Source organism: Chelonia mydas, chromosome 6 (assembly GCF_015237465.2).
Source record: "Chelonia mydas isolate rCheMyd1 chromosome 6, rCheMyd1.pri.v2, whole genome shotgun sequence".
Taxonomy (NCBI): Eukaryota; Metazoa; Chordata; order Testudines; family Cheloniidae; genus Chelonia; species Chelonia mydas.
The window spans coordinates 105,158,386-105,229,832 of record NC_051246.2 but is presented as its reverse complement, the minus strand read 5'-3'; the positions used below and the strand labels follow the sequence as shown (position 1 = coordinate 105,229,832).

At 46.0% G+C, this 71,447-nt stretch overlaps 3 protein-coding genes and 1 long non-coding RNA gene across 4 annotated transcripts; 3 read left to right on the top strand and 1 right to left on the bottom strand.

Annotated features, from left to right (window-relative positions):
- The first annotated feature begins 2,475 nt into the window (after positions 1–2,475).
- LOC102933737 (alpha-1-antitrypsin) lies at positions 2,476–7,903 on the top strand. The gene is made up of 4 exons (XM_007064939.4): positions 2,476–3,128; positions 4,599–4,869; positions 5,620–5,767; positions 6,927–7,903. Exons 1-4 carry the CDS (start codon positions 2,477–2,479, stop codon positions 7,119–7,121), a joined length of 1,266 nt encoding a protein of 421 aa, XP_007065001.2. The 5' UTR covers position 2,476; the 3' UTR covers positions 7,122–7,903.
- Positions 7,904–24,875: 16,972 nt separating this feature from the next.
- On the bottom strand, positions 24,876–68,419 carry LOC122466350. Its single transcript, XR_006291776.1, has 3 exons — positions 67,907–68,419; positions 31,468–31,588; positions 24,876–25,125 (listed from the first exon to the last, which is right to left on the bottom strand). It is a non-coding gene; the product is annotated as an uncharacterized LOC122466350 (long non-coding RNA).
- LOC102936902 (alpha-1-antitrypsin) lies at positions 43,456–53,337 on the top strand. Its single transcript, XM_007063463.3, has 5 exons — positions 43,456–43,662; positions 44,823–45,512; positions 46,038–46,308; positions 48,973–49,120; positions 51,050–53,337. Exons 2-5 carry the CDS (start codon positions 44,840–44,842, stop codon positions 51,251–51,253), a joined length of 1,296 nt encoding a protein of 431 aa, XP_007063525.2. The 5' UTR covers positions 43,456–43,662; positions 44,823–44,839; the 3' UTR covers positions 51,254–53,337.
- On the top strand, positions 61,022–68,525 carry LOC102931320 (alpha-1-antiproteinase S-like). The gene is given in 5 exon segments (XM_043549551.1): positions 61,022–61,651; positions 63,372–63,551; positions 63,554–63,636; positions 66,445–66,597; positions 68,334–68,525. Coding segments are annotated over 5 exon segments (996 nt in total). The 5' UTR covers positions 61,022–61,263.
- Positions 68,526–71,447: the final 2,922 nt, after the last annotated feature.

Sequence of the window (71,447 nt, the reverse complement as noted above, 5' to 3'; positions counted from 1 at the left end):
ACTATTAGAATTTGGGAGTAGGTAGAAGGTAAGAAAAATGCCATTGTTTCTGAATTTAGTTTCCCTTTTTATTCCCATAGACAACCCAATCTCAGGGAAACAAAGTCTAGCACCATTTTAATTTCTGGACTCAGATCTTGGGCTTAAAGATGACATCCCAGCTTTTCCAAGGCTATTGTATAAATGTTGCTAGGTTGTATAACACACCTTTTTGATCTCTTCAGTTGAGACATTTCACTGAATCTGTTTAAAAAAAAAAGGCCTAATTAAAATGGTCTGGCCAAAATTTTTCCAGTGTCAAAATTGTGTCAAAAGTACAAATTAAAATGTCTATGAGAAAAGTAAATGGAAATTGATGACATCTTTGCAGTACAACAGAAGTAGAAAGCAGGGTCCTCAGCCCGGCCTAGTATAAATTTGCTATAGGCAGCATATATTCTGTATTTAACAAGCTTTCTAAAACACTGGATTAAACTCTGCTCAGATATGGGAATTAGACTGGGGGAGATTGTTGACTCAGGCAGACAAAAAAAAAAAAAATAGCTTCTGGAACTATTGGAGCCAGTGTGCTACCTCTCAGATAATTAGAAAAATGCAGGTTAAAATGCTGGCCATGCCTTATCCCCTCCAGGTTAAATACAGTAAGTGAGAGCTGTCCTGTGCTGCTGGGGTTGTAGTTATTAGAGTATGTAACTGCATCACTGTTGATTAAAGATTATGATTTGGGGGATGGCAGGGAATGTAAAACAACAAATATTTAAAAAACTGAGGTCAACCTCCCTTTATACTTGGAAGTTATTTGGTGTACCCCCAAATACACAGGGGCGTGATTACATAGGGAATCTGACTGTCTACTGGGCTGAAAATGGGGCTTCATTTAAAATAAATAAATCGGGTTGGGGTAAGTCACCACTCGGGGCCATGCTCTGACTTTTGGCTTTAGAACATTTAAAATTTAACCTTTCATGGAAGTTACCTTCCCCTCCAGCAAGCAGCTCGCAGCCTGGTAAACTTGGGAACACAACCAAATTTTATTTAGGGTACACAAACAAACAAATGACAAGACCAACAAGCTATTAAAGTAATAGGGAATTGTGTTTGTGGTCAAAACCTTTAGAACTGTGGCTCCCAGCTGAAACTCCACCTGGGCCTCCCTTGCAAGTCCAGGCCACCCCCAACCTCAGTCAGGTGGGTGCAGGGACTCCTCTCAGCTGGGGACTTGCTCCAGCCTGCAAGTGTCCCTCTAGTTGCTGCTGCTGTCATTGCACTGCTCAGCTCAGTCCTCGACCCTAGGTCCTATCAAATTCCCAGTGGACTCAAAAAGAAACCCCCTTTCTCTAAGGTAAGACTTAAAAGATATGGGTGTTCCTCTTGCCCATCTGGGCACGGCTACCCAATCTGGACCCACTGCCCAGCTAAGAGTGGCCCAGTGGATAACCCCACCTCCCCACGTTCTCACACTTACCTCCTTTTTCATATACCTGCAATTACCCCGCCCATTTATCACAGGTTGTATGTGTGGCACCAGGGAAACCCCAGGTTGTGCAGCTTTTGGTACTTCATGGAACTCCTGACATACATGCAAATTATACTTGCTAGCAGGTAGGGAGCCACTCAGTTTTCCTGTAGAGCAGGGTTCTCAAACTGGGAGTCGTGACCCCTAAGGATGTCATGAGGTTATTACTTGGGGGGTCGCGAGCTGTCAGCCTCCACCCCAAACCCCGCTTCACCTCCAGCATTTATAATAGCGTTAAATATTTTTAAAGTGTTTTTAATTTATAAGAGGGGGGGGGGTCGCACTGAGGAGCTTGCTATTTGAAAGGTGTCACCAGTACAAAAGTTTGAGAACCACTGCTACAGGGGGAGTCAGAGTGGTATAAAGCCCTGGCTGGGATGATTTAACTGGGACTTGGTCCTGCTTTGAGCAGGGGGTTGGACTAGATGACCTTCTGGGGTCCCTTCCAACCCTGATATTCTATGATTCTATGCAAATTAGTCAGGCAGCAGACTCCCTCAATTCTCCCACTTCACCACTAGAGGGAGCTAAAGAGCTGCAGCTCCAACTCTTGCTAGACCTCTTAAACTTTCTAATTGTGTCCACTGAATAGTGAAACATAGTTATGGTGGAAAAAATTACATCACTGTTACTACTGAGCACTACACTCACTAGCGCCAGAATTTTGCTGGAGAAGAACACATCACATATCCTAAACAGCCAAGGCATATTCCAATTTTTATTATAACTGACATATTAGTAAAGTAAACCAAATTATTCCTTAGTGGGATTTATAATCATGTATAGTCACATTAGATATGCCATGTTCCTTTGTTTTGCATTATTTTTATATACATTTTATTAATAATTGTTATGACAACTAATGCAAACAACGAGCCATTAATTGCTACGAAAGTCACTATTAATTTTAACCCTCTAATTGTTTGATTCTATTTTGTGACAGAATAATTTGAAAGGAAAATGAATTCCGCCCTTTCTGTGTGTTTGTTACTTGCTGCTCTTTATGCTCTTGCCCATTGCCATCACTTTCCTCATCACCCCACCTGTGAGGATGACCATAAAGTTACAAATCACACGGAAGAGCATGCACTCCTGAACCAGGCCTGTGTCAAACAAGGTGCTAGCTATGCGGACTTTACATTCAGATTCTATAAGCAGGCTATATTAGTGGAAGCACACAAGAATGTGTTCTTCTCTCCTGTGAGCATTGCCACTGCCTTTGCAATGCTGGCAATGGGTGCTAAATCGGCCACTCGGACTCAGATTTTTGAAGGAATGGGCTTTAGCCTGACAGAGATTCAGGAGGAGGAGATACATGAAAGTTTCCATCATCACATCCACATGATGAATTGTCCTAACAATAAGATCCAGACAAGTATGGGAAATGCCCTTTTTATAGCGGCTGAGTTTAAAGCACTAGAGAAGTTTTTACAAGACGTCAAAACCTTTTATGAAACAGAATATTTTCCTACTAATTTCCATAATTTAAAAGAGGCTGAGAAAAAGATCAATGGTTATGTAGAGAAGAAAACCCGTGGGAAAATTCCGGAACTAGTCAGCTCTCTTTATCCAAACACTATAATGGTTCTTGTTAACTACATTTATTTCAAAGGTAAGGCATGGAGCACAGATGGGTATGTATTTACATTATAATCTTTGAATGGCTGATTTTGATCTAAAGCAAAGAAAACATTGTTGCTGCTTTTACTATAAATTAAGAGAAACTGTCATAATATAGTAGAGCACAGAGCTAGAACTGGACTAAATTGTGCAGGGCCTTGAAGGGAAGGACAAAAAACATGTATCTGATGTGCCATAAAAGAGGGATCCAATAGTTTAAAATTCCTTTAAGATCCTTAGTTGGAAGGGACTCTGGAAGGGTAGAAAAGAAATAACAAAAACCAACGGGCAGAAATCAAAGCAAGACAAATTCAAACTAGAAATAATTTTTAACAGAGAGTGATTAACCAGTGGCACAAATTACCAAGGGAAGTGGTGGATTCTCCACCTCTTATGTCTTCTAATCAAGAACGGATGCAATGCAGGGGTGACCAGATGATATTCCAAAGCCTTTGTTGTGCAGGAGGTCAGGCTAGATGATCAGATGCTCCCTTCTGGCCTTAAACTCTATCTGAGTCGTCATGTTCATTTATTGTGTTTTAGGTACCTACTGAATATAAAACACCTACAAGAAATCATTTTAATAGCTGTTTTATTTATAGAGCTGCTGAGGCACCTGCTAGGTAAATTCTTCCTAATAAAGAATTAAAACAAGAAGTGACTTGATTCTGATTTCCAGTCCACTGCTAAACCTTGGTGTAAACATTGTTCTGCAAGGGGCTGGAATATTTACAGTCACCTGTCATTATTTTATTTGTTATTCTCAGGTCAGTTTCTACTGCAGGTATGAAACAATATGTGCATTTCCCACACTCCTAGCAGTATGGGAAGCCCCAGGGCTGCTGCCTCTTTGCATCGCTAGTGGAACACAAGCCAGCTGAGTGGAGCAGGCTATAGCTTTGCTCTGCTTATCACCAGTCAGCAATGGGAGGGGCATTGCTGGTTGTGGAGAGGGAAGCCCATTTTCCATTCTCAGGAATGGTGCAGCATACACTCTTGGCTCTTGGTCCCTGGAGCTGCAAGTGGGATTGTGCCTTCACCCAGTGTGGTTCAGTGCCCTGTTGGCTCCTAGGGGTAAGAAGAATAAAGACAATATTTGGTTTGACATCTCTAGGTAGCAACAGTTTGATATGGAATAGTTTGGGGGCCCCCAACATTACATCAGAATAAATATTTAAGGGACCTATTCTTCTCTCCGCAATAACGCTTTAAAGAAAATCAACAACATTTGTTCATTTCACTTAGTAGTTCTTCATCTTGACTAAAAACCCATTTACCCCAAACTCCAGCACATCAGTGATGCTGCTGTCGCTCGCCTGCAAAACAGACATTGCTTCATCAAAATAAACGTGGAGTTTCCCCCACCTATGAGCTTCTTCCCTTTGAATTAGTCTGATTTCTGCCAACAAATTCCTCTCTCCCTCCACTATTAAATTGCATTCTTTTTGTTTTTGATGATAAGCCTCCTGGGAAAATCCTTTCAATCCTTTCCACACCCGCGAGGAGGATTTTTTGGTGGATGAGAAAACCTCCGTTAAAGTCAGTATGATGCGCCAGGATACCGACTATGAAAGCCACTATGATGACCAGCTGTCGTGCTGGCTGGTGCAGATACCGTACAATGGAAATGCCAAAGCATTATTTATTCTGCCTGACGCAGGGAAGATGGAGCAGGTGGAGGCTGCTCTCTTGAAAGAAACTGTGTGTAAATGGGAGAAATTACTTCAAAAAAGGTAACCCTTTGCCCACCGTTATGCGGCTAGATGGTTGATGATAATTTAAGAGAGAATTCCAGAGCAAGGCAAAATATTAACGCAGGTATCACAGTTCAGTATTCTCCATGTTGAGTAAGTAGAGTTCTCAAATGATCCCCCAGCTGCCTCAGAGGAGAGCGTTGCAGAAGGTACAATTCCAACTCTTCTGACAGCCCAGGCTGCAGCATCCCAACTGTTGGTCCCTTAGGACTCTAGCCAGGCCACTGATCTGAATAGGTCTGGCAGGTCCGAGGACTACAGCAAGTACTGATCTTGTTGCCAGTTGAGTGTTTGAAAGTTCCTACTTCTTTCATGTTGCTAATGAGATTTATTAACTGCCATGTACCATTGATTCCAACCTCCTTACCCTAATCTCTGTCTCCACTCCACCATCTCCTTGTCCCTCCAACTGCGCCTGATCCCACAGAAGTCTGTTGAAAGGTACATATCAGGGCTCTGAAATGAAGTTATGGACTCAGGAGAAATTCATTTGTTCAATGGTCCAACCACATCTGTTCAGGAGCATCCAGGCATGTAGAAAAGGCTCACCTAGACCCTTCTAGGTGCTCAATCCTCACTCAGACACACAAATCACACAGAGAATGCAAATGCCACCAGCAGACGCCTCAGGAGTCAGAAAAGCACCATGTGGTGTCATTAAATTGCAGGTACTCCATAGTGTTATCTGAGTGCAATGTTTCACCATCATGTTGTGTTCTTTGTTGACAGGAGTATTAATCTGTACATTCCAAAGTTTTCTATTTCGGGGTCCTACGATGTGAAACTCCTGTTTCAGAAAATGGGTATTACTGATGTGTTCTCTAGCCTTGCTGATCTGTCTGGAATTGCTGGGACGTCCGACCTGTATGTTTCAAAAGTAAGTTAGTGAACAAATGGTTTTGTGAGCAGGATTTGTCTGTACCCATGATTATAAAGTTTACATCCGAGACTATTTACGGGCTCGATTCTGTTCCCACTGAAGCCACTGGCAAAACTCCCACTGACCTCAGTGGCTGCTGGCACTCAATCAGTTTTCTCTAGACTAGGGCACAAACAGGCTCGTTACAGAGAGCACAAGCCTTCACCTGTAGTTTCTGAAGGTTGTTATAAAAGGAAATTGTCCTAGGGAGCAGCAGGTACATTAAGAATGGGCACAAATACAAAAAAATGGCTTTAACTATTCCTTGCCCCCAGACCAGAATGTCTCAATAGCAGCAGTGATAATCACTTCCAAATCCAGAGCTAGGTTGTGATACACTTATGCACCATTTTTCCTCAAGTATTGCCTCAGATTCCAATGAGACGATGGGTGAAATCCTGGCCCCACTGAAGTCAATAAGAGTGACTTCAATGGAGCCAGGATTTAACTGTGGGTAATAGGCTACAACTCAAAAGGAGTAAGGTCATCAGAATCTGACCCTAGCTTAACAGTGGGATAATATTATCTAAGTCACATTCGGGACAATAAGGAGAACGTTCTGAGTGGGTTCCACAGACCTCTGTAAAGAACCCAGTTAGGGTTTGGAGTAACTAAGGTCCTGCAGTAACAATGCACAGTATGATACAAAAGCTGTACTGAAGAGAAGAATTGTGGGCCTCGGTGCCATGGATTCTTGTCATTGTTCGCCTTGACATTTCTGCTGGAACCCAGCTTTGTACTGTCTCAACGTACTGACTGTTTGTGATGCTAAGGAGGAATTGGTGATAGTAATCATTGATAGAAAAAAATCCCTCTCTTTTGCGGAGAACGGCAGCTGACTTGATCCATGCAGGCCTATCTTTTTTTCCTCAGTGGAACTACAATTGAGAAATAACTGCAACAGCCTCTTAATATTGTTGGGTTTGATCCTGGAGTCCGGACACAGGGGAAACTCCTCTTGAAGTCCAGGGAAGATTTGCCACTCAGTGGAGCTGGTTTCATTGGGCTGTATCAGTCCTGTTTGTATTCTTCCCATTTCCTAACACAAGAAGTTCAATATCAGCTGCTGATCACTGTCCTGTACTCATGCTGTAACATTTGCCTCATTTCCTTGCAGGCTGTTCATAAGGCCGTGTTGAATGTTCATGAGAATGGCACCGAGGCAGCAGCAGCCACCGCGATAGCAGTTAACAAATTTCTTCATCCTTCAACTACCATTAAATTCAACAGGCCCTTCGTGGTGATGATTGTTGATAAAGCCACCCTCAGCACAATTTTCATGGGGAAAATTGTCAACCCTACTATAAAATAATTGAGGAGCCGCTGGACGCATCAGTACTTATGGTGGGCCGCCGCAGGCACTTCTACGGACCACCAGGTGTCAGTGACTATCCCTGAACTTTAATTGACCTACATTCACAAGCAAATCAAATATATATATATGGGAATGTTTAGGCTATAAGCAATTGAGATTTCTTCTCAAACAAAATAACTAAATATGTATACAGCACGTGTAATAACAAATCACTGATAATCTGCATAGGAAGGCCTATCATCTCTTTGCCCCAGTTTGGTAATTCAGATCATACTAATACATTATCTGAGTCCCTAGGAAAGCTGTCTTTATAAAAGGCTTCTACTAGATCTTCATGTAAGAAGTAAAGTTTCCCAGCTCACAGCAGTGTCCTGAATGCCCTTAGTTCTGGGTTATTCACTGGCAGCTTTATCATCCAGGAATCCTGGTAAGGATCACAGCTCTACCAGTCTGTCTCTGGATAGTCCCAGTGTTGAGGTCCAAGAAATTAGCAATCCCTTCCCTTAGTGCTGCCCATGGCCTGGCTGTTAGTCAGCATGCTGCCAAGCCAGTCCTGTCACAGCTCTCTCTCATCAACAAGTTCTCTCAGACGCTAACAGTTATTTCTCCTTCAGTCAACTTGCCTTCACCACATGTTCCAGCTCTTATCTGGAATGTCCCAGAAAGCCAGCGGCTGCTCCAAAACATTTAGAATTGCTCTTCCGTAACATACACTAGGTGCCATGTCACTTCCACAGTGATTGGCGAACAGCTTTTAAAGGCACAGTAATGAAACAGGCACAGAAATTTACATTGTCAATTACTCATTTTTGCAGTTACTGAATAAAATAAATGTTGGGACCTAAACTTTTCACTTGTGCTGACTTTTAGAGAGTCTCCACTCTCTTGCCGTTATGTTTTGTACATCTTTTTAAGCCATGTGACAGGGTCAGGCCAGATGGCTACAGGAGAATGATCCTACTGGGGTCCGGGAAGTGGGCAGGCTTTCCTTCCACTGCTAAAGGATCCCCCCCAGCCTAAGAGGGGGATCCACAGGACCTGGACACCTGCTCTATCGCCGCATCCCTCTGTCGGCTGGCGCCCCGGGTGTAGTCACGGCGGAAGAGCCGGGCACGCACCTGTCCCAGGTCCCACCACCGCCGCGCCGAGGCAAAGGCACGCTGCTGCCCTCGCCAGGCCAGCCAGAACTCCCGGAAGGACGCCACGAAGCCCACATCCTCCAACAAGCTGTTGTTGAAATGCCAATAGGCCGGCCCCGGCCTCTCCGCGCAGAGGGAGGCCGTCACGGTGGCTAAATGATGGTCAGAGAATGGGGCCGGCCGGATACTGGAGGAGTGGGCTCGTGAAAGGTGGAAGCGTGATAAATAAATGCGGTCCAACTGGGAGTGGCGCGACTGATGGGCCTCCACCTTGACAAAGGTGAAAGTGAAAATGTCATCCGGGTGGTGGTCGTGCCAGACGTCCACCAGGGAGTGGTGTTCGACTATCTCCTGGAGGACGTCCACAGCAGCCGGGCACTGCTAGGTCCCCGAGTGGTCCCGCTCCTCAAGGGTATTATTAAAGTCCCCGTCCAGGACCAGGCACTCGCGAGGATCCAAGGTGCCGAGGAAGGTGGACGCCTGCTGAAAGAAACGCAGCCACTCCGGGCCCGATGTTGGGGCATAGACGTTAACAAGGTTGACCACGAGCCCCTCCATACGGACCCGGAGGTGCAGCAGATGGCCCAGTGCAGCACCTCGGGCCATAGTTCGGGGGAGAACAGGGTTGCCACTCCAGCCGTATGAACTGTGAGATGGCTAAAGCAGACCCTGTCCCCCCATTCCAGCCGCCAGCTGTCTTCGGCGGCTGGATCCGTATGGGTCTCCTGCAGGAAAACCACAGAGTACCCCCCCTTCCGAAGGAAGGAGAGCACCTGGCACCTGCGGAGACCCATCCTACAGCCTCGGTGTTCAACGTTGCGATGGTGAGAGGTGCCATGAGGAGGGCTGGGTGGGATCCTCGCCGGCAGGGACGCTCGCGGCTCCCAACGGGCTGCACAACAGTCCGTGACCTACCCCGTAGGTGAGTAAGGAGTCACGGAAGAGGCGGACCCGCTGGTAGTCCGCGGCGGCCTGCTTCCCGGTCCTTTTACCCTCCCCCATGAGGGTCCTCGTGGCCCGGAGGATTTGATGGAAGTCCCCCCATCACTGGAGAGTGAGCTGCACCTTGTTACGGGAGCCACGGATGTCCCCAAGGAACTCCCGCAGCTCCTCTCGCAGCGTATGGGGAGCCGGGGTCACTAGCCCCCAGCTTTCCTCTGGAGGGATCACTGACACAGCCCCATGGCCCATCAAGACAGGCAGGCAAGGGGCGGACCCCCAACATGGCGCCCGATGGGCTGGCACCATGCGGCCCCCCTCAAACTCCAGCTCAATGGGAGTGGGGAGGGAAGATAGCAGCCCCTGGTGAGTCGGGACAGGGAAATAGAGAGGCTGCTCCCTGTGGGCTATCCTCTGGGAGTGAGGAGATGATGGCCCCAGGGGCGGCAATGGTATCACGGGAGGTGGAGGGGACAGGGACGGCATTGGCATCAGGGGCAGGGCAGGGATCTAGAGTAGGAGCAGGGCAGGGATAGGGAGCAGAGCCAGGGAGAGGGGCAAAGGCAGGATCCTGGGCCCCAGTAGCCAGGCTGCTGGGAAATGGCCCCTCTTGGTCAAGCTCAGGAATCTGGGGGGTGGGAAGGGGGCCCTCTGTGATACCAGGCTCTGGCTCCATGGCTGGTGTAGTAGCCACGACATCGAAAGGTGGACAGCCTTCAGTGGGGTCCCCGCCCAGGAAGGAGGTTGGTTGCCCCACGCCCACGAGGGACATCCCATGGGGCTCGGGTCCCAGCCGCATGGCACCAGCGGTCGCCTCGGTGGGCTCGGCAGCCGTCAGCAGGGTGCCACCCACAGCCGGGCAGATGGAGGAGCCCAGGGAACCCTCGGAGGCGGGAGCGGAAACAGCGGTTAGGGGGAGGAAGCATGGAGAAAGGGGGGCCAGGGTGAGGTCACTCAGATCAAGGCCCACTGGCAGAGGGTTGTCCTCCCCCTGGGTGACCGGGGTCAGACCCAGGGCCTCGATCTCCTTGTAGATGGAAGGGAACTCTCCTTCCACCACCCTGAAGTTCTCCCCGCCAGTGCTGAAAGCGACGCTCGTCTCGGAGCTCACAGGGGCTCCAGATGATAACAGGGCAGGAGGGGCTCCATTGGGGGCCTTGGAGGGAAGGGACTCCAAAGAAGGGGTGTTACTGCCCTCCTGTGCTGCCAAGTCTTCCCCAATCAGTACTGGTGGATGGAACGCGCCCGTGGGCAAGGCAGAAGGCTCGGCATCGGTGACCCCTTTCTGGTCTTCCGGGGGGTTTCTGCATTGGCAGAAAGGAGTGGAGCTCGAGCCTTCCGCTTGCCCCGCTTCCCCTGGACTAGGGCCCAGCCCTCCATGGCATCATCCAGGGGCCGGCTAACAGGGGTCAGGTCGGCGGGCAGGGGCGATGGCTCAGGGACTGTGGGAGACAGCGGTGGGGGCGGCATGAGGGAGGGAAGATTCCCCCTTGGGCGGGCCCGCTCCCATGCATGGCGGTATCCCTGCCACACCCTCCTCTAGGGGCCCTGCTGGATTGCAGGCAGCAGAGGCGGGGCTCTCCCGCTCGTCTGGGCGCGCTGGGGGAAGCACCCCTTGGGCCCCAGTGTGAGCACTGGTGGACTGAGTAGGAGGAGGGGTGGCTCCGGGCAGCCAGGGGCGCTGGCGATGATCGGGCCGGGACTCGGGGGGCCAGCGCCCTCCAGGGCTTGGGGGTCCTGGTTGCACCTCCTTGCCGGCCCAAGGGGCAGTCCCTCTGGACGTGCCCCATTGCCCAGCAGAGGTAGCACCGGGCCTCCCCCGTGGAATAATGCCCCCGGTAATGGGCCCCCTGGTAGGGGACCAAGAATGACCCCTCAAACGCCTCTCCGCCACGCGCCGCCGGCAGCAGTTGAAGCTGACTTGCCAGCAGAACGAGAGGATGTGACAGAGGGTGGGGTCTTTGCAGCCCAACGGGAGAGGGCTCACAATGGAGATGGGTTTCCCCAGGGTAGAAAGGGCAGGTAACAGGGCAGCATTGGGAAGAAAGGGAGGGACAGATGTCAGGATCAGGAGGACGCCCAGGTCCTCTAGTGGCTCTAGGGGGACGAACACGCCCCCCCCACCTCCAGGCCCTTCTCCACAGCCTCCTGGGTGGCGGCCTCCGATGCTGAAAAGAAGACAACCTTTCCGTACATTTTGGAGGCCACCACAATGGCCGTGGGTCCCACCACCCTCGCCAACACCCGCATGTAGGTCTCCACGTGGGGCGAGGCTGGCACCAGGAGGCAACGGACACCGTACTTCCTGGTCAAGGTCGGGAAGGGGCCCCAGCTGCTATAGATGGTAGCAGAGGAGGTGGGCAGGAGAGATGATGTAGCGGCAGGCGGGGGGACTGCCACCACTTGGGCCTATGCCCTGGGGGCTGGGGGAGGGACACCCGCAGAGCTGGTGGAGGGAACAGCGGGGAGGGACGCCGTGGCCAGTGGTGGGGCCACGGCAGTGGGGGCAGCCCCTGCCATGGAGGGCCTGGTCTTTTTTGCGGGGCCCTTACCCTTCTTTTTTCCCTGGCCTTTCCCGCTGGCTGGGGGGGGGGGTTCCCCAGGGTCAGAGGGGGCGAGGGACATGGCAGCAGCGGAGGTCATCTTGGTGTCCGCTGCCGCCGGTGCCCCAGTGGGGGCAGTAGCAGGTGGTTCGGCTGTGGCAGCGGAGGTGGAGGCTCCGGGGGGCCAATGGGGTAGCAGATGGGGAAGGGGTGGTGGGGTTTTCTGGAGGGACCCCACCCATCTCGTCCCCCACCATCATGAGCAGGGAGGGAAGGGGAGACACCAGAAGGAAGAGGGGAACGGGGAAGCAGGTCGACCACTCCTCCCTGCTAGGCTGCAGGCAGGGAAGGAGGGCCCCAAAAGGGGTGGGCTGGATGGGGGGGCAATCAGGGGTTAGGGGTCAATAACCAACACTGGGTGGAATTCCGGCTCCTCTAGCTGCACTAGGGGAGGGGGGATACAACAGCATTGGGGGTGCAGTGAAGAGGGTTTAAACTAAAATGGGGAGTGGCACAAGCGCATGGGAGGGGCATGGGCGCACGAAGCAAAGGGGCTAAGCAGGCTGGAGGTAGGACAGGTAAGCCAAGGGGCTAGCTTCAGAGGCTGGGGCAGGGCAGACAAATAAAGGCTGCAGAGGGAAACGGGCTGGCAGGCAAACAAACCGAAGCTAGTAAGGGGGGCTGAGGCAAAAGGGTGGGGCAAAAGGCTGCAAGGGGCAAATGGGGCAGGTAACAAGGGGCAAAGCTGTGAGGTGGGCAGTCTGGGAGGGGGGAGCACGTGTGCCCACGTGCGCCTGCACACAGCCTGTTTAGACTGGCTGCTGCTTCTGGCCCAAATGGTGGAATCAGGGTGTGGCAAGCCAAGCAAGCAGCTGAGTCCAGAGGCAGGAGCTGAGGCAGATGGTATACAGGCAGTGGGGTGGTGGAGGGGGCGGTGGTGGTGGTGGTAGTGGTGGGGGTTGCGGGGGACACAGATGGATCGGGGGGCAGCTCCACACCACACCCCCTGTGTCCCTACCAACACAATCAAGACCTCCACCACAAGAGCACAGTTTGAAAGTTACTCAGTTCCAAAGGCCCCCTCCACAGTGGTCTGCAAAGTCTCTAGGTGCTCCCCCACGGGTCCTCTTCTCCTCCTCGGGGCTTCAGCAGCTCCAGGCAGTAGACTCTGCAGCAGCAGCTCCAGGTAGCAAAGAAGGGGGGGGGGTGGAGATGTCTGGCCTAGCCAGGGGAGTAGCTGGAGCAGCAACAGGGAGAGCCCAGGGCCTAACAGGAGCAGGAGCAGCAGCAGAAGCAGCAGCCCTCTTTCTTCCTTCTCCCTCCAGGCCAGAGGGCTACAGGAGAGTGATCCTATTGCTATCCAGGAAGTGGGCGAGCAAAGCCCGTCCGCTGCTAAAGGATCCCCTTGCAGCCTAAGCGGGATCCACAGGACCTGGACACCAAATAAATCTGGGGAACAACTAATGAAATAACAGGGACAGGAGTGTGGTCAAAGGGTCAAACGAAGGGAACCAGATGGGGACACCGAGCAGAGAACCCCGGACAGTGCCCACTGCTCCTCAAAGGCGTCAAGGGAGTTGGTGGACGCCGCCCAGAGGAACTCTGCCCGGATACGTGAACGGACCGAGGATCGGAAATAGGCCCCACAGTCACAAGAGACTCCATCGGCCAACCTCCTCACTCTGGTTTTATAGATGGCCATTTTAGCTAGGGCCAGGAGGAGGTTGACCAGGAGATCCTGTGACTTTGTGGGGCCACAGATAGGGAGTGCATAAATAAGAAGCTGTGGGGAAAAGTGCAACCAAAAACGTACTAAAATATTGGTGAGGAGCCGGAATAGGGGCTGCAGCCTGGAACACTCCAGATATATGTGTGCCAGGGTTTCCCTCATGCAGCAAAAGGGGCAGGGGTCTGGGATAGAGGTGAACTGCGCCAAGAACATGCCTGTGCTCATGGCTCCGTGAAGGAGCCGCCAACTGATCTCCCCGTTACAGGAGAGTGATTTTTTTTTGAAGCAAAAGATGTTTTTATTTGCATAACATACTTACAATGTAAAAACAGCAGCATATGCAATGTGTAACACAGCAACCAATCACAATTGTTTTCTCATTAGCTTCAGGGGAGGGAAGTGTTCAGCTTGTCCGGGCCCAGAGCGGGGGGCTTCATTGACTCTTGTGGTTCTTCCACCCCCTCAAGTTACCTGGCGCCACGCCCGAGTGTCACCAACAATTCCCTCCTCTGAAAGCACCCAACAAGAGGGGCAGGCTGTTGGGTGGACAATCTGGGGGGGGGGTTGGGGGGGATCACGTGCACCTACGTGTGAAAGGACCCCTCTAGGGTGGTGGTGTCCGCAGTAGCAATGGCTTGGGCTGGGATCCCCTACTCTCTCCCCCAATCAAAGGGTCAGACAAAGGGACCCAGACGGGGACACCGAGCAGAGAACCTCGGAGAGTGCCCATTGCTCCTCAAAAGCATCAAGGGAGTCGGTGGACGCCGCCCAGAGGAACTCCGCCTGGATACATGAACGGACCGAGGATCGGAAAACGGCCCCACAGTCACAGGAAACTCCATCGGCCAACCTACTCTCTCTGGTTTTATAGATGGCCGTTTTAGCCAGGGCCAGGAGGAGGTTGACCAGGAGATCCCGTGACTTTGTGGGGCCACAGATAGGGAGTGCATAAATAAGAAGCTGAGGGGAAAAGTGCAACCAAAAACGTACTAAAATATTGGTGAGGAGCCGGAATAGGGGCTGCACCTGGAACACTCCAGATATATGTGTGCCAGGGTTTCTCTCACGCCGCAAAAGGGGCAGGGGTCTGGGATAGAGGTGAACTGCGCCAAGAACATGCCTGTGCTCACGGCTCCGTGAAGGAGCCACCAACTGATCTCCCCATTACAGGAGAGTGATCAAAGGGAAAGCTATTGGTCCCCAATTAACCAGGTCCCTTTTCCCTGGGTAAGGGAACAGGGAAGGGTTTTTTTTTTTTTTTTTTGAAACAGAAAAGAATTTTATTGTGTAACACTTGCAAAGAGTTACCAAAGGAAACAAAACAAACTATGCAACAAAACAACGCAAACAGAAGGTATAACACAGCAGCTTTCAGGAGGGAGAAGTTTCAGGCTAGCCTGGGCACAGAGCGGGGGGGCTTCCTCGACACTCATGGTCTTCCACCCTCCTGAGTTACCTGGTGGCCTAGAGCGGGGGGGGCTTCCTCGACACTCATGGTCTTCCACCCCCTCGAGTTACCTAGTGCCGCGCCCAGTGTCACCGATTATCCCTCTCCTGAGAGTGCCCGGCAAGATGGGCACGGCTGCGGGGTGGGCGGTTTGGGGGGGGGGTAGACACCCATGTATTATAGGACCCCTCCTAGATGACAGTAATGATGGTATCCACAGCGGCAACGGCTGGGGCTGGCGTCTCTCGCTCTTCCCCTCAATCAAAGTGTCAGACAGAGGGAACCGGACGGGGTCACCGAGCAGAGAACCCCGGACAGCGCCCACCGCTCCTCGAAGGCGTCAAGGGAGTCGGTAGACGCCGCCCAGAGGAACTCCGCCCGGATACGTGAATGTACTGAAGATCGGAAAAAGGCCCTACAATCGCAGGACGCTTCATGGGCCAACCTCCTCTCTCTGGTCTTATAAATGGCTGTTTTAGCCAAGGCTAGGAGGAGGTTAACCAGGAGATCTCGCGATTTTGTGGGGCCACGGATGGGGAGTGTATAGATAAAAAGGTGAGGGGATGCTAAAACATCTAGGCCCTCCATGGCAGGGGCTGCCCCCACAGCTGTGGCCTCGTCATCGACCGTGGCACCCCTCCCCCGCTGTTCCCTCCCACCAGCTCTGCGAATGTCCCTCCCCCGGCCTCCAGGACGTATGCCCGGGCGGTGGCAGGCTCCCCCTGCCTGCCGCCTCATCATCTCGCCCACACCACTGCCTCCGCTACCATCACCAGCAGCCGGGGCCCTTTCCCCACCTTTCCCCACCGTTGCCTCCTGGTGCCCACCTCGCCCCACGTGGAGACATAAGTGCAGGCGTTGGCGAAGGTGGTAGGACCCACGGCTATTGTGGCGGCCTCCAAGATGTATGGGAAGGTCGTTTTTTTCTTAGCTTCGGAGGCTGCCGCCCAGGAGGTGGTGGAGAGGGGCCTGGCGATGCGGGGGGTGTTTGTCCCCCTGGAGCCGCTAGAAGACCTGGGCGTTCGCCTCCTCCTCACCTCCGTTCCTCCCTTTTTACCCAATGCTGCCCTGTTACCCGCTCTCTCCGCCCTGGGGAAACTTACCTCTGTCATCAGCCCTCTCCCGTTGGGCTGCAAGGACCCCACCCTCCATCACGTCCTTTCTTTCCGCCGGCAAGTGCAGCTTTTACCGCTGGCGGGGGCGCGTGACGGGGAGGAGCTCGAGGGGTCCTTCCTAGCCCCTTACCAGGGAGCCCGCTATCGGGTCTTTTACTCCACCGGAGAGGCCTGGTGCTACCTCTGCCGCTCAGCGGGGCATGTCTGCAGAGACTGCCCTTTGGCCCGGGGGGGAGGGGCACCCGAGACCCCCGAGACCCGGCAGGACATCGGCCCCGTCGTTGCCGACGCCCCTGGCCGCCCGGCACCTGAAACCAACCCTCCTCCTACTCGACTCGCCGCTGCCCCCGTCCGGGCCCAAGAAACACCTTCCCTACAACGCCCAGGCGAGCAAGGGAGTCCCACCCTTGCTATTACCAATCTGGCAGAGCCTATGGAGTGACAGAGTGAGTGACCTAGGAATAACCCTGTGCCCAAAAGGTCACAAGGTTATTGCATAAGATGTGCCAATAGGTGATGTTACGGAAAAATGGATTGCAATAGGCTGCAATGTATTGTCCAAAACCACAAGACACCTGATTGTAACATCTTTAAATGTCTGTCTGACTGCAGGGTACATGTTGTGCATAAATGCTAATAAGAATAAGAGGAACTATGAACAATCTATGAAAAATGGGGCATCCCCATCGGGTATGGAAGTAGAGTTAAGGGAAAGTGGGCTGACACCTTTGTGTATATGCATAAGGTGTTAGGCTTAGTTAGAATTACAATATATAAAAGGTTTGCCAGTTGGGTAAAAGTGGGAATAGCCACGGGAAAACTGCAGCAGGAACTATCCCTCTACTGATGACGACTGGTGAGAGGTCCACTGGACCCTAGCATATCTTTGAGGATGTGAATATGACTACACTGATGATTATTGCATAGGTTCTGTAGGATTTCCAAATGGGTAATTGTAACTTTACTTATTGCTTAATAAAATTTGTAGTACAGATCAGGCTTTGTACTGGTGATTGTGCCTGTGGTCATTATCCTTGGACTTTGTGTGTTCCTAGAGCCTCCAAATCTGAGAGACGCGCCAGAGGCAATTTCACTCTGAGCTTGAAACTGTAGCAACCAGAGCCAAACCCATGATGGTGTAATACAATATCTTTAAATTCACTTTAAACAAAATAAAAGGCTACACCATATGCTGCAGGGCAGGTATAAGGGATATGGGATATAACCCTTCCCCTCCACATCTTGTTTTCTTACTCAGAACACCCTCGTTGACCAGTGTATGGTTGGTTAATATACTTATCACATTACCAATAGGTAATATTCACACCACACACATTAATATGCATTAAGAACACTATCAACATATCATATTGTATATATTTATTTGTAGCAGTTGTATGGCTTGAACGGGCTATGTCCATCTGTAATTCTGTTCCCTTATGCTAAGTATTTCATAATTAAGGCTAAGTTTTAGTCACAGGTATTTTTACTAAAAAGTCATATACAGGTCACGGGCAGTAAACAAAAATTCACAGCCCATAGTTTGTCCATGATTTGTACTATATACCCCTAACTAAAACTTGGGCCAGGGCTGCTCTGGGGGGGGGTGGTCCGGGGTGCCAAGGGTGCACGGAGGGTGGCCCAGGACCCCCACTGGTTGCTGGGGGGGGGGACAGGTGGTGGTGGCATGGCCCAGGACCTCCACTGGTCTGTGGGGGGACAGATGGCAGCGCATGGCCCAGGACGCCCGCTGGTGGGGGGGCCGGGGGGGGAAGGGGTAGGCAGCAGCAGCACATGGCCCGGACCCCTGCTGGGGGCGGGGCTGGCAGGCTCCCTACCAGCTCCGTGCAGCTCATTCAGAAGCAGCCGGTCCCTGCAGCTCCTAGGGGGAAAAGGCCAGGGGAGCTCCACGCACTGCCCCCACTACGATGCCCAGCTCCACAGCTCCCATTGGCCAGAGAACCATAGCTAATGGGAGCTGCGGGGGCAGTGCCTGCAGCAGGGGCAGCACGCAGCGCTTCCTCGCCCCTCCGCCTAGGAACTACAGGGACATGGCTGGCCGCATCTGGTGAGCCCCAGCCCCGAGGTAAGTGTTATCCTGCACCTCAACCCCCTGCCCCAGCTCTGGTCCCCTCCCACACCCATACCTGCTGCGGCTGGCCCAGGGGCTGCCCGAATGCTCGGGCAGCCCTGGAGCCAGCCGCACCAGCTGCTGCGGAAGTCACAAAGGTCACAGAAAGTCACGGATTCCATGACGTCTGTGACAGACATGAAGCCTTACCCACAACCCCTTGCATTAACTGACGTAAGCTTTGGTTTAAGTAGATAGGAAAACCATCAGGATCAAGATACAAGTGTTCAGTCCTGCTACCAGCCTACGAGGTGCCTTCATGCCCTTTGTACCTGGAATACATGTGTTCATAACAAAGAATTAAGGGGTACACCATTGGTACCAGAAAAACAAGGTCAAAAGACCTTGCCTAGCCTCAGATAATGCATACAGTGCCTTTAGACTTGTAAACAAATTGGGTACAAAAAGGATAGCTTTAGAGGTGTGACTTGGGGAGCACATCTTCTGGATAAAGTGCCTTAACAGCGCAGCATGAGATGGCTTCCCAGAAATTGGTGTCATATTGAACCTCTCTTCCCTGTACTATATACCTCATTGGACTTTTAGCAATAACCCGACGGATATTGGGTTATTTGGTCCTTGAATATATTTCATTACTAACCAAAGTGTGGGTCACGCAGGTTGGCTATGAAATATATTGACCCCTGGTGAACATTTTAGCAGGAGATTAATTAGCAATACAGTTCAAACTGACCAGTTGCCTCAAAGAGCTGTATGAGTTGAACAGAATGGGATGAACAGAAGACACTTTCCTCCACTGAATGTTCAGTCCCACCATGGAACCCCTGTTCTCATCCTGGCTTGCTACAGACATTCCTCCTTTATTATGGCGTCTACCCATTCTCTTTAGCCCTGTTGTCCACAGCAGGGGAACACATCAAGACAGTCCCCAGCTGCACATCTTCCTCCAGTCATCTGGTAGGGATTTCAGTGTCCAGCAGGTAGGGATTTCAGTGTATTTGTTTAACTAAGTCCTTTATACCTGCACTGTTTCTCCCACTGCATGGGGAATGCATGCTGCACTCTTCCAAACAGGAGCAGAGCTACTGCTCGGGTATGCACGCTGCAGATCCCCAGAGGGAATTCCACCACACGCTCCCATGGCCATGTCAGTCCCCCCTTGCCCAAAACACCCTACCAAGTGGCAAAAGACTTGGCCTGGCCCTAGAAAGACAATGACTCATATTTAATATGAAGAAAGGCACATGCAGGACATCCATAGACAGCAATGATTAGATCCAGCACATCTTTTTCCAAGGCCCTCTCTCCCCTTGGAGCAGGGCTGGTTCCCCTACTATGGTAGCAGTTCCTCTCCCACCATAGCTGCATGCTCTGGTTCACTCCACTGGGAATTAAAGCTGGATGGACATTTTTGCCACTGGATTTTAGTCCCTGTCTCAGGGATGCTGCTGCTCCTAATGGTACGCTCCTTGTTTCCACCGGATCGCTTATAACGTGCTGTTTGCATACAGAGGGTAATGCAGGCCTCAGGTCAACAAACAAGCAATTGCCATCTACACAGCCCTCTGTTTGCCTAGGCAGAGGCTCCATTTTGCACTGAGGGAGTGTAGTGTGGGAATATAACACCATCTATCCAGGGTAATCTTACTGCCAGGTATTGTTGGCAGCAACAAGGGCTGGGTTCAATATCTATTTTGAAATTACAAAACAAAACCAACTTGAGACTCCATCCAGAAATTGGGATCGCTGAATATATCCCCTGGGTACCCTTAATGGCAACACCACTCGCAGCACTGAGTCTGTGTATCAAACGAAGACACCTTTTAGTGAGGGGAGAGGGAACAGCATTAGTTTGGGAAAACACAGCAACAAGGAATCAACAGTATGTGAATAATAAGTTAAATGCCCACCCCGCCCCCACAGTTACTCCACCTCAGTTTCCCCAGCGGCGAGTGGGAATGTCTAGTGAACGAATTCAGCACACCACATTCCCGGGTCTGCCACTACACTCTTACTCTCAGTTTGTTGATGGGGGTTGGTGACATTCCAGAATCCAGGGGTGCCACCCTTCGCCCTGTCTCTGCCTGTAGCTGCAATGCTGCCTTTGGACCATGTTGCTGCTCTACCTGTCCTGTCTGGTCTGTTCACATGGTGCTATGACTACCGAGCCCAGCTCTTAGTGATTACAGCTCTAGGGTTGTTGGCACGGGGCACGGGCTGCTACATCATCTCTCACCACACTGTCTGTCTTCGGTGGGATGCCACATATGGATTCTGTAGCTCTATCACCTAGCCCAGCTCTTAGTGATTTCACTGGGTTGTGGGGAGGCGCTCACAAAAACGTCTAAACCCCTCCAGCAGAGCACCTATCCTGCAGCCACTTGGCCCCAGGGGAGAGCAGAGAAGGAATAACGTCCTGCCTCCCCTTTCTCCTAGTTCCACTTTCAAGAGAGGTTTTCAAGAGTGCCCAGGAATAGTGAGAGCAAGAAGGAGCCACTAAACTAAACATGACTCCAGGACTCCCCCTTTCTGGCTCAAACCTGTCAAGTTCAAATGAAAAACATAAAATGGCCCAGCCATAAAAGCCCTCATTTCTATTGGCACTGGTCCCTAGAGCGCCTTCACGAGGCCAGGGTGCAGCAAACAAACTGTCCACTACTATTTTCAACATGAGCCCCATGACCCTGGCTTTAGGCTCTGGTGCATTTTTACAGTGCATGGGCAAAAGTTGAGCAGCTAGCCCTAGATGTCAAAAAATAAAAATCTAACTTCCCTGTTCTTTGCTCTGCAGCCTCTTGGATGATTTCTAATTGCTCTGTTTAACAGAAACTATTACACTTAATACTATTTAGTAACATTAAGGATACATCTGCATGTGGTGCTGGGGGTGTGATTCCTAACGCACATGGCTCTACCTACATTAGCACTCTTGCAACTAGTTCACTAAAAATAGCACTGTAACTCTACCCATATGAACCCTAACCCTAGCTCCAAGTCCCCTACCCTAACCATTGGCTGGGGAGCCCTCCCCATAGACACCCTAATGCTAGGGTAGGAAGCCCTAACCATAGGAACCCTATTCCTAGCATGGCATGCACTACCTATATGAACCCTAATCCAAGCTCAAAGTACCTTACCAATAGGAATCCTAACCCAGGAAGGTGAGCCTTACCCATAGGAACCCTAACCAATGGCTGACAAGCCCTACCCATAGCAACCCTATCCCTAGGGGGGGCAAGCCCTATTCATATGAACTGTAACCCTAGGGCAGGGAGCCCAACCCCTAGGACCCCCTAAGGTGGAGAGCCCTGCTTATAGGCATCCTAGCCCTAGCTCCAAGCACTCTAACCACAGAAACCCTAACCCAAGTGCAGGGAACCCGATCCATAGGAACCCTGACCCTGGGGCAGGGAGCCCTACCTATATGAACACTTACAAAACCTTCAAATACTCTAACCATAGGCATGATAACCCTAGTTCCAACTACCCTAGCCATTGGAACCCTTATCCTATTCAGGGAACCCTACGCATGGCAGCCCTAACAGTAGGTGCCTTACCCATAGGGACCCTAACCCTAGGGCAAGAATCCAAGTACCCGACCCCTAGAAATCCTAACCCATGAGCCACTAGGAACCCTAATCCTAGTGTGGAGATTCATATCCATAGGAATCCTAAACCTAGTGCAGGGATGCTTAACCATGGGAACCCTAACCCTAGCTCCAAGTATTATACCCTTAGGATCCCTAACGATAGTGCCAAGTACCCTAACCATTGAACACTAATCTTAGCTTGGGGAGTCCTACCCATAAGAAACCTATTCCTAGGGAGGGGTGCACTACCCATATGACCCACCCCCCCCACCCAAGCACCAAGCACTTGACTCACAGGAACCCTAATCCTAAGGTGGGGAGCCCTAAATTTAGAACTGCTCCCCCCAACCAAAGCTCTAAGTAACCTGCCCACAGGAAGCCTAAGGCAGGGAGCTGCACCAATAGGAACCCTAACTCTAGGATGGGAATCCCTACCCATATGAACCCTAACAAAGGCTTCAAATTTCCAAACTATAGGGACCCTAACTCCAACTGCAATAGGCATAGAAATCCTAACTGTAGGGCAGGGAGCCCTACCCACAGGCACCGTAACTGTAGGGTGGAGCCCCCATCCATAGGCAACCTAACCCTTGTTCCAACTACCCTAATCATAGAAAGCCTAACCTTAGGAGAGGGAGCACTACTCATAGGCAACCTATTCCTAGTGCGGGGAGCCTTACCCTTAGCAATCCTCACCCTAGAGTGGGGAGCCATACCCATAGGAACCCTCAGCCTAGCGCCAAGTACCCTAACCATAGAATCCTAACCCTTGGGCAGGGAGCCTCACACATCGGAATCTAACCACTGGGTGAGAAACCAGCTCCATAGTAATCCTGACCCTAGGGTAGAAGCCCTAACCCTAACTAAAACTCCAAATATCCTTATCATAGGAACCTAGCCCCTGCACCAACTACCTTAGCCATAGGAACCTTAACCCTAGCAGCTTCTTCTAGTGCTTGCTCATGTCCATTCAGCTTAGGCATGTGTGCTCGCCACATGTTTTTTCCCCACAGCAGTAGCCAAAGGGGACCGGCTCCGGAGCCCCATGGAGTGGCATGCATATGCTGCAGTATATAGGGCACCACTGGCTCCCCCTACCCACAGTTCCTTCTTGCTGCCAGTGATGGTGCTGGAACTGTTGCTGCTTCAGCTAACACAGTTGCTTTCTCGTTCGTACGAACGTGTTAATTCGTGTATATAGTTTTCTCTTAGTGTTCGTAAATCCCTTAGCTCTAGTTAGAGACTTCGGAGGTCCCAAACAGGACTTTGCCTCGGGACAGGGCATGCCCCGGACCCCAGGCTTTAACCCTTGTGATCACTGCAAGAGGCCCATGTCCATTAGTGAGCCACACAGCAACTGTCTGCATTGCTTGCACAAAGGGCACATTAGTGAAAAGTGCAACATTTGCAAGTCCTTCCAGCCAAGGACTAAGAAGGAGTGCGATATTTGTTTGAGAGTGCTCCTTATGGAGTCAGCCTGCACCCTGGCACCGAGCACCGTGACCTCGGCATGAAGCACCCCACCAGGCCCATCCACTGGCCGGCACTAGTCACCATATGTGGCTCCGACCAAGAAGCCCAAGAAGACAGTGCGAGGTTGGTCTCCAAGCTCCTGCAAGGGGAAGGATAAGACTGGGTGCAAGCAAGGTCCCATGCCAGGAAACGCTTCACCCCAGTAGGGCTCTCGGGTCCAAGCTGTGGTTGAGCAGGGTAGCCCAACGTGCTCCCCGCCAGCTACCCTGGATAGGGCAGAGGCCTCCACCAGCTCTGGGTACCATCCATCCTGGAGGCCCTGCAGGCTGCACAGAAGACCATGTCCCTCACAGTGCTGCCCACACTGGCTCCTGTGGTTCCCCGATCATGTGGTAAACCCATGTTCAGACCTCCATGGTCCCCACCTCAGTGGCACCATTCCCCATTGTGGGGGACATCCCGCAAGCGCTCGCCCTCCTGTAGTTGCCAAGCCTCTGACCGTGAAAGGCAGGTGCAGTGAAGCCCCATTCGGTCCCTGGACCTTGGACACGGGCTGAGAGACTTGAGGTGCAGCTTGCTGGCAACCGGGCACAAAGCTCTGGAGGCACGCACCCCCGCGGGCTGGAGTACCGGTTCTGGCACTCGCTATCTCTGAGACCATGGTACCGCTCCAGGGACCCATTGAGGGATTGACTCTACCATTACTCAGACTGTCACCGATCCCCTAGGAGGGTATCACTGCATACGGGTGCTTCCTGGCACCGGGCCGTTCTGACTCCCGGTCCTGCTCCTCATCCTGGTACCGTTTGTCAAGTGCGAGACATAGATGACCGGCTCCAGGCCGTCATGGATCCATCAAGCGCCACCGGTCCCCAAGATCTTGTTCCAGATCGGACTCCAAGTGGAGTGATTGGCATTGGTCGGGGCACAGCCACCGTTCCGCTCTGTCCTGGTCGACTGGGAGTGACCACTCAGGATCGAGCCCTGGTTCGGAGTGAGAGTCCCTGACAGTCGGCACCAAAACTAGCCCCGTGGCTGGAGTCATGGTACCCATGGAACCTGTCAGGGTTCATCCAGTCCTCCCAGGCCACCCGCTCAGTGTCAGGAGCCTCAGAGAGATCAGCTGCCTCTCTCTCCCACCCTCTTCCGGTGCATGAAGCCTCGGGTGCAAGGACCCCGCAAGTCCAAGAGGGAGTAGGGGAGCAAGCTACTGGGCCACCAATGGTTGTGGAGGACCCTACAACACCGGCATCCCCCACATCATCGCCAAACAAGGCTATAACAGGGCCCCCTCTCCTGGTTCTTCCGGATGACGCTAAAGCGCACCAGGAATTACTGAAACAGGTCACCACCAACCTGGGTCTTCAGGTGGAGGAGTTAGAGGAGCCCTTGGACTCTCTCTTCGATGTCCTCTGCTCCACGGCACCAGCCAGGGTGGCTTTGCCCCTTCATGAAGGGGTGTCAAAGATCACCAATGGCCTGTGGCAAACTCCTTCCTCCCTGCGTCCCATCTCCAAGAGGGCTGAGCGCAAGTACTTTGTACCATCCAAAGGCCACAAGTACCTGTACTCCCACCCAGGTCTCAACTCCCTAGTGATGGAGGCAGTTAGCCACAGGGAGCAACAGGGTCAACCCGGGGCTACCCCTAAGAATAAAGACTCCAAGAGACTAGACTTAGTTGGGCGTAAGGTTTATTCGTCCTCTAGTCTCCAGTGGAGGGTGGCCAACCATCAGGCCCTGCTGGGACGCTATGACTTTAACATGTGGCAAGCCATGCCAAGTTTGAGGGCTTACTTCCTGAGGCTTCTAGGAAGGAGTTCCAGGCAATCATGGAGGAGGGCGATGCTATGTATCAGGCATCCTGGCTGCTCCCCTTTGGCTTGTCCACGGAGGCTCAGCAGTTGATGCAAGACCTTCCCTTCGATGGGCAAGCCCTGTTTACAGAACAGACAGACAATAAGCTCCATGGCCTCAAGGACTCCTGCACAACGCTTAAAATGCTCAGCCCATATGTTCCCATCCCTGCCTGCGAGCGGTTCAAGCCATAGGAGCCTCAGGGCCAGGGCAGGCCCCTTGCCAGGAGCCTCCCCATAAGAAATCCATAGGCTACAAGCAGTGTCCTAGCCACTAGCCTTCGCAGGCTTCTCAGCTGAGCTCAGCCCGCAATAAGCAGGTGGGAAAGCACTCATTTTGAGAGTATGCCTGTGGGCGACCTACCAGATTGTTCCCAGGATCCTTCCTCCCCTATTTTTGCCAACTGCCTTTCTCCTTTCCTCCCTGCGTGGGCCTCTATAACTTTGGACTGATGGGTCCTCAGTATGGCGGTGTGGGGTTACACCCTTCAGTTGCTTTCCACCCCTCCTTCCTACCCCCCCCCGTCCCTCTTCAGGGACCCTTCTGACGAGAATCTCCTTGCACAGGCGGTAGAGGAGTTACTGCAGCTAGGTGTGCTGGAGGTCGTTCCTTCAGAGTACAGGAATAAGGGATTCTATTCCAGTTACTTTTTAGTCCCAAAGGCCAAGGGGAGTCTGTGACCTATCCTGGACCTGCAAGAGTTGAACCGCTTCTGAGTGAAGTTAATGTTGCTCTGGGTAGAGGGCTTGGAGCTAGGGTTAGGCTTCCTATGGGTAGAGATACCCACAAGACAGTTACCTTTTTCTGTAACTGGTGTTCTTCGAGATGTGTTGCTCATGCCCATTCCACAACCCGTCCTCCTTCCCCACTGTCGGAGTTTCCAGCAAAAAGGAACAGAGGGTGGGGTGAGCCGGAGGCACTCTATATATTGTGGCATATGCACACCACTCCAGGGGGCGCCAGAGCCAGTCCCCACGGATACTGATGAGGGAAAAAACTGCCGGTACTGGTGCATGTGGCGAGCATACACACCTAAGTTGAATGGACATGAGCAACACATCTCAAAGAACATCAGGTACGGAAAAAGGTACCTGCCTTGTGTGTATCTCTACCCATAGGAATCCTAACCCTGGCTCTACGCACTCTACCCAGAGAAACATTAACTTTGGCTCCCTAACCATCGAACCCTAACCATAGGGTGGGGAGCCCTACACATTGAACCCCTAACCCTAAGGCAGGGAACCATACCCACAGGAACCGTAACCCAAGGGCTAGAAGCCCTACCCGTACGGAACCTAACCCTAGCTCCAATACCTTAACTATAGGAATCCTAACCCTACTGCATAGATACGTACCCATAGGAATCCTAAACCTAGTGCAGGAAGGCCTACCCATGGGAACCCTAACCCTAGCTCCAAGTATCATACCCCTAGGATCCCTAACCAGAGCTCTAAGTACCTTAATCAGAGGAACCCTAACCTTAGGGCAGGGAGCACAACCATATCAACCCTAACTTGAGCTCCAAGTACCCTACCCATAAGAACATTAACCCTATCGCCAAGTACCCTAACCATAGAAACCTAACCCTGGGCGGAGGGCGGGGCGGGAGGGGAGGTGTGCTACCCATAGGACTCCCTAACCTTAGGGTGGGGAGCCCTACTTATATGAACTAAAGCTAACTCCAGTTACCTTAATCAAAGGAACCCTAACCCTATGACAGGAAGCCCAACCCATAGGAACCTTAACACTAGGACAAAAAGTTCCACCCATGGAACCCTAACCTTAGGGCAGGGAGCACTACCCATATCAACCCCAACCTGAGCTCCAAGTACCCTACCCATAGGAACCCTAATCTGTGGGCAGGGATTCCTACCTGTAGGAACCCTCAACCTCGGGTCCAAGTACCCTGCCTATAGGAACCCTAACCCTAGGGCAGACAGCTATATCAATAGAAATGCTAACCCTAGCTCCAAGTCCCCTAACCCCTAAGAACGCTAACCCTAGCTCCAATACCCTAACTATAGGCGCCCTAACCCTGGTGCAGAGATTTGTATCCATAGGTATCATAATCCTATTGCAGGGAGGCCTACCTATAAGAAACTAAGCCTAGCTCCAAGCATCCTACCCCTACAATCCCTAACTATAGCTCCAAGTACCCTAACTATAGGAACTCTTACTCCAGGGTGGGGAGCCCTATCCATAGGAACCCTAACTCCAAGAACCCTAATCATAGGAACCCTAACCTTAGCACAAGGTCCCTACCCATAGGAACCCTAACCTTTGCTCCAAGTACCCAGAGGACTCCCTAGCCTTAGGATGGGGAGCCCTATGCATATGAACCCTAAAGCTAACTGCACCTAACTCAACCATAGGACCCCTATCCCTAGAACAGGAAGCCCTATCGATAGGAACCCTAACCCTAGCTCCAATACCATAATTATAGGAACCCTAGTCCTCGTGCAGAGATTCGTACTCCTAGGAATCCTTAACCTAGTGTGGGGAAGCCTACCCATGAGAATCCTGACCCTAGCTCCAAGTACCCTACCCAATAGGAACCCTAACCCTAAGGTGAGGAGCTGTACCCATAGGAACCATAACTCTAGGGTGGGGAGGCCTACCTACAGCAACCCTAATCCTAGGGTGAGGAACGCTACCCATTGGAACCCTTACCCTAGGACGGTGAGCCCTACTCATAGGAACCCTATCCCTAGCTCCTATTACCCTAACCATTTTGTTAGCATGTGTTGCAGCTTGGGCTAGCCACCCAAGAACATACCGTTGATTCTGGGGAGGTACATACTCAGGGCAGCAGCCCAAGCTGCCACCCTTTAGTGCGCTAGCTCGAGCAGATCTAATGCAGATATGTCTCTATGCAAGCTAGGAATCACATGCCCAGCTACAGTCCAGACATAGCCTCAGAATAAGCAAGGAACAGTGCATATCAGATGGATGCAACAGGATCCTTCTGAGTTGCAGGCAGTACTGCCACAATTCTCCAGCATATTTATCCAACCCAGTCCTGGAAAGAGGATTTGGCCCCAAGTACACAGAAGTGCACAGGGAGAGGAAGTATGGTCTAGTGGTTAGGGCAGAACTCTAGGACTTGAGAGGGACCACAGACTTCTTGTGTGATTTGGGCACATTACTTAGACTCCAACTCAGTTCCCCATCTGTAAAAAGGGGATAACAGCACTTCCTCACCTCACAGGGGTATTGTGAGGATAACTACACTAAAGAAAATACCATCCTGGCCACTATGGATGTAGAAGCCCTCTGCACCAACATTCCACACAAAGATGGACTACAAGCTATCAGGAACAGTATCCCCAATAATGTCACAGCAAACTTGGTGGCTGACCTTTGTGACTTTATCCTCACCCTCAACTATTTCACATTTGGGGACAATATACACCTTCAAGTCAGCAGCACTGCTATGGGTACCCACATGGTCCCACAGTATGCCAACATTTTTATGGCTGACTTAGAACACTTTCTTAGCTCCCGTCCCCTAACGCCCCTACTCTACTTGCACTACATTGATGACATCTTCATCGTCTGGACCCATGGAAAAGAAGCTTCTGGCTTCTCAGCTTCTGGCTTCTCAGCTTCTCAGCTAGGGACACTCAGAGCATGGGGTTGCATCCCTGACCATCCTGGCTAATAGCCATTGATAGACCTAGCCTCCATTAACTTATTAAACCCTGTTATAATTTTGCCCTTCACAACATTCACTGGCAACTCAACTACTTTGTTGATGGGGCCCAACAATTGTGTTAATAAACCTTGGCCAGCTGGTGCCTGAGCAAATGTTCAAAACTAATCTCTTCAAATCTAATAATTGCTAAAAATAATTGCAAAGGATGATGAAATCCTTCCTCTTTCTGTGTTTGTTACTTGCTGGACTTTATGAGGTTATCATCATTTCAATGGCCATGAAGATCATAAGGCTACAAATCCCAAGGAACGCAGTCCCCATATTGAAAGCAATGGTACAAATGAAAACATGGTCCATCTCAAACAAGCTCCTAGAATTGCTGACTTTGCATTTAGATGCTTGTGATAAATGAAAGGAGTGGGAGGTAGCTCCCTTTTATGGACACCCAGACAGCCAGCTAGCTATAAATCCCTCTTGGTAGTTGTTCTCTACTTGCTTTACCTGTAAAGGGTTAAAAAGTCTCCCTGCACAGGTAAAAGTAAGGGAGTGGGCACTTAACCAAAAAGGCCAATGGGAGGGCTAGAACTTTTTAAAATTGGGGAAAAAAACACTTTCCGTTTGTCTGGCTGTGTTGTTCTCCTGAAGAGCAGAGACAGTGCTGGAACAATGCTGTAAAAAGCTTTGGGCCAGGTATGAAAAATCACCAGATCATACCTAGAAACTACTCATTTGGAACCCCAGATATGTAAGTAGATCAGGAAATGTCTAGGAAGACGCAATTAGGTTTATCTCTTTTGTTTCTTTATGGCTTGTGGACTCCTCTGTGCTAACCTCAGGTGCTTTTGTTTTGCTTGTAACCTTTAAGCTGGACCTCAAGCGAGCTATCTTGATGCTTAATTGTTTTTTTTAAAATCTAGCAAAAAGCCTAAGTTCCAAATGTATTTTCTTTCTTTTTGTTTTTAATAAAATTTACCTTTTTTTAAGAACAGGATTGGGTTTGTGTGTCCTAAGAGGTTTGTGCATATGTCGCTTAATTAGCTGGTAGCAACAGCTGATTTCCTTTGTTTTCTTTCTCAGCTCTTCCCCAGGGGTGGGTGGGTGAAAGGGCTTGAGGATACCCCACAGGAAGGAATTCCCAAGTGCCCCTTCCTGGGTGCTCAAAGGGGTTTTTGCACTTGGGTGGTGGCAGCATCTACCCATCCAAGGTCAGAAAAAAGCTGTAACCTTGGGAGTTTAATAAAAGCCTCGAGTGGCCAGTATTAATTTTTAGAATCCTTGCAGCCCCCACCTTCTACACTTCAAGTGCCAGAGTGGGGAATCAGCCTTGACAATGCTACAAACAGGTTACTTCAGACCCAGGTGCAACTGGCAAGAATATTGTCTTTTCTCAAGTGAGCTCTCCACGGCCTTTGTGATGCTGACACTCGGAGCTAAATCTGCTACATTGAGTCAGCATCATGGAGGACTCACTTTCAACCTAACAGAGATTGAGGATCAGGAGATACATGAAGTCTTTCCTCATGTCATCCACAAGCTAAGCCGTCCTGACAGCAAGATCCAGCAAAGTATGGAAAATGCCTTTTTTTGTAGATGAGAACTTGAAATTTCTACAGAAGTTTTTAGAAGACCTCAAAAGCTTGTATGAAGCAATTTTCTCCACTGATTTCAGGAATTCCAGAGAAGCTGAGAAACAGACCAATCATTACATAAAGAAATCTCAGGGGAAAACTTTCAAATTGGTGAAGGATCTTGATCCATTCACTGTAATGGTTCCAGTTAACTATATACACTTTGAAGGTAAGATTTATAAGATGGATCTTGACTACAGTGCAAGGTTTGGTGACTGATATATATAAAGGAAATGGTACTTTATTTTTAACAGGACACTGTTGAGATTGTTAAACCTATGTCTTCTCATAAATGACACAATAATGTTTTCTTTCACTTTGTTTCTTCATATATCAAGAATCAGGTGAAGAAGCAGAGATAGAAGTAGCTGGGATTATATGGACGCATGTGTGCTCTGGTGTACATTTGTCCATCTGGTTATTATCTAGGCCAAATCAAACTTGACTGGAAGTCTTCTGCATTGTCCGAATGGTACTGAGCACTGGCACTTAAGAAGGAAAGAGGAGGTGCGGTGGCTAAAGCATGAGACATTCTCTGGGACGTTGGGCAGGTCACATAATCCTCTGCACCTCAATTTCCTTATCTGTAAAGAGGCAATTAAAATACTTCCCTATCTCATTAAGGCATTGTGAGGGTTAAAGGTGACCCTAAAAATAAAAAGATACTGGACTTCTGCCTGTGTTTGTTTCCTTTTCATAGATAAAAATGTCCCGAAAGGGTTCCCTAATACAAAATATTCACACCTTGTCTCCCCTGGAAGGCTCTATGGATGATTGGAAAGCTAGTAGGTTTATAATTTCAGAGATACCAAGTATCAGAGTAGCAGCCGTGTTAGTCTGTATCCGCAAAAAGAAAAGGAGTACTTGTGGCACCTTAGAGACTAATAAATTTATTTTTAAATTTGCATCCGATGAAGTGAGCTGTAGCTCACGAAAGCTTATGCTCAAATAAATTGGTTAGTCTCTAAGGTGCCACAAGTACTTCTTTTCTTTTTTTAGAGATACCAAGGAAGTTTAACCTCAATAAATGCAAAGGAAAAGCGATACTAGGGCATCCTCCAACAAAAACCAGGGGAGGAAGACTTGACATCTCTGGTATTTCTAAGGTAAAAACTAAGGAGAAAGACAAGAAAAAGTACCTCTCAGGCCTTCTTTATGTAAGCAATGATGGTATCATCCTAATGTATTTTCTGTCATTTGTAGAACACCTTTAATTCATTAATGGTGCTAAAGCCTTTTGTTATCCTTGGAGAGAAGAGACTGTAGAAATGCAAAGTATTATTATAATTAATCTATTGAGCTTTTGTGGAGAGCTGCTACCTCTAAAATTACATACAAGAAATCACTTAGCCATTAAATTCTAAGCAAATTCCTCTCTCTTTTTCTCATGCAGAATCATAAGTAAATTTATTCAGATTTTAATTAAGCTGGCTATGCATGTAAACCTTATTTTACATACTTTGATTTATAAGATTATTCCCAGGTTCTAAGTGCTTTTTAAATTTCCTTAGAAACACAAAGATACCAGGATATTTTTTGAAATGGAAATTTGCTTTGTTTGATCTTATCATCCTTATCAGAGCTATGTGAATAATGGATTTTTTGGTTTGCTGGCAATTCTGAAAAATTGGGGAAAAAATTGTTTTGGATCAAACCAAAAATGAAATTTTTCAAACTTGTTGGTAAATTGAAAAGTGTGTGTTTATGTGAGTGTGTAATTTTGGGTTCAATAAAATGTTTTATTTCAACAAAATCAAAATGTTTCAATTTTAAAGGAAATTTTGAAACAAAATAACATCATGGACTAAAAAATTGGTACATTTCATTTAGAAAATATCAAAATGTGTAAAAAATCATTTTTAATTTTTTTTGTTTGTCTTGTTTTGTTAATTGAAACATTTTGGCAAAACTGACATCAATTTGTGAATTGTTTCGATGTTACTAAATCTGCAATTTTTCCTAAAAAAACTTTTGGTTGAAACATTTGGCTGAAAACCTTTTGCCCAACACTAGAGTGGATATCCCTTTTTAAATTTATAATTTCAGTAATCTCTCTGGAATCTCTGGGGAGCCTGAGCTGAACTTTTCAAAGGTGAATGTGTAATTTCTGATTCAACAAATGGTATAACTATTTCAGCAAAAAATCACACTCTTAAACCAAATACTTATGCCAGAACAAAAGCTGTATGTGTAGACCAGGCCTAAGAGGAGAATCAGGTACACTGTGCTTAACTCTTGCAGCATTTTAACAAATCTTTGACATACCAGTATGTACAAAAGTGTAGAAAGTAAACTGCACACCAGCAAAAGTCAATAAGACTCATGGCTGATCATCAAAACTAAATTCAGCACCACTTAAAAAAATGTTACCGCACATAAGCTTGTATATGGATTTAGTACCTTTTATATCCACTTAAGTAAGGATCTTAAACTCTGCTGTAAACAGAGCAATGCTCATACATACCTATTTTCCCCTCTATAAAGGGGAAAAACATATTTACAATCCTTAGGAGACAGGCACCAGAACTGAGAGCAGGGCAACTGTCTTTCTCGTGCTGTCAATATTTCTCCTGCTGGAACCCAGGCAGCATGTGGAAAAAGGAGGATGGAGCAGACATAGAAGGGTGAGGAAAGGAGCGGGGGAGCCTTTCATGCTTTGTCAAGGTATTGGATAATTATAATTTTGAAGACCTGTTAATTAAAATTATAATGTGCTACAAAACACAGATAGTTCCCCACACAGAGTTCATTAGATTTTTAGTACCAATCATCTCTTTGTACAATTTCCTAAAATGCATTAAAAACAGAATGTGCACTAACTGGTCGTGTAGACAACAATCTCTCTTTAAGGGACAAAACCAAATGGCTTCCCATTAAATTTTGTTCCCATTTCAACCAGACGTCCTCTGTCAGAGAATTCAGTTCTGTTCATCCCCTGATGGCTGCCTCTGTCAGATTTGCTATACAGAATTGACTGTTTTCTATATTTGCCTCAAATTCACCCATAAACTAAACTGCATATAACATGAATTCAAAATTTCAGGAAAAATTAATCCAGTACTTACAGTAATTCAAAAGGATCCTGCCATGCCCAGGTGATCTGCTCTTCTCTTTGCTGTATTATTTACTACTAAACAGTATTTAGCCCAGTAAATACGATTCTTATCAAATAAAAAATATCAGAAAGAATATAGAGTAAACAATAAGGCAGTTCGTTTTTCTGAACACCTAAAGCCAGGTGCCCACTGTCCAGTACAGAATGGAGCCAATGCTAAGGGCATCATATAGACGGGAGCAGTGACTATGCTGTTTGCTGTTCCCCAGCTTTTCGGTTTGCATATGCGTAATTAGAGCTTCACTGAAAAGAGAAACCCATGCCCACAAGCAGCTGCCTGAACACTATGGTTCCCTGGCATAGGCACTAAAGTTAATTTCCAAAAAGCTACACAGGTGAGGATTGCTCAGATGAGCGTTACCGTCCAGAAGACAGGATTGGTAGGTTCCGCGTTGGGAGAAAGGGAGCCAATAGCATGGGAGCCTGCTCTTGCTGATGAGAGGAAACTGTTCCCCGGAATCGATAAAGAGAAGCTTCTTCACACATCTGATTGGAGAGCCAAATTACTGGGGTTCGATGTCCACCTGGCACTGCAATCCTCGTCCCCATTGTCTCATCTCTAGTTATCAATATCCACCCAATGAGGAGTCGATGGAGATGCACCACACTGAACCCTGTTCCACAAGAACTATTTGCCCCCTCCCATATGTTTTCACATAGAAGAGTGTGACTGGGACCCTAAATTCCTGTTTCTGCATGTCCTGTATGTGATCTTGTCCATATTAGACATGACAGTCAAGCTCTTATTGTGATTTAAACTGGGATTTTAACTATTTCTTTTACACCAAAACTCTAACACTGGGCCTTCTGATTATATAAAATTCTACAACCTCCAGCACCACTCCAAGTAGTCTGCAACCAGCACAGATAAATATGTAAGCTCCAGTCCTGCAAGGAGTTACACTTCTACTGAACTTTAAGCATGTGAGTAGTCTCACTGAGTAGTCATGTGCTTAAAGATAAACATGTTTTTCAATCTTTGCTAGATCAAGCCATAAGCCAATAAGTAATAAAAATAAAAAATTCAAAAGAATGACATTTCAAAGAAATGGAAATGTTTCATGGAGACGTCAATTTGTTAGAATTTGTATATGTTTCAATGAAAAGTTTTGAATTTTTTCTAATATTATTTACTCCCAGCTCACATTTTTTTGGTAAACTTTTTGCCAACTTTTTTTCCAGCATGTGAGGGGATAGAGGGAGCAGAAAAGTGAAAGGAAGTGAGATTTTTCTCCAGGAAATTGAAATTAAGTTTTGTGTATTCTTTTGAAAAAAATCTTTTAGAAAATTATCAAAACCCCCAAAAAATTCATAAAAAAGTGAATGAAACAAGAAAAGTATTAGAGTATAATTAACTCCTATAGTTAGTTCATTATAGTCTAAGTACCCAGGCAGAGATGCACCAATCCCCCCAGGAAGAGTAATCATTTCAGTAATCTGAACAGAATAAATCATTGGGAATTGTTATTTTGGGTTATGGCTAACTGTAGAACTCTACTGGCAAGAGAAATGCCTGTCCCTGCCACCTTACTAAGGGATATGATGGATTAGTGTCCAGAGCCTCAGCTGATATAAACTGACCTGGCCCTATTGGTTTCAGTGGAGTCAGGCCAATTTACACCAGCTGATGACATAAGTCTACTATTTAATGGAGGCTCAACTAAGGTTTTTATTCATACTATGGTTTAATGTAGTATAAGAATTAGAGAGAAAAATATGTGTGTTGATTCTATCACATCACATTTTCACCACTCAAACATATGCATATCATTTTTATTTGTCTATACCCACATGGAAAACTCTTGGATTGACTCAGAAACAAGTCTCACACTCAGACTGATTCAAAGCTGACACTCACTGACTTACTACAATAAAGATAAAAGTGATGCAAGACAGAATTTTTTTGAATGCAGAAGTTCTGGTGTTTTATTTTTTAGATTGTAGGCTACTATGAATCATGCACTTACATGTGTCACAGGTCACATGACTATATTTTCATTCATAGTCATGGATATTTTCATCACCTTTATGCTCAGTCATGCAAAAAAATGCGACTCATGCCATGTATTATCCTCCAATATGAACCTAGAATATCGCTTTTATTTCATCATTATTACCTCTTTTTTTATGTTGTGGCCAATGTTTGCAAATTGTCATCACTTAGCAATTTTATATTGTTGGCCATGAATGATTAAATAACACTGTCAGAGTTGCCATACAAATAAAACCTGATTAATTTAGAAGTAAAATGATTTGATTTCAGATTGTTTAAAACTCCTTCGTACTCAAATGCCAGAATAAAGAGTTGGGTGAAAATTGTTGATTTGAATGGAGTTTGACCTAATGGTGTAACTAAGGCCTTGCCTGCACACAAAAATTGTACCTGTTTAACTACAGCAATATTCCTGCAGTTGATTATGGAAAAAAACTAGACTGGTATAAGCACCTTTTGTACAGGTATAACTGCATCTGTGCGAGGAGGGGTTAGACTGCTGTATCTATATTGCTGTAGTTAAACAGGTACAATTTTTGGGTGCAGGCAAGGCCTTAGTTACATCATTGCGTCAAACTCCATTCACATCAACAATTTTCACCCAACTCTTTATTCCGGCATTTGAGTTAAATAGCTGTTAACAAAAGGAAACAGGTACAAAGGAGTTTTAAACACAACTCTGACACAAATTGAGGGTGAGGCTCTTCAACTCTTCAACTGCCTTTGCGGAAATCCTGGGATTGGTTCTACCCCAGCCTGGATCCTGCCATAGACTGCAGTATTCTCAAGGCTGCTCTAAACTCTGATGGCTGCAAATGGCCTCGATGGACTGTTCTGGTAACCTGGATGCAGAGATGCCCCAGCCATGCTCTGCACATTGTGCGGCTAACACAGGAGTCACTACAGCAGCTCTGTGCCACTCCCTGTAAACAAGGAACAGAAATTAGGCCACTGAAGTAATGAGGGGGGATTTCTTCAAAGACAACGAAATCCATAAAGGAACATCCAGGCATTATGCAAAGACTCATCTCCTCCCAACATGTTCAGTCTTCCCCAAACACACTATTCACAAAAACAAATGTAAACACCCCTCAGTTGTTGCAAAAGCACCGTCAAATCTCACTAATCATGGAGCATGTCCTCAAGGAATCAATTCTGAAGCACTTAGAGGAGAGGAAAGTGATCAGGAACGGTCAGTATGGATTCACCAAGGGCAAGTCATGCCTGGCTAAATTAATTGCCTTCTATGACGAGATAATTGGCTCTGTGGATGAGGGGAAAGCAGTGGACGTGTTATTCCTTGACTTTAGGAAAGCTTTTGACACGGTCTCCCACAGTATTCTTGCCAGCAAGTTAAAGAAATATGGGCTGGATGAATGGACTATAAGGTGGATAGAAAGCTGGCTAGATTGTCAGGCTCAACAGGTAGTGATCAATGGCTCCATGTCTAGCTGGCAGCCGGTATCAAGCGGAGTGCCCCAAGGGTCGGTCCTGGGGCCGGTTTTGTTCAATATCTTCATTAATGATCTGGAGGATGGCGTGGATTGCACCCTCAGCAAGTTTGCAGATGACACTAAACTGGGAGGTGAGGTAGATACGCTGGAGGGTAGGGATAGGATACAGAGGGACCTAGACAAATTAGAGGATTGGGCCAAAAGAAATCTGATGAGGTTCAACAAGGACAAGTGCAGAGTCCTGCACTTAGGACAGAAGAATCCCATGCACCACTACAGACTAGGGACCGAATGGCTAGGCAGCAGTTCTGCAGAAAAGGACCTATGGGTTACAGTGGACGAGAAGATGGATATGAGTCAACAGTGTGCTCTTGTTGCCAAGAAATCCAATGGCATTTTGGGCTGTATATGTAGGGGCATTGCCAGCAGATCGAGGAATGTGATTGTTCACCTCTATTCAACATTGGTGAGGCCTCACCTGGAGTACTGTGTCCAGTTTTGGGCCCCACACTACAAGAAGGATGCGGAAAAATTGGAAAGCGTCCAGCGGAGGGCAATAAAAATGATTAGGGGACTGGAACACATGACTTATGAGGAAAGGCTGAGGGAACTGGGATTGTTTAGTCTGTGGAAGAGAAGAATGAGGAGGGATTTGATAGCTGCTTTCAACTACCTGAAAGGGGGTTCCAAAGAGGATGGATCTAGACTGTTCTCAGTGGTAGCAGCTGACAGAACAAGGAGTAATGGTCTCAAGTTGCAGTATGGGAGGTTTAGGTTGGATATTAGGAAAAACTTTTTCACTAGGAGGGTGGTGAAGCACTGGAATGGGTTACCTAGGGAGGTGGTGGAATCTCCTTCCTTTGAGATTTTTAAGTTCAGGCTTGACAAAGCCCTGGCTGGGATGATTTAGTTGGGGATTGGTCCTGCTTTGAGCAGGGGGTTGGACTAGATGACTTCCTGAGGTCCCTTCCAACCCTGATATTCTATGATTCTATGATTCTAACTGACACAAGTTCCTCAGTGTTATCTGAATGAGCTGTTTCAACAGCTTTTTTTTTTTTTTGAACAGCAAAATAATCAGTATGGGACAAAATGTTCTATTTCCGGTACCTATGATAAAAAAGAGATCTGGGGAAATGGGCATGACAGAGGTGTTCATTGACCACACTGGTCTGTCTGGAATCACTTGGGAGCCAGAGAGCTGAAGGTTTCAAAAGTAAGTTCGTAATTTCTGTTGGTAAGAAGTGGATTTCTCTGAAGCTGTGATTATATTTTCATATTATTAAAGGGTCTGCTCCTACTGCCGTTGCAAATGTTGGAATTGCTCCTTCTGCATTTCAGGGAGCTCCAAGAGTCATTGTGCCTCCATACATAGGTACAATGCCTTCTAGCAGGTCTGTTGGAGCTGTACAAATCCACACCATGCCCTACTCATTATATTTGTCTGCTATGTTTCTTATGCTGTGCTGTTCCCTATAGTATGAGTATAGTATCTTTTTCCTCAGTGCAATTGCAATTGCAAAAGTAACTGACATTGTCTTTTCATGTTGTTGTGCCTGATCCTGCAGTCCTGATGTAGATGAAACTCCTATGAAAGTCCTTGAGAATTTTTCTGGACTAGGTCTAGTGAGATCTATTTTCCACTAATCCTTTTCTTACCCTGCTCTTTCCTTACTAGTTGGCTTTCTGAAGAGCTTTGCTTTACAAAATTAGTTTATCCCTAGCCATTGTTCACTGATCTCTTCAAGGGTCTATTTGCTTGGGAGGTTGTCCACAACGTCCTGCTTAATGTTCTTCAGAGAGGAGCTGAGATGGCTGGAGCCACTATAGTGGATTTTAAGACTGATTCTCTAGTTTAACTTTCTCCTCCTACTATTACATTCAACAGGCTCTTCCTAATGATGATTATTACCCCACATCCTCTTTGGGGATAAATCATGAACCCTACTGACAAATAATGGATCAGCTTCTATATGTCAAGTGCTGACATTAACGGCTGGCTGAATTCCCATGAGCAAGTACAGACCATGATATGCTAATAACTATATCTAAATTTTATCAGATATTCCTCAAAAGTAAAATACTAATGTTCTAACTCCTAGGATATGTCTTCACTGCACAGTTAATGTGGGCTTTTACCTGGGTTTTAGCCCAAACACCCCAACTTCCACTCAGGAAAAACTCTGACCCAGGCTTGGATGTGCTTTAAGCCTTGGATAGCTTATGCTGTTTGACAATGGATTAGAACCCAGGCTCTCGTTTAACTTAGCTCACTTTGCAGTGAGGACATAAGCAAAATCATTGGAGTGATAATAGTCCTCCAACACCCTTCCCACAATTCCCCTGAAGGATAGACAAGTTCTTCCACAATCGACTGGGAAAGAACCCTGGAGTGTTTCAGCACAAAGAGCCCAGGGATATGCTCCCAGACACACACAGGGGATTGCAGAAATAGTAAGGACACAGTAAACAGAAGTAAATGTTTTCAGTGGGTATGCTCTCACCCAGGCTAGGCTAACCCAGGTGCCCAGATCTGAGTGCCAATCACCTGTGTTAACTGTGCAGTGAAGAAGCTACCTTTACTCTATAAAAAACTTGAGATTTCTTCCTTGACTGAAATCCAAAGCATATATTATAAGAGCCCCAGGTAAATCGTCTACACTGGCAAGTTTCTGCACCACAAACGTACCACAAATGCTGGAATTAAACCGCTATTGCGTGTCCACACTGTGCTCCTTGTGACTCTTGAGCACATCCATTTTAGCAGCCCTTGCAACAGCAAAGACCAGTGCATTGTGGTAGCTATCCCACTATGCAGCTAGCCGCAGGGTGTTTTGGAAAGGGTTTTCAATGCCTCATGGGGCAGGCACAGCAGGTCTCCCAATCCCATTGTTCCATGGGCATCCTACTACTTGGCCAGCTGCTTTTCAACTGAAGGCAGGTTGGTGGTGACAGGGAGTGTGTGTGTGTGTGTGTGTGTGTGTGTGTGTGTGTGTGTGTGTGGATGGGGGGATAGAGGCAGTGTGTTTTGGGGGACAGAGAGTGTGTCAGCATGCTGTCTTATAAGTTCAGACAGCAGCAGGAAGCAACCAGTCCTGAGGCAGGGGGAGTGGGAAACCCTGACATCAGCCCCTGCCTCCCTTCCTGGGCTCTCTGCACAGCAATGTCTCTCTCTCTCTCTCTCTCTCTCTCTCTCTCTCTCTCTCTCTCTCACACACACACACACACACACCCCTCTGTGTTCAACAGCACAAGCATTCCACATTAATGGCTTGCTGTGTGTCCCAGAGTAGATCAGCACAGCACACAAGGGATGTCAGAAATGGTGCTTTGAAAGGGGAGGGGTGAATGTCTCCAGGGCAGCCGAGTTCAAAACAATGAGCAGAGCGGGCACTCGAGGCATTGTGGGACAGCTCCAGAGGCCAATTACAGCACAGAAAGCAATCCAGTGTCTATACGGGCAATAGATGGAGCCTCTGCACAAACAGCCTTACGACTCTCGTCGAGGTGGGTTTTTTTGCAGCGCTGCAACTGAGGAGTTTCTGCGCACAAAATGGCTTGGCCGTGTGTACACGTCTGCAGTTTGAGCGCAAAAAGCTGCTTTCCTGAGCAGAAACTTGCCAGTGTAGACAAGCCCTTAATAAAGAGGCCTAATTTCTTCTCAGTTTTGTAATTTGGTGTCAACAAATATGTTACCCAAACTTCACTGGAAACTGATGCCTGATAAGGTTTCTGCAGGATTGTGGTTTAAATTGCAAAGTTTCTCAGTTTACTTGTGCTGTCCTCAAGTCCTAAATTTGGGGTTATTTTGTATCTACTTTATCAGCCCGTTCACCACATCAGTGACTGTTCCAGGGCAGGTACTGCCAGTCTGTCTCTTGATATTGCCATGTACGTCCACTCCCTGTGCTTTCGGCCCGGCACCTGCTGCTGGTCTGGAGTTGCAGACTGAGCTAAGCTACCAAGCCAGTTCCTTTCAAGTTCTATCTCTCCAGCAGGTTCTTTCATACATTTGCTATTCTTTTCTACTAATAGTTCACCCCCATTTTCTGCATGCTCCAGCTTTCTGCTGGTCCCTCCCATAAAATAAAGGAAGTTCCAGAAAAAAACAGAGGAAGTTCCAGAAAAGCTCTCCCCCAGCGCAAGTGGACTGGGAGACTGGTAAACAACAACTGAGGTCACAAACTTCTGAAATGTACCAACTGAGGAATTGCCTCATCAGGATGTTAACTATGAGTGACAGCTACTGTTATTGAATAAAGAAACATTGCAACCATTCACCAGCTAATATGTTCTGTTCCCATTTTAAATACATGGTGCCAAAGAACATAATTCTAGAATACACATAGCCATAGCTTCAGCAGTCAGAGAATAGCTGGCCCTACCTGAAATCCTGAAAATGTTATCAAAGCTTCGATATATCATAAATGTACTTATCTGTCACCTCAAGCCTGGGCTAAGATAAGAAGGAGAATCAATTACTTTATAAGTCATTGACCTTCTGCTCTGTGCTTTGATCTGGAGTCCACATCACCTCATCAGTAACCACTGAATTGCCACTGCTTTACACAAGCAGAATCCCCTGGAATTGGGATCACTAGTGAAGGGCCTCCTCTCTCTCTCTCGTGCACACGCGCACACACACGCACACACACACACACAAAACCTACATTAAAAACCATTATTAAGGCTGCAAAGTCAAGGCCTCAGAATTCAGATGATGCCAGAACTAAGGTTGCCCATGTAACCTTAATTCAGCCCCAATGTGAGCATGAATTATGCCACAGTTTTTAATTATGTGATTGCTTATTATTTTTACACTCATTCCTCGTCCTCATTCAGTCTCAGTTACTGTCCCTTCTCTGGTCCCTTGCCCCAGTCTCTTTGTCCAGCCAATCCCAGTTATCCCCTAATCCCTGATCCTTGTCTCCTCTTCCCACTGCCCATTCTCCAGTGGTTCTTAGCCCCAATCTCCCCCTCTCACCAGTTCCTCATCCAATCTCATTGCCCCTCTCCTAGCCAACTGGCTTCCAGTCCCGCCATTTTCCTCACAGATTCCTAGTCTTGATTTTGGGCTCCCAGTTCCAGCCTCCTTCTCCTTCCTATATTTAAGTGATTTTTAATGAGCTAGAACAGTGGTTCTCAAACTTCATTGCACTACAACCCCCTTTACTACAAGACCCCTGTAGAGGGGACCGAAGCCTGAGCCTGCCTGAGCCCTGCTTCCTAGGACAGGGCCCAAGGACTTCAGCCCCAGGCAGGGGCCTGTAACCTGAGCTCTGCTAGCCAGAGCTGAAGCCCTCGGGCTTTGGCCGCAGGCGCTGGGGCTTGGGCTGAAGCTTTAGCAAGTCTAACGCCAGCCCTAGCACCCCCATTAAAACAGAGTCATGACCCAATTTGGGGGCCCAACCCACAGTTTACGAACTGCTGAGCTAGACAAAACTTTGTATTCTTTGTCCTCATTTGTCCACACATCTGGGCAGAGTTTCATTCATAGGCATTGGCTGACTCCTTAACTCCTTCATAGAGCAATGGACATTGTCTGCAGTTCTCTGATTGGTGTCTCATACTGGCACTCTTTCATTATACATTTAGCCCCACTCTCCAGCCTTCCATCTTTGCTTGCTGTCTTCCACTTCCTCTATACCTTTGTCGCCCCTAGCCTCCATTTGAGGGAGGGAACATTATTGTCCCTCTGCGGCCCTGCAGCAATTTGACTATGTGAGGAGCCACTGAGCACTTCTGAAAATCCCACCCAGGTGAGCAGGACCTTTCACATGCCTGTCCACGAGCACACAATCCTTTTAGAAAATGAGTCTCCAGAGAGTTATTTTAAAATAAACACGTGGGCAATGCAAACTACCAAACTGACCATAGAAAAGCATTGGAAAATTCTGACACTGGTGTAAAGGACACCAGTAATCCTAGTTCTAATCACACTAACCATAGATTTGCTCTCAGGTCTAATGTGAACAAGGTCCCAGGCAGGAAATGCGTGAACAGCAAAATCTGTGGAGGGGAGAAAAAAAATCACTTGTGAAAAGGAGTAAAAAAGGCCCAGACTGGGAGTTAGGCACCTAGATATCTTTAAGGATCTGGGCCAAAATGACCTATCTTACATTTATTGTCTCCTCTACCGTATGAGAATGGGGGATATACTAAAAAAGGAGAAGGATGCAGCTTGTAGTGCGACTGGGAAATTTGTCCCCGATCCGTAAGAGGCTTTCCAGTCAGACACACAAAGAAAGCTGTGTGCGTGGATTCCAGGGTACAATTTCCCCACTCCAGCATGGCTGTCTCCCATGACGTGCTGTCACTGAATTCCTCATCTAGGGAGCACATTCTGATCTCTCTGCTGGGAGTTTATGATCATCTGAACCCCAATAACACGTTCAGCTTTTAGCCCCTGGCCCAGGAAAGCATATTGTGAAGAGTGGCCACTCCTGGGCAAAAACACTTCAGTGCCGGTGGAGCTCCAATCACATACTGTTTGCATAGGGAGGCTTCTGCAGGTAAGGGGGCCAGCAAGAAACCCTGTTCCTTCTGCCCTCTGCCGTCCCTGGCTGGTAGCTCGAATCTGCACTGCATGGGTGAAAGGTGGGCAAAATGTCCCAGAAAAACAAGCTTCATCATTGTTTGCTCTGCATCCTCTCTCCTAATTTTTATTTGATCTGATTAATGATTAATGGAGAACACTGCTGTTCAGCAATAATTAATAGAGCAAGGAGCAGTCCAGATCAGATGGACCCAGCAGGATCCTTTGCAATGCACTGTGAGTACTGTCTTACTTTTTCCTTGGATCTCTTTGATTTCTGATTATCTGTATTATATGCACTTTAGTTTATGGAATTATTTAGTTTCCATGGGGGTGACTTTGTAACAGGTAAAGAGAACACCTTGTTCTGATTTAAAAAAAAAACAAAAATGCACAAAACACTCAAGGGGCCAGTATAAATTCCTCAAGGGGTAGAGGAGGGAGCTAGGACAAACCAACTGCAGTTTATATTTTAAATGATGGGAAACTGTCAACGTTTTGACTAAAATGGCAGAAAAACATACTAGGAAGCCATGTAGATCTCTGCAGAGAGATTATTGCCAGAGATCCATTAATGACCCTTCCATTGTATTTGCCTTTTCGGAAACTGTACCAAAAATAGGTTTCAGAGTAGCAGCCGTGTTAGTCTGTCTTCGCAAAAAGAACAGGAGTACTTGTGGCACCTTAGAGACTAACCAATTTATTTGAGCATAAGCTTTCGTGAGCTACAGCTCACTTCATCGGATGTCATTGGCAGTAGAAACCCAAAGCATGAATTCTGTAGGGAACACTGCACCTTGTGTTTTATAGCATATTTTTATTGAATTAGCAGTTTATAATGAGCTGGTAAACTGTGGAAGGCAAATATAGCAGCAACAGCAATCCTGAAGTGTAGATTATAAAAGTAAATTCTGTTTGTAATCCAATTTTTACTGGGAAAAGGTGTTCTGAAAGTTTTCAGTCTTTTGCAAGTTTATATGAACCTTAATACGATCTAAGCTATCTCATTTGAGAGAGCATGTGATCTCATAACAAATTTATCAGGAAGCATATATTTCTTCTGAGAGTTATTGGCATCTGAAATGTGAACTCTTGAAAGTGAGCCTTTTACATTTTTGAGAAGGGAATCTGTTTCTAGATCCATGCCCTGCTGTCATTAGTTCTGGCTCTTTGTGACAGATTAAAAAGGCCATATACAAACATTTGTATCTTGGAAAGGTGAGTTCTATGAACTGGCCTGGAATGTGATATCAGTGGGACAAATTCATCCATAGTGTAGCTCCAGTGGATTCCACAACAGGTGTTAATCACTGAATAGTAAGCAACAGATCTCATAGTACACAGGAAAAAAGGAATACTTTTCTTAACTAACTTCTGTAAATCTAAATATTTTACAGAATAAATCCAAAGGAAAATGAAGCCCACCCTCTCTGTGTGTTTGTTACTGACTGGACTTCAAGCAGTCAGTCATTGTCATCGTCAGCCTGATCACCGCAATGACTGGGGTGGTCATAAAGATGCATCTACCAGGGAACACAATTTCCCTGTTGAAGAAGTTTATCCATGCGAAAGCAAGGCCTACTTCAAACTGGCCCCCAGCAATATTGACTTCGCATTTAGATTTTACAAGCAAGTTACATCAGAGGCAGCTGACAAAAATATTTTCTTCTCTCCCATAAGCATCTCTACTGCCTTTGCAATGCTGGCACTTGGGGCTAAATCAGCTACTCTGAATCAGATTCACAAAGGACTCACCTTTGACCTGAACAAGACTCAGGAAAAGGAGATACATGAAGGCTTTTGCCATCTCATTTGTGCGCTAAACCGTCCAGACAGGGAGATCCAGCTGAATATGGGAAATGCCCTTTTCCTAAGAGAGACACTGAAACCACTAAAAAAGTTTTTAGAAGATGTTAAAAACTTTTATAAATCAGAAGTTTTTTCTAGTGACTTTAACAATTCTACCAATGCTGTGAAACAGATCAATAATTACATTGAGAAGAAAACCCATGGGAAAATTGTTGATTTAGTCCAGGATCTTGATCCACTCACTGTAATGATTCTCATTAACTACGTTTTCTTTAAAGGTAAGAGTTGTTATAACGTGGGCGTTTCTTGCAACCATGAGCTTTGGAAGGTTGACTAAAATCTAGGACAATAAAATTTCAATTTATATTTTAAATGAAGGGACCCTGTCATCATTGCTGGGCCTGTTAAATGCTCTATCTGGGAAATACTCCAATCTGGAAAGTCATTCTATAAGATTGCAAATGTGTTTTTTTCCCCACATAAGAGTGGAAGAAACTGATTTTGAAGCAAATACCTACAATTCTATGCAACATATATTAATCTGATGGATATATACAGGCTCAGTTTAGACATGATGTTCATAACTCTATCAGTTAATAGTGGCCTTTAATCATCTAAGAGAATAGCACTAAAGCCAAGCTTCATAAAATCGAGAGGTGTATCAACTTATAAAACAAATTTGCTGTAAATAAAGGTGCAGGATCAGATCCTGTGAGCTTAGTGCACTTGAATTAGTCTGATTCATACTAATATTTCCTTTTTGCAGTATATTCAATTGCATTCTCTTTCTTTTTTGCCATAAGCCGATTGGGAAAAGCCCTTTAATTATTTTTACACAAAAGAAGAGGATTTTTTTGTGGATGGGAAAACCTCTGTTAAAGTTAATATGATGTACCGCAAGGGCAGTTACAAACATCACTATGATAAGGAGCTGTCTTGCTGGCTGGTGCAAATACCTTACAGCGGAAAGGCTGTCGCATTGTTTATTCTGCCTGATGAAGGAAAAATGAAGGAGGTGGAAAAAGCTCTCATGAATAAAACTTTGTCTAAATGGAAAAAGGCCTTCAAAGAAAGGTAATCTTTTAGCTACAGCTACATTAAGAAATGTTTTACTGCAACAAAGGAGGGCAACAAAAATGATTAGGGTTGGAGCACATGACTTATGAGGAGAGGCTGAGGGAACTGGGATTATTTAGTCTGCAGAAGAGAAGAATGAGGGGGGATTTGATAGCTACTTTCAACTACCTGAAAGGGGGTTCCAAAGGGGATGGAGCTAGATTGTTCTCAGTGGTACCAGATGATAGAACAAGGACTAATGGTCTCAAGTTGCTGTGGGAGAGGTTTAGGCTGGATATTAGGAAAAACTTTTTCACTAGGAGGGTGGTGAAGCACTGGAATGCGTTACTTAGGGAGGTGGTGGAATCTCCTTCCTTAGAGGTTTTTAAGGTCAGGCTTGACAAAGCCCTGGCTGGGATGATTTAGTTGGGGATTGGTCCTGCTTTGAGCAGGGGGTTGGACTAGACGACCTCCTGAGGTCCCTTCCAACCCTGATATTCTATGATTCTATGAAATTAGGACAGAATCTCACATGAAAACAAACTATTAAGGGCAGATAGTTCAGCTGAAATCTGCACACAGAGGGCCCCTTAAAGAACAGGCCTCCCTTTCCTTTCATGAAAAGGGGCAGATGGGAAGGATGATTTAGTGGATAGGACCTTGAACTATGACTCAGGAAACCTGCGTTCAGTTCCTGGCTCATCCACAGATTTCCTTGGGCAGGTCACTTTATCTGATGTTTGCCCAGGTTCCCCATCTGTAAAATGAAGATAATACTTCCCTACCTCACAGGGGAATGGTGAAAATAACATTTATTCATTAATTGTGAGGCACTCAGGTAGTGTAGTGATGAGGGCCATACACAGTCTGTTGCTTCTGTGGCAGGATCAGGGTAACACGGGGACTAGGTGAGTTCTCACCAGGTGAGAAGCAGAATACTATGCTCTCCCAATGATCCTGTGATGATTATATAGAAAACGTACTAGAGCATGGGGGTTCTGTGATGGGCAGGGTATGCAACCGTAGTCCAAACTTACCCTCCAGGGCAGTGGTTCTCAACTGTGGTCCACCGCTTGTTCAGGGAAAGCCCCTGGTGGGCCGGGCCGGCTTGTTTACGTGCCACATCCACAGGTTTGGCTGATCGCGGCTCCCACTGGCCACGGTTCGCCGCTCCAGGCCAATGGGGGCTGCGGGAAGCGGCATGGGCCGAGGGATGTGCTGGCCGCCCTTCCCGCAGCCCCCATTGGCCTGGAGTGGCGAACCGCGGCCAGTGGGAGCCGCAGTCGGCTGAACCTGCGGACACGGCAGGTAAACAAACCGGCCCGGCACACCAGGGGCTTTCCCTGAACAAGCGGTGGACCACAGTTGAGAACCATTGTTCTAGGAGTATGTCTACACTGCAATAAAAACCCGTGGCATGGAGTCTCACATCCCGTATCAGTGACTTAGGTTCGTGGGACTCAGGCAGAGCTGGAGTGTGGACTGTGACTGGACTGTGTGTGGACTGCGGCTGCAGTCCAGACTCTGAGACCCAACACCTTGCGGGGTCTCAGAGCTGACATACCAGCCTGAGGGTCTACCTGGGCCAGCTGCAGCCATGCTGTGGATCTTTTATTGCAGTGTAGACATACACTTAGGTTCCTCCCATGTGTTTTACTTGGGGGGAAAGGTGAACCAGGTCTAAGTTACACACACCAAGTTGTCACTCTCTATACTGACTGCAGAGGCAGTGTGGTCCAGTGGGAAGGCACTGAGCAGGGAGTCAGATGACCGGGGTCCTTTTCTGGGCTTTGCTACTCATCTGCTGTGTGACCATCTTTCTGTGCCCCAAGCCAGGTCTACACTTAAAACTTAGGTCGACATAGCTTTGGTGCTGAGGGGTATGAAAACTCCAGAAGGTGCTGTAGCTATGCCAACCTAACCCTCTGTGTAGACACAGCTAGGTCAATGGAAAAATCCTCCATCAACCTAGCTACCATCACTTGGTGCGGTGGAGTTCCTACAGTGATTGACAAAGTCCTTCTGTCTCTGTAGGCTGAGTCTAACTATTGTGTTATAGAGCCATAGCTACAGTACCACAGCTAGGCTGCTGTAGCACCCATAGTGTAGACATGGCCTCAGTTTCTCCATTTGTAAAATGGGGCTAATGATACTGATACTGAGAGACTTACCAATGAACTCCCTGATAGTGGGGAGTACGCATCTGGCACTGGCACCTTTGCCACCACACCTTGCCACAGGTTTCCTTATGTCCCTGGACAGGGGACTTGTTGAGACTTGTATGTGGCATGGCCAGAATACTACTCCACTCTGGCAATTGCCAGGTGGCAGATGGCCTATTGGAGCACCTTAACCTGCTGCCCTAAATTAGAATACTACCAAGGCTTCTCTAATCTACATTAGGCCCAGGGCCATCATAAAATAGCTCCAGAATGAGTGAACTACAATGGAATCTTGCATAAAGTGGTATAGTTCAGAATATAGGCCTTTGACAAGGAACTCTCTTCCATAGATACTCAGTCCTTACTCAAACACACTGTTCAAACCTGCTGGTCAAATATAGCACGCAGACTCTTTAACAGTTTGAGAGGAAAATACAAGTGCCACCAACTTGACCCTATTCTGTAGTGGTCTCTGAATGAGACGATTTGCCAGAAATTTTCTGTATTTCTTTTTTAACAGAACAATATATCTGCACATTCCAAAATTTTCTATTTCTGGTACCTATGACATAAAAGAGATATTCCAGAAAATGGGTGTGATCGATGTGTTCACTGACCAAGCTGATCTGTCTGGGATCACTGAAAAGTCTGAACTAAAGGTTTCAAAAGTAAGTTTGTAAACGAAGATGGTAACAAATGGATTTGTCTGTTCCTACAAATGTTACATTTATATTTTATAACATTGAAGGGTTTGATCCTGCTCTCACTGAACTCATTGGCAAAACTCACTCCGACACCAGTGGGTACAAAGAAAAGGGGACAAAGAGAGTCTGTCTCTGCTAAAATTGAGAATTAACATGCTGAGAAGGGATTACACATGTGTACAGAGGCTGGAGGACATCAGGAAAAGACAAGTACAAAATAAAATAATATTTTGGCCATTATATAGAATTATTAAAAGGTAACAAATTGGACTTGGCAAAATATTCTCTAACTCTCATTAGAGATAGGCTTGGAAGTAGAGTCCTATGCAGATACAAATTTATATCCGCGGATGCAGATATCTGTGGATATAAATCTCTATCCGCGGAATCACAGAGCTCTCCCAGGAACTGCAGCAGTGAAAGGAGCAGAACGTGGGACTGCCGCTCCCGGGAGCCAGGGCCCCACACTAGCAGCTCCTCCGCGTGGCTGTACTGCCTGCAGCCCTGCCCCCATCTCTTCCACACAGCTGTCTGCATCTCCTGTCTGGGGGCAGGCATGCTGCTTGAACACAAGAGTGCGACCAGGGACAGCTGCCGGTGAGCCTGGTGCCCACTTGCAGTGGGCGAGACTGGGGGTAGTACAGCCGCCCCAGAGGAGCTGCCGGCGCAAGGCGCTAGCTCCTGGGAGCGGCAGCCCCACGTTCTGCTCCTTTCGCCACTGCGGTTCCCGGGACAGCCCTGCAGTTCTGTGGATATCAATTTATATCCATGAATATCTGCATCCATGGATATCAATTTGTACCCGCACGTGGCTCTACTTGGAAGGACTACATTTTTATCAATAAATGTCGATTTAACCATAGTCACACAAACCAATGAAAAAAAAATTTCCATCAATGATCATCTAAATTTACGGCTAGACGAAGTAAGAAAAAATGTTCCTTGAGAATGTATTAGAGAATGATTTAAGGATATTTACTTTGTATGTTTGGACATGTGATGTTGACGATTTGTGTTTCAATGGTTATAAAGGGATAACACTTTGAATCTCAACATTTACTGTCACTAAATAATTATTATCGGCCCCCCGCCCATAATTTCCTGCAACTGTGAAAATGTAAATGAATAAAAAGAAAAAAGCGTAGAAACTTGTAATTTTGCACAACTATGAAAATTTAAATAAATCAATATAGAAAAATGCTTAAAAATAAACATCGATATTATCCATCAACATTATTTTTAAAAAATCTCGTATTCTGCCAACCATCAACATAGTGCCTCACCAACATCTTTGAATTCTTTGGTGGGGGGCTCAACACACATGTACACAAGGGTGATCCAGTGGGTATAGTGTGCTTTGACTTTCAGGAAGCCTTTAACAAGGTCCATCACAAAAGGCTCTTTAGCAAAGTAAGCAGTCATGGGATAAAAGGGAAGATCCTCTCATGGATCAGTAACCAGTTAAAAGGGAAAAAAAAGAGTAAGAATAAATCATCAGTTTTCAGAATGGAGGGAGGTCCCAAGAATCTGGACTGGAACCAGTGATGTCCAACATATTCATAAATGATCTGGAAAAAGGGGCAAACAGAAGGAGTTTTTCTGCCAGCATACTAACACTGCCTCAATGTTAGCTAAGCCAACAGAAGCACTTTTATCAGCTTAGCTACCTCTACACTGGCATTGCTATATCTGCTAGGAGGTGTGGGTTTTTCACATGTGCGGCCAACCTAGCTATTCCAGCAACACACTTTGCAGTGTAGACTTGGCCTTACCCTAGCTGATTCTTAACAGTTGATTTTCTAAAGAACGGTGTTTTAAAAATAAACAAGTTTATCTCTTGCTATTATTCAGGGCTCAATAGCCAATGTAATGTTTTGCTTCATTTCCTTGCAGGTCATTCACAAGGCTGTATTGAATGTTCATGAGAACGGCACTGAGGCTGCAGGAGTCACTGTCGTGGAAATTTCATGGAGGTCTGGTCAAATTTCTGCTCCTCCTCGAATTAAATTCAACAGGCCCTTCTTGCTGATGATTTTTGATAGGCATACCCGCAGCATCCTCTTCTTGGGGAAAATCATAAACCCTAGTGGAAAATAAGTGATCAGCTGCTGATCATGTGTGCAGTGCTTCCACGTAGCGCTGGCAAAATTCAGGTGATTCAGCAAAGGACATGCACAGTGCTAGGGACTGTATTTAGACCATTATTAACGTACATTCCTAAACCCACAAAACATGAATGTAGCATTTCCTTGCCTATAAACAGCTGATATTTCTTCCTTGCTGTGTACAACTTACATCATAACAAATCACCAATAATCTAAATAAGTCTGATTTCCTTTCCCAAATTTTGTAAGTAGTCCTTACTGAAAGGCTCCTGTGCGGTCTTTAAGATACACAGGGCTTGGCTAGAAAAACAATTAGCCCACCACGAGCTGGGGTGTGAATCTACCCTGCACTAGCCTGCTGTGGACTTACTGTCAGTGTGCACCCTGCTGACATGCGTTAACAGTTTGTTAATGTGCTTTGAGCTCGTTCCAAAGGGAGCTAGATCAGAATGCTCTAATGAAGTGTTGACACACATGAGCAGGGTGTACGTGGACAGTTAGACCACAGCAAGGTAGGGCAGGATAGATTAGCAACCCCAGTTTGCCATGGTCTAATTGTTCGTGTAGACAAGACTAAAGTCTCTCAGATGAGTTGATCTTTCCTGTACTCCTTAATGTTTTGGGGAAGGGGGACTAGTCTGTTTTATCAACGTGATTAACTGACTGGTGATGATTGTTCCCAGCATCCTGTTCTTTGATACTGCAAGGAATTCCTGGTCTGGTCTCTTCTACTGTGGGTCCAGGTGCTGGTCTGAAGTTGCAGATTCAGCTACTGGGTTAATTTTCTTTTGGGGTTTGTCTACACAGGGAAAAAGCCTGCAGTAGCTGGCGTACACTAGGTAATGCACACTAGGCACTCTGCACTAATTCCCTGTGTATAGACTCTTACTGTGGACCAAGATCAGGTCTACACTACAGACCTATGTCATTTGTAACTACATCGCTCAGGGGTGTGAAAAATCCACGCCCCTGAGCGACGCAGTTATACTGACCTAACTCCCTATGTAGATAGCTCTATGTTGGTGAAAGAGCTTCTCCTGTTGACATAGCAACCGCCTCTCTGGGAGGTGGATTAGCTACGCCAACAGGAGAGCTCTGTCCTGTCAGCCTAGGAGCTTTTTCACTTAAGCGCTGCAGCAGCTCAGCTGCATTGATACAGCATTTTAAGTGTAGACCTGCCCTAAGCGTTCCTTTGTGGGCATTAGCTTAATGCCCTTTGGAAGGGTTCTAAGCTAAACTGCCTGAGGGCACTCAGTGCACTGGAGGAGTGTCATTGCACAGAGAGTTAGAGGGGAGAAGACCGTGCACTTTAAATTTACACCCTAGCTTACTGTGCACTAACTTCCTCATATAGCCAAGCCCCTGGTCTGCACAAGAAAGGGTTTGTCGGTATAGTAGCTATTACCGGCATTTCCGCATATGCAAACCTCCACTCACAGTGGAGACAGCGTATACAGGCAAAAGAGGTGGGTTTTTTTGGCCAGAATAGCTTATGCTACTTCCCCAAATGAAATAAGCTGTAGCAGCAAAAAATTCCTGGTATAACTGTGTCCACACAAGGGCTTTTTGCTGGTATGTTATTAAATCTTATAAAAATTCACACCCTTAAAGGATATTATTATACCGCCAAAAATTTCCACTGTTGACCTGCCTTATTCTCTCCAACAGTTCTCGTTTTGCCTACCAACAGTTCACCTCTATTGTCACATATTCTAGCTATCTTGTTAGACTTTCCTCTAAAACAGAGGAAGGTGGAGACAAATTATAACTCCACAACACCTGTTCTTGTGCAGCACACTGGGGCCATGGAAGTTTCTTAGGGACTTCTAAACTACTTTTAAACTCACAGAAGTAACACAGACTCACATACAAAATGCAGATACTATCTGAGGAACTGCCTTTCCAAACGTTAACTGCATTATTGCGACTGTTACTGACTAAAGAAACATTGGGACCTGAAATTTTGAGTCTGGAACCTGCCTGAGTCTAATTTTTTTGCTTTTGTGTTGTATCATTTTTCAGTAACTTTTAATCAATTAATGCCATTTTAAGATATTAGCAACATTAAAATTTTCTGTGTCAAATCCTCTTTGAGGTTCTCATTATTCTAAAGCAATAAATTAATACTACTATTAATGAACTGTAGAGTCTGCTGATAAGGTGAGTCCAGAAATTTTGTACAGCAAACAAGGATCAAACATCCTCACTGAAAATTTTCTTTAAACTTTGAACAGATCAATATGGACATAGATGAACACAATTTGTTGGGGAAGAGTCAACATGGCTTTTGAAAGGGAAACCATACCTCACCAATCTATTAAAATTCTTTGAGGGGGTCAACAAACATGTGGACATGGGTGATTCAGTAGGTATATTGGACTTGAACTTTCAGAAAGCCTTTGACAAGGTCCCTCCGCAAAGGCTCTTAAGCAAAGTAAGTGGTCATGGAAGAAGAGGGAAGCCCCTCAGATGGACCAATAACTGATTAAAAGACAGGAATCAAAGGGTAGGAATAAATGGACAGTTTTCACACTGGAGAGAGGTAAATAGTGGTGCCCCCCAGGCATCTGTACTGGAACCTGTGCTGTTCAACATATTCATAAATGATCTGGAAAAAGGGGTAAACAGTGAGGTGGCAAAATTTGCAGACAATACAAAATTACTCATGCTAGTTAAGCCCAAAGCTGACTGTGAAGAGATACAAATGGATCTCACGAAACTGGGTGACTGGGCAATAAAATGGCAGATGAAATTCAGCGTTGATAAATGCAAAGTAATGCACATTGGAAAACATAATCCCAGCTATACATACAAAATGATGGGATCTAAATTAGCTGTTACTACTCAAGTAAATTTTTTGGAGTCATTGCAGATGGTTCTCTGAAAACACCCACTCAATGTGCAGCAGTAGTCAAAAAAGCTAACAGAATGTCAGGAACAATTAGGAAAGGGATAGATAATAAGACAGTAAATATCATAATTCCACTACATAAATCTATGGTACATCCACACCTGCAGGCAGTTAGATTGCCCCCGTCTCAAAAAAGCTATGAAAAGGTACAAGGAAGGGCAACAGAAATGATTAAGGGTGTGGAACATCTTTCATATGAGGAGAGATTAAAAAGCCTGGGACTTTTCAGGTTGGAAAAGAAACGACTAAGGTGAGAATATGCTATAGGGCTATAAAATCATGGATGGTGTGGAGAAAGTGAATAAGGAAGTGTTCTCGACTCACATAACACAAGAGCCAGGGGTCACCCAATGAAATTAATGGCAGCAAGTTTAAAACAAACAAAACAAAGTATTTCTTCACACAATACACAGTCAACCTGTGGGACTCTTTGCCAGAGGATGTTGTGAAGGCCAAGCCTATAACAGGGTTCAAAAAGGAACTAAATAAATTCATGGAGGATAGGTCCTTCAATGGCTATTAGCCAAGATGGTCAGTGATGCAACTTCATGCTCTGGGTGTCCCTAGCCTCTGACTGCCAGAAGCTGGGAGTGCACTTGCTTGAATGTATAGGAAGTAAGTTGTCATGGGAGACTTTGAATCAAAATTATCTGTGTTATGGGATTATTTCAGTCACGTCCGAGTTACCTTGTAGCAGCTATAGACAACAACAGCACATTTCTGTATACTGATTTTGGAATCTTGTTTTACATGCCAAAACCAAAATTAAGGCAATGATCAAGCTCTCAGATATGACAATGATATGATTGAGAGATATACAGATAGTTAAGCTCTCAGAAATCACCAAAAGTGGAATGTACAGCCTTATCTGTACAGAGCCTGCACCCCCAGCTGGATCCCTCACCCTCTCCCACACTCCAACTCCCTGAGCCAGCCCAGTGAAAATGAGCGAGTGAGGGTGGGGAGAGCGAGCGACAGGGGAGGGGGAGAGGGGGCAGAGAATGGAGTGAGCTGGGGCGGAGCCTCGGAGGAGGGGCAGGACAGGGGGTGGAGGAAGGGTGTTCAGTTTTGTGCGAGTATAAAGTTGGTGATCCTATGGCTGACAGGGGATGGGTCACTCAATGATTGCCAGTTTTGTGTATTCCCTCTGAAGCATCTGGCACTGGCCACTGTCAGAAGACAGGATACTGGGCTAGATGGACCATTGGTCTGACCCAGGATGGTCGTTCTTATGCCATAACAACTGGAGCAGGGAGCTGGGCCCAGCCCTGCAGCACAACAACTGCTGTGGTGTGGGAGGCTCGTTCTCCAACCCATCCCTCACCACCTCTCCTCCGCACTGGGCCAGGATTAGGGTTGCAGCGCTGGGCCAGAGGTTACTGCTATGGATGGTCAGTGCCCCCTCTGCCATTTAGTATGGTGCACCCATTGGCTCAGGAGGCTACATCTACCCTAATCTAGGGAGGGATTTGGGAAGGGGATGTCCCCGCCACCTCTCATTGATGTACCTGGGCAAGTTCATCTTAAGCTGCTGCTCCCTGATCTATCCTCCGACTGTAATAGTTGCCTTACTTCCTTGCAGCCCCTTCACAAGACCCTGCTGAATGCTCATGAGAATCGCACTAAGGCTGCAGCAGCCACTGCTATGGAAATAACATTAGAGGCTCGCCTCCTACCATTAAATTCAACAGACCCGGCCTGATGATTGTTGATCAAACCACCCACAGCCTTCTCCTCATGGGGAAAATCATGAACCCTGCTGAAAAACAATAATGTATCCATTGTTATACATGTTGCAGTGCTTCTACTAAGTGGTGTGTGAATTCCCATGATTCTGTGCATGTTCAGACCACTAGATACTAGTAATCATAACTGAACTGTAATTAACATGTCATCCTGGACAAATGCAATATGAGTGTCACAATTTTTACCCCCAAACAGTTTGATATTTCTTCCCCTGTCAAAAAACAAATTGGAATAAGGAATCTGTTATTCCTGCTCCAAAAAGTTTTGTTGGCTTAGAAATTAGACTCGTGTCATGGAAAACTCAATTACCCAATCTCTGATAACCAAGGAAAAGGCCTGGTAAGGAAATGGTATTTGACATACAGTGCACATTATCAAAATAACCAGTCCTACTACCAGAGTCCCCCTGGCCTGCACAAGAAAATCCCTTCCACTTGCAACACAGAAATAAACACAGTGCACCCCATGTCCTATAACTCACTCTCTAATGCAGCTTTATCATGCGATTATTAACAATATTGTTTTCCCACAGGGGGTATTTTTATTATCTATGTAAATGAGGAAATGGTTAGCACTAAGGAGGTGGGGTTATTAGGTTTATGTACTTTTTTGGCAAACATTCAGCAAATAATCTTGTGTATTCAGTATACAAGACAGCATCTCACTCATACCATTTTATCACACTCAAGGTTAGAGCTGGTTAAAAATCCATTTCCTTAAGAAGCAAAATGTTTTGCATAACTATATGGAGTTTGGCATTTTCATCAAGATTTCTCAGGTTCAGGATGGAATTTCTAGTCACAGTATGATGAGAGCAGCACATCCCAACCAAGACCAGTGACTAGGGTACTTGCCCGTAATATGGGAGAGCCAAGTTTAAGTTCCTGTTCCAATCCATCTGTGGTAAGTACCCTGAGCTGGTGGCTATTCTAGGGTGTTTGCTTTTTGTGAAATTTTTTGAAATGTTTAATTTTTGTTCTGCATGGGAACGAAAACAAATGTAAAAACCTCAATTTTTTTTTTAAACACAGAATTATTGTTTTCTAGCCAGCCCTACTCAGGGGGCATTTCCTTATGCATTCCTGTATAGCTAAAACACTCTGGCAAGTTTTATATTGTCCATAAGGTAAACTGTGAGGATATTTAACTAACACATATGAGAGGCACATGCAAAGAAATCAGCCCAGGGGTGGCAGGTCTATGATGGCTTCAATTCACCCTTGTACCCTCGCAATTCTGGGATATTCAAGTGGTGGAACTACCTCCAGTGTACAGCCCTGGTGGCCTATCTAAGTCACAGCACCCTAACCCCAGGCTGCCTGGAATCGCTACACTGCTGAGGTCTCACCCCAACAGACTCCTCCAAACCTCAGCCCAGGCCTTGGCAATGCCCTCTATATGAGGCTTGAGAGGGAGTTCTTAGAAGGCAACTTTAAGGCTGTTTTCTGGTATGCCTGCACCAGAAGAATTCATCCCCATCCGGAAACAGGAGTTTAGAGCTCTGTTAAGCCATTCTGGCCCTTTTACCTAGTTTAAGGGAGTTGGAGCAATGCTGAGGATCTCATCCATTAAACGTTAATCTCACTGATGCCTTGAAGTGGCAGGAATAGAGCTGTTTTATCTCTTCCCCTTGCCAGCAGCACTTTGTAATTAAACAGACACATAAACACTCCAAAGAGGTATGCAGTGTAAATTGGTCAAACTTTCTGTGCTGTCACTCATACAGCAGAGAGTATGGTTTTACCCTTGCGCATTAGTATAAATACAAAATATGTTTGTCACCATTAACACCCATTGGAAGACACCTGATGAAAAGATACAAAGGGAAGACGAGTAAAGAAACATACTGATATGTCATTGTACGGAAAGAAAGAAGTGAAACTGTAGAATAGCAGTAGTCTGGTGGTTAAGGCCTAGGAGGTGAAAGACTAGGGATCAAATCCCTTCTTCAAACCGAGCAGATCAGGGAGTTGAGTATAGGTTTCCTCTATCCTATGTGGGCACAAGCACAATGCCTGAAAACCCCATCCATAATCTATAACAACCAGAGTCATCATTTGAAATATAGGCGTGATCCTGCAAACTCTTCTCACTAAAGCCAGATAAGAGCTGGCCTAAAGTAGTTTTATTGAATTATAGTTGTTATTGTTCCAATGTGTTTGCTCTTGTTAATAATATGGGGGATTTCACTAATGAGTGAGGAGATGGTTGCTTTTATAAAAATTGAAGAGGTCCAATGTTAGAGATCTGGTGTAATCAGTAATTCCAGTTCTACTCATATTAATAAAAGATTGATTCTTACAGCTAACATGAGCAACGATTCATGAAGGACATGCTTGCTGAGGATATTAGAAAACTGACCAATCCACTACAGTGGAAAAATTCGACAGAGGAAGAGTCCATGTGAAACCTCAACAGGTTGAGGGTGGTGTCTCTTTTCTGCATCCTCCTTTCAGCTGCAGATTCATGTGAGAGAAGTGCAGGATGCGGCATGTGGTCCCAGTGTAAGATTGGGGATTCACAGGAAAGTCTGGCTTCAGCCATGTAGATCTCCAATCAAGCCATACAGAAAAGTCCCTTGGTCCAGATTCCAGGATCCCTGAAAGAGTGGCTGACGCCTGTGCTGTCATTGGCTCCCCCACCACAGCTGTATACTCTGACCCCTGCTGGTTTAAACATGGTAATGAGCTTTATGGCTTTTGTGCTTTGGAAGTGCATCCTGGGATACTCGCCTGCAACGTGTGTTTGCACAGGGAGGCTTACAGGCGCATAGAAATATCATAGTCACAACTACCCTCTAGCTGGACTGCATGACCCTTGGCTTTAGTCTGCTCTATGTGCATAGATGGTGGGCCCAGGAACCTAGATGTCCAGGAAAACTAGCTTCATCAGCATTTTGTCTGACCTCATTGATAATTTTACTTTGACCTATGTAATATTTAATAAGGGGGCAAGGTGCTTAATGCTGTTCAACAGTATAAATAACGGAGCAAGGAGCAGTGCAGATCAGATAGATACAGCTGAATCCTTCTGAATGTACTGTGAGTACTGTGTTCATTTTTCCTTAAAGACACTGTATTCATGTTATAAGGAGTTTAGTTTATAGGATCATTTCATTCTCCTGTGGGTGATTCTGTAATGGCCATAGAGAACAATCTGCTCTGAAGCATGGCCTGTCTTATGCAGTCACTCAGGGGAACAGCAGAAATTGGTACCCTTGTGAGGTTGTGCTTTGACTAAAAGTCAAACACTATTTAATGGTAAACGTTGAAGAATAGTTCAGTGCAGTCCCTAAAGTGTGGCTATACTCTGAATAGTGACTGTAAAAAGACATTGTAGGGCCGCATGTTTAGCAGGCCACTGGCTCCAGATCAAATGTTCTCAGTTTACAAGGAATGTTTTTTTCCTTGTAAATGGCTAGCCCTGTAAAATCATACAGGCTGGAGAGTCAGGCTGAGCCTGCTCCCTGCTAGGGCTCTCTGTCATGCAAGCCACCCCAGATTGGGGAGGGAGGTTTGGGAAGGATCTTGCTGCACAGATAAAGTACGTTCTGAAGCCCAAGGAGGGACGCAGCTGTGAGTTACTCTCCTTGTACATCTTGGAGTTCCAGTAGCCACACGGTCTGCTAACTGGTCAGGGTATTGAGGTTCAGGAGTGGGAAGGGGTAACTGCTTCAACAGGTAATGTAACTGCTGAGCTGTGAGAGTGGCCCTGGAGTGACTCTGCCCCCTGTGCGGGAGGATTCCTTTACCATTCTTTTCACAGAGCTCCCCAGTCCTAGTTACCAGTTTGTGTGCTTGCATGGTAGATGTAGCCCTATAGATTAAGGCAAGTGGATAGGCATTTGCAACTAATGCCTGTGAATTTTAGAACTCGGGGCTTTTTTCCCCCTTGAACGAAACCTAGAAGTTGTGGGCTTGTTTCCAAAAACATTTCAAAGAGTCTGTGTGAGACTGCTGCATATGCCCACAGTTACTGTGCTTTGGTTTGCAGAGAAAAACATTGAGAATTCATGTCAGTTTTGCCTCCCTGTTTCAGTCAGAAAAAAAAAAGGAAATGAGAAAAAAAATCAAAACATTTTGTTTCAATGTTTTCTAAGCAAAACATTTAGATTTTTCAGTTTACAACAGCTTTGTTTCAAAATGTACTTTAATTTTATTATTAAAATATTTAAAATGCTCAAAATCAGACAAGAACATCTTGACTGGGAGCCATTTTTTACAATTTTGACTTGCTGAAAATTTAAAAAAAAAAATTATTTTTGGTTTGAATTGCCAGTGAAGCACACACACAAAAAAAATCTGTTGTTTATCCAGATCCAGTTGCTGGAGTCATGGATCTCCACTATTTCAGTGTGACACTTGTATGAGATAGAGTAGCCCAGTTGCTACTCTAACCCATATGTGGGCCAAGTTGGTTCTGATTCAGGGAGCTGTAACTAGCTCCCCATGACTGCTTGCTTCATATGTCACAAATGGGGCTCAGGAATAGGGAAGAACTGAGCCCAGTATGGTTTTGATTGTTACAGAATCATTAGAAAGGTTTTGATATAGCTGTGCCGTTATAGAAAGACAAACATCATTTGATATGCACCTTTTTACAAACCTATTAATACTAACAAACATGATGGTTCTTAAAGACAAGGGTGGGTGAACTGTTTCAGAGGAAATAAACTGTTCCAGACATGGTCCCTCTCTGTCCACTCTATTCAGATTCAGATTAAAAATGTCATGCCTACCTCACTTGTTCCCTTTCTCTGACTTCAAAGATGGACATAGCTGTCTCACATCTGACTGTCTAATAAGGCCAATCCCCTTTCCTTTCCATAAGCCTCCAGTTTCTTGAAGGCTTACTGACTTGAAGGGAGGCGGGGAGAAATATCTGAGAATTGCAAGAAAACCAAGGGGAAGGACCCTCTCTAAATGCATCAGTAATAGCAGAGTGAGACAACAGGAAAAAATAATATCTGGAAAATAATCACTAGGTCTAATTTTACATGGAAAAAGAACAATTTCATTACACTAGTCCATAGATATAATGACTTTCATTCTTTCTTCATAGAGTTGTTCCAAAGGAAAATGAAGCCAACCCTTTATCTGTGTTTGTTACTTGTTGGACTTCTTGCTGTTGTCCATTGTCATGATGACCCTGACCACCATGATGACACAAAGGCCCAGGAACATCATCCCAGTGTTGAAGGAAATCCTAAAAGCAAACCACCAGCTTGTTCCAAAATAGCTCCCAGAAATGCTGACTTTGCATTTAGATTCTACAAGCAGGTTACATCAGATTCAGTTGAGAAGAATATTTTCTTCTCTCCTTTGAGCATCTCCACTGCTTTAGCGATGGTGGCTCTAGGTGCTAAATCAACCACACTGACTCAGATTCTGGAAGGACTCGCCTTTAACCTGACAGAGATTGAGGAGAAGGAGATACATGAAGGTTTTCATGATCTCATTCACTTGCTAAACTGTCCTGACAGTGAGGTCCAGCTGAATCTGGGAAATGCCCTTTTTGTTGATGAGAAACTGATACTGCTACAGAAGTTTTTGGATGACATCAAAAGCTTATATGACGCAGAAGCTTTTCCCAGTAATTTCCAGAATTCTCCAGAGGCTGAGAAACAGATCAATGATCATATAGAGAAGAAAACCCATGGGAAAATTGCCAACTTAGTCCAGGGTCTTGATCCACTCACTCTAATGGTTCTTGTCAACTATGTTTACTTTAAAGGCGAGACATGTTATACCAATGACTACTTATTGCCAATATAAACTTTCAGTGTCTGATTTGTAATCTGAAACAAAACACAAAAATCCCCAATCATTTTTAAATGTATTTAACAGATTGTTAGGCCTATTGAAAATAATTACGTCTGGAAAGCTTTTCCAGGAGGATTATATGAAAAAATGTCAAAACTTGGTATCTGACATTAGGCCCCTTAAGTCATAATTAGGCACCTAAATGTAAGTGGTGACATTATTAGAACTACTAGACTCTCTTTGAAGTCAATGGGGGCTACAGTGCTCAGGATATCTGAAGAGCAGGTCAGTTGTGACTGGCTTTATGTATTCATGTTTGAAAAATTTGTTCTGCCATTAATTTCATGATCCAATATGAAATATGCAGAAAAATTAACGGCTAAGTCTCTTCATGAATTGTTGTAATCACATGCACATTCTCATTTTGGTAGGAGATGGTGGCCGTACACCTATCAGATTATGGTGACTTTTTGTGCTGTTATATAAGGAGAGAAAACAGCACCTATCCATTCTTTGCAAAAAAGAGTAGGGACATTTTCTTTAAAATCTTGCAGTATCTGGAATCCAAATTGAATGTGTATTTGATAAACAACTTTACATAGTGATTTGTCAGATATGTTGAGCAAATGTACACAGAACACATGAAAAGGTGATTTTAAGGCCTGGAAATCAACCTGTTAAAATGGAATGGTATTCAGCTGAACAGTAACTACCTTCTAAATCTTGTTAAAGTTGTGGGGAAAAAACCCCTGGTATTTTAGTTAATCCTATCAAGGGTGGGGCGATTCTGTTCTCAATATAGCAATGATTGAGTCATGATGATTTAAAAGTAAATTAGAAAACAGCGTAACCATTATCTTCTATGCAAGACCAGACTTGAGTGGGTGTCTCAGGCATTGCCCTGGTAATGTGTAGTGGAGGGAAAGGATGGTGCTATGGCTAAAACATGAGTTCTGATTCCACCTCTGTCACAGACTCGCTGTGCAACCTTGGGCATGTCACATAAGCTCACTGTACCTTGGTTTCTCCATCTGTACTGTGAAGATAGTAATACCTCCTTTGCAGGGGTATTCTGAAGCTTAGTTCCTTAATATTTTATAGCTCTTTCAGAGGCTTTGAGCTATAGAAATGCAAATAATTTTGTATTTAATTTATGAGATTTAGTCCAAAACTACTTGTTCTAGAATTCACAAGAGAGAAATCATGTTAACAGCTGCTCTATTTATGGAGACACATAAGCCACCAAAGGAAAAATATTCTCCCTTTTTCTCTTCAAGAACCTAAAGAACAATGCATTGCAACATCTAAATTCCCTTTGTGAATCTAGCTCTAAAAGTTTAAAACTCATAGAAAAAAAACTTAATTCATTAATTACCTGTAAATTGTCAGAAAGCAGCCTCATGTGGAACTGCCTCAAAAATACAACTTAGAAGGAAATAACAGGATTACTTAATTTTATTTCATGGTTTTCTTCAGAACTTTTAACAGCCCATACAAAGTCTCAACACATTAGAGGTGCCCATTATACTATTGAAAGAGTCTTACTAACATGATGGGAAACAAAAATCCCCTTAGGAAAATTGACTTTGAGTTACCTTGAATCTATAAATATAGATTCATTATACTTGATTTAGTGTGGTTTATACTAATAAATCCTCTTTCACACTGTAGTCAATTGCATTCTTTCACAGCCTACTGGAAAAATCCTTTCAGTGATTCGCTCACCCATAAAGCAGACTTTTTTGTGGATAGGAAAACATCACTTAAAGTAAATATGATGACCCGAGATGGATATTATAACAGTCACTATGATAAGGAGTTGTCTTGTCAGCTGGTGGAAATACCTTATAATGGAAATGCTACAGCATTATTTATCTGCCTGATAAAGGAAAAATGAAGCAAGTGGAGGATGCTCTGTTGAAAGAAACTGTGTTTAAATGGGTAAAATCACTTGAACAAAGAAAAGGAGTACTTGTGGCAACTTAGAGACTAACCAATTTATTTGAGCATAAGCTTTTGTGAGCTACAGCTCACTTCATCGGATGCATAAGTGAGCTGTAGCTCACGAAAGCTTATGCTCAAATAAATTGGTTAGTCTCTAAGGTGCCACAAGTCCTCCTTTTCTTTTTGCGAATACAGACTAACACGGCTGCTACTCTGAAACCTGTCACTTAAACAAAGGTAATGCTTATTTTCTGCTTGGATGTTTTACTGTAGATATAGAATAGAATCCAAATTGTACACAAAATTAAACTAGGTGCCACAGGTCCATGGGTATCACTATATTGACTCATTGGAGGTTTCAGGGATGCAATGGCCATAAAGAACTAAACAAAAATAAAGCTGTGATGCTTTTTACTTTCAACAAGTAGGCACTGCCATAGAAATCAGGATGGTCTTGTGGTTAAGGGACAGGACTGAGAGTCAGGAGATCTAGGGGCTATTCCCATTTCTGCCAGAGAGTTTCTACTTATTCTTGAGCCCTTACCTTTACACTGCCACAGTTACGCCATCCTTAAAAAGGTGGAGGATGACATCTAGCTGCCATTGTAAGACTTAACTCACTGATATTTGTAAAACACTTTGACACCTTGGCTGGGACTCACGCTTTTGTATCAAATGACAAGATAAAAAACAGGGTAGGCCTGATTCTGATCTCACACCTATTTTACACTGGTGTCACTCCACTGACTTCAGTGAGTTATTCCTGATTCTCACTGATGTAAGTGAGAGCAGAATCAGGTCCAGGGAATGTGGCTATAATGTCTGCCTAGAGTTCAGCAGGCTATTCCACACAAAGACTTGATCTGGAAAAATGTACGCTAATTCAGCAGGAAAAAATAATCCAAGATACAGATGTTCAAAGGGAGGGAGGTAGCTGGAAATCAGTATTGCTGAAGACAATGTAGGTGAGAGCAGAAAGAAATGAGAAATAAATTTGCAATGTGAGGTGACAGCAAAAGTAAACCAATGTAATATTGTGCTGCATATGCAGAGATTCCAGGGGCTACAGAGCACTGCTGAGATTGCATGTACAGTGAAACATAATTCAGTGCTGGGCACCTTAATTCCAGAACTATGTCAAAGAGTCTTGGGAAATCAGAGAAGTCAGAAAAAATAAACAGTGATTGGAGAGAAGAATTTTAAGAGGAAATGCATAAATATGCACAATGCAGGCAAATGACGACTAAGGGCTGATGACAGCATTGTAAATACCCATGGGAATTTATTGGGCCTGATACAAATTCTACTTGTTCACCATTTATCATGATGCAGGTGTTGATATTTTACTTGCACATCCCAAATTTCATTGCTCTGGGCACACAGAGAAATAGCAAACATCAAGCAGAGACAGGAATTGCTTAGTGATACAGGATCTGGTCCAGCATCATTAAAATCAATGGGATTTCTGCTGTTGATTCAGTGCCTGCAGCAGCAAAGTAGTAGGAGTGGTAAGCAAAGGAAAATAATTAGGCGTGAAATCAAGGAAAGGAAAATGTAATCCAAATATCATGAAACATTACTTAACAAAGAGGCCTGAGGAAGGGTCTCCCTAAGGCAGTGTTTCCCAAGCTTGGGACGCCGCTTATTCAGGGAAAGCCCCTGATGGGCCGGGCCGGTTTGTTTACCTGCCGCGTCCGCAGGTTCAGCCTATCGTGGCTCCCACTGGCCGCGGTTCGCCGCTGCAGGCCAATGGGGACTGCAGGAAGTGGCGCAGGCTGAGGGACATACCGGCCGCCACTTCCCACAGCCGCCATTGGCCTGCAGCGGCGAACCGCGGCCAGTGGGAGCCGCGATTGGCTGAACCTGCATACGCGGCAGATAAACAAACCGGCCCAGCCCGCCAGGGGCTTTCCCTGAACAAGCGGTGTCCCAAGTTTGGGAAACACTGCCCTAAGGACATGACAGAATTTTAAAAAAGAATTAGAACTGGACAGGATAAAGAACTCAAATGTATATTGTAAGGTTGAAATCTGCATTGTCAGGGAGCAGGGCAGGGGGCATAGACAAGATGGCCAAAATGGGTGTTTTCCATCTCCAACTTCTTTGATTCCTTGCCATGAACAGTAATAGTCTGTTGAATAAAGATATTGATGCAGCCTTATGGAATGGATGTTTTCGAAAGGAAGCAATTTCTCAAGTGTTCCTCACTGCCCAGAAGAATGATCAGAGGGATTATGAGAAGTCTCATCTCTTCAATAGATTCACGATCCTCATGTACTATACCAAAGAGGGAAAACCAGAGACTAGTATCAGGCTGTGTAACGGGTTTAGAGGCTGAGCCGATAGGAAGGGGGCAGGTGGTTAGAACATCCCCCCTCTGCCCCATTGGGCTGTAGAATAGCTGCAGAGCTGCTCCATAAAAACACCATTCAGACTCATGCTCAGTAAGCTCTTGGGTGCCCCCCCAAAGGGTGAGAAATAGGAGAATCCATGCAGTGGCAAGTCCCTCCATCCCAGATGCTGCACCTCAGGAGGAACCCAATCCTCTGTGTACTGCTGTAAAAGGAATTTGCACTGAACGGGGTTGTTTACTATATAGAGGTGCCGCATCCCTACATGGACCTCCCAATTCAGCCTCACGCTTCACAGAAAAATGGTGTCAGTTATGTTGACAAGGGTTTCTCTACAGCCAGAGCACTGGGGACTGGATTTGCTCCCAAAAGAATGTAAAAAATGCCAGTGGACTTCTTGGCATTCCCAAGAACTATTTCAGGCATCACTATCTAGCAGTACTCCACAGGGTTATCTTATATTGCCTTCAACAGAAGAATAGAACTGTACATTGCAAAATTTTCGATTTTGGGCTCCTATGACATCAAAGAGATATTCAAGAGATTGGGTGTGATCGATGTATTCGAGGACCATGCTGATCTGTCTGGAATCACTGAGAATCCCAGGCTGAAGGTTTCAAAAGTAAGTTTGTAAACAGAGGTGGTGTAAATGGATTTGTCTGCACCTAAATCACCCTCACCCTGGGCAGTGTCTAAGCTATGTTCAGTACAGCTTGGCATATGGTCATCATTACCCTCATGCTATTTTTAAACACCGATAACTATGGAGCTAGTAGATAGGTCATAAATATGGATACAATTTTGTCACAGTAAAATTATGCATCATTCACAGCACAGTCATGGTAAAAAATAGGTAATTTTGCACAATGGTCAGAGCAACAGTGTGGACCCTGCTGATGCACAATAACAGTTGTTAGTTCATCTTTGAAATGGGACGAAGTCAAAGCAAACTAACAAACTGTTAACCCAAAGCAGTTGATCAAAGTGAATTAACCACCTGTTTGTGTGGACCCTGCTGCTGGGCATTGACAGTTGGCTAAATTACTTTTGTTAGCAACTGTAACATTAACAGTTCATTAGTTCACTTTTATCTATTCCCATTTCAAAGAGGACTAGATCAAACTGAACTAAAACTGTAATGCTTGGCAGCAGGGTCCATATAAATGTTAAAATTCAAGGGACGACAAAACGTCATCACTGTCCTGGAAAAGTTGAAATAAAATGACAAAACTCAGATTCCTTGACAGTGGTGACCAGAGTGACATAATCACGTTCTTAGTCATAAACTAGAGCAGCCTGATGGTTGTTCAAATTAAGGCTGTCTATTGAGAGGCCCCCAAGGGGCCTTCCAATGTCAAGGGCTCACTGGGCATAGAGGAACTTTAGCCATGCCGCTTATCCCCAAGACTTGTGCCTTATGACACAGGCTGGGAAGACTATCCTGAGATTCCTCTATGCAAGTGGAATCATCCATCAGCTGGTTATGATGTCATCAGTTGCTGAGGATTTGGCCCATTGTTTTAAAATGTGTATATTTTATAACTATAAATGACCTAATCCTGCTCCCGTAGAGGTCACTGGCAAGACTCCCAGTGCTATTAATGTAGGCAGGAGTGGACCTGAGAAAAGCTATCTTTCCTAGAAAGAAGCAATAACTTGCTCATCACAGATAACGTTTGCTCATTACATCTAACACTGTGGTAAATTTTTAATATTTCCAGACACTATGAAGACACATGAGTGCACACAGAAAAAGAGTTTAACTATTACTGACAACTAAAATATAATAACCCACAATAATCTCCAATTTAAACCAACATTGGCAAAGAATATACTTTAGGTCACATTAGGCACAATACAGAGAGTTCCAAATACAGAACTTTTTACAAAGAAATCAATCACTATTTGAACTTAGACATATGAATTGATACCTGGAGCTCAGCTAGCTGGTTCCTTTCCCTCTGAGGTCATCATTTCTCCTGAATCTGATCCAATTTTCTGCTGTAAATTAATTCTTCACTAGACATCTATTTCAGATTCTGAGAGACTATTCGTCTGTGCTGAGGAGTAGTGAATAGGAGAGTCCCTTTGTAGTGATTTGATTCCTCCAGCTCAGTCTTTTAATATTGATGCGCCTAACCCTGCAGTACTTACTTACACAGACAAAGCTCCTAATGAACTCATTGGGAATGCTGTCTGTATTTCTTCCATTGTGCTCCATCAGTCCTGCTCTTATTGGGCCCATGTCTTAACAGCTGATTTTCCAAAGAGCTCTGGTTTAAAAGTGAGCGTGTGCATTTTCAGCCAATGCCCACTCTTCTGTGCTTAGACTGTAATGTTTGCTTCGTTTCCTTGCAGGCTGTTCACAAGGCCCTGCTGCATGTTCATGAGAACGGCACTGAAGCAGCAGCAGTCACTGTCATAGAAATGGCTCCTACATCTCTTCCTCCGGTCATTCAATTCAACAGGCTCTTCCTGATGATGATGATTGATCGAAGCACCAATAGCTTGCTCTTCCTGGGGAAAATTGTCAACCCTACTGAAAAATAATCCGTCACTGCTGTACATGTCATACCCCTTGTACTTACTGCTGGTAAATTCTGATGTGCTCATGTACATCAGCTGACACTAGTAACTGTATAAAAATGTTGATTAACATATATTTCCAAACAGATAAAGCAGGAGTGTGATAACTCCTTACCTACAAACAGCCTGGTATCTCTTCATCCACTAGAAAGCAATTTGTGCAAAGAGTTACACTGTTACCCACCCCAAAGTCTTTGTTGGTTTAGGATTAAGTGGTTTTTTTTTTAAAGTGCTAAGCCCACCCACATCCTGGAAAAATAAGGTAAATGTCCAATTGAGGGAACCATATTTTAATACTTTACACAAATTAATTCCATAGACCACCTGAGGTTTGACTCTAAGCAGGAGAGCTAAGAACATAATTCATTCTGACTGTAGACAAGCGAGACTCACTGGTGTGGTGCCTCCTGCTGGTCACCTCAGGAATTAGCTCTCCAGTGTACAGAGCGCCTCCTACTGGCCGGTGTCTCACCTGCCTCAGGCCCCCATGCCCCTCCCAGACCCAGGTGCCCCTTTACCTCAGGGTTCTTCCCCCCAGCAGTAACCCACAGTCTGGGACTCCCCTCCCAGGGGAACCTCCAACCCTCTATCCCCACCTCACCTTAGTGGCTACTACCAGTCATCATCTAGCCCCCGCTCGCTGGGGCAGACTGCAGTCTGTCATGGCCACTCATCATTGGCAAGGGGGTTGGACCAGCTGCCTCTGCCTATCTCTGGGCTGCACCTCCCAGCCCCAGTCCCTGCAGAGGCCTTTACCAAGGCCTCAACCTGGGGAGTTGCCAGGCCGGAGCTCCCCAGCTCCTCTGGCCTTTCCCCAGCCCTGCTCCACTCCAGGTACCCTTTTCTCCCTGGCAGCTAGGTCCTTCTTTCTCCACAGCTAGAGAGAGACTGACCCAGCTCCTCCCTGAGCCCTTATAACAGGGCCAGGTGTGGCCTGATTGGGAAGTGGCCCCAGCGGTGGCTCCTTCCCCAATCAGCCTAGCCTTTTTTCTAGGAGCGGGGTAACTGCCCCGCTACACTGACAAAGTGTACTCTGGCTAGCAAGGACTCTGGAGAGGACTTTGGGGGTCATGGATAACAAAGTGAATATGAGCTCCCATTGTGACGCTGTGACTAAAATGGCTAATGTGATCTTTGGGTGTGTTAGGAGGGGAATATGAAGCAGGCACAGGGAGGTGATATTACCTCTGAATATGTCATTGGTGAGACCACTTCTGGAACTGTGACCTGTTTTGGTGTCCACACTTTAGAAGAGATACTGAAAAGCTGGAGAGGGCTCAGAAAAAAAGCTACAAGAATGATCTGAGGTCTGGAAAACATATTTTATGATAAGAAACTTCAGCCTCCAATGTCCATCCAGGATCCCTCCTTATATTTGGAGAGGGCAAAGGGAGGGGGAGACTGGGAGCTTGCAGCAGTGGCAGAAGTACAGCTGCCAACTCAGCTCCTCTGGCAGCTGCCTCAACCTATAAATCTTTTGAGGTCAATGAATCATAGCTTGTTCTTCATACTGGGACTTGCAGGCTGATGGCCAGAAGCTCAGTATATGAGCTGGAGCCAATAGAGTGTTACTAGAAGTTGGAGGTAGTAACAATAATGGGGCCATGAATGTTTGGGACAGAGATGGCCATGGCACCTGCTCCCCACATAGGTGTTCATCCCCCAGATATCCTCCCCTCTGGCTTTCTTACTCTCAATGTCTTCTTCCTTCCCTTCTTAGGAGTGCCCCACAGAGGCACACATACTTAGCTCACCATAGCACTACCATCTGCTCTGAGCTGAGGCAGGAGCCCCAAACTGGCTACCCACTATGCCATCCATACACCCACTTCTCTGCTGCCCAACTCCATTTCTCTCACTGGTTCCCTACACCTTCTCTGTTGGTCAGTACAGCTCCCTGGCTCTGACAACTCTGTGCTGAGATAGTGAAACAGCATATAGCTCTGGAGGATGGAAGTAGCCTCCAGCAAATTATATTTCCACTGGCTTTCCATTCCAGAAAAGTAAACTGTCATTGAGAGTCAGTTGCACTTAATGATCAGTTACAATATGTCTCTGGAGGTCACAAATGCTTGTCAAAGACACAACTAATCATTATATGAGTTCATATTCAGCTCAACATAGATCTATGACTATATATGATATATAGATCACACGGTCTTAGCATGTCAGAACTCTAGCACCAGAATAAAGACCTTTTCTTGCATTGCTAAAACATGCTAGCAAGATTTCTGTTGTCCACTGTGTACTTTATGTAAAGTAACATACATCCAAGTTTAACCATAACTTACAAAAAAAGCATAAGTACTTTAATGCATGTCCCAGACAGACTCTTGCATATTTTGCTGAAGTGGCAGTTGGAATACAGTGGCTATATCCCAGCCTCTTGATTGCAAGATTTCGCAGTTTAAAAATGATAGTAACTTCCAAACAGGTGTGCAGTGCAAATTACCCCATCTGTCTTCCCAGCCATACTTGACTAGTGCAGGCATGCACACACTTACAGAGCAGACACTCGGAGCTTACCCTGTACATTTGGGGTGTCCTAATAAGCACACTTTTGAAATCTCTTTATGAAAATATACACAGATGTCACTCCTGCAGAAAGGGGTTGATATCGTATTGTGGGGAAAGAAAGTAAAAATACTGAAAACACAATGGAAAAGTTTAGGTCTTCAAACAATAAGTTGAGGTCTGGAAAGCCAGGCTTACCATTAGAAACTAAAGAAGCTCGATCTATTTAGCTTAGCAAAGAGAAGGTTACATGATGACTTGATCATAAGAATCATAGAATATCAGGGTTGGAAGGGACCTCAGGAAGTCATCTAGTCCAACCCCCTGCTCAAAGCAGGACCAATCCCCAACTAAATCATCCCAGCCAGGGCT

What these genes read in the sequence shown, in the direction of transcription:
- LOC102933737 (XM_007064939.4), top strand. Translation starts at nt 2,477, where the DNA reads ATGAATTCCGCCCTTTCTGTGTGTTTGTTACTTGCTGCTCTTTATGCT. An exon ending in GAGAAATTACTTCAAAAAAG is followed by an intron (nt 4,870 to 5,619) that starts GTAACCCTTTGC and finishes CTTTGTTGACAG; the next exon opens with GAGTATTAATCTGTACATTC. An exon ending in CCGACCTGTATGTTTCAAAA is followed by an intron (nt 5,768 to 6,926) that starts GTAAGTTAGTGA and finishes ATTTCCTTGCAG; the next exon opens with GCTGTTCATAAGGCCGTGTT.
- LOC102936902 (XM_007063463.3), top strand. Translation starts at nt 44,840, where the DNA reads ATGAAGCCCACCCTCTCTGTGTGTTTGTTACTGACTGGACTTCAAGCA. An exon ending in AAAAAGGCCTTCAAAGAAAG is followed by an intron (nt 46,309 to 48,972) that starts GTAATCTTTTAG and finishes CTTTTTTAACAG; the next exon opens with AACAATATATCTGCACATTC. An exon ending in CTGAACTAAAGGTTTCAAAA is followed by an intron (nt 49,121 to 51,049) that starts GTAAGTTTGTAA and finishes ATTTCCTTGCAG; the next exon opens with GTCATTCACAAGGCTGTATT.